Source organism: Thunnus thynnus, chromosome 17 (genome assembly GCF_963924715.1).
Source record: "Thunnus thynnus chromosome 17, fThuThy2.1, whole genome shotgun sequence".
Taxonomy (NCBI): Eukaryota; Metazoa; Chordata; class Actinopteri; order Scombriformes; family Scombridae; genus Thunnus; species Thunnus thynnus.
Genome location: NC_089533.1, coordinates 27,525,783 through 27,586,730, shown reverse-complemented (window position 1 = coordinate 27,586,730; position 60,948 = coordinate 27,525,783). Strand labels below are relative to the sequence as shown.

Below are 60,948 nucleotides of genomic sequence, written 5' to 3'. Positions count from 1 at the left end.
CCTTGGGTTCTGTCAACACTATATTTCTCCATTGCATGAGGAAGTAAAGCTACTGTATGTGTAAATAATAATAATAACTGCAAAATAAATCATTTATAAACAAAAGCCTTAACAGTGATGAATTTAAAGGGTCTTTCTTGTGCTTTTGTTTGTGGAAGATATGATTGTTTTGTCTGTGACCTGGACAGTGCTCTGGTGGAACAGGGACAGAATCAACTCTACTGGTTCAAACTAACCTGCTTGGTTAAATATGCTGGGTACATTTGTCTGTGTGTGTGTGTGTGTGTGTGTGTGTGTGTGTGTGTGTAATAAACCTTGACTTAAGACAAACATCGAGTTATATAATGAGAAATGTACAACATTGCGTGTGTGTTTGTGTGGATGACCTGAAATAGCTCACAGTACCGTAGTCAATGGAGGGACTTTGGCCATCATGCAGGTGGCGGGTTTGGAACTCCAGTGATCGTGCAGTGTGTGTGTGTGTGTGTACGTACATGTTTTTCCATCCTTATTGGGACCATTTCTGGTATAAACACTGACCTTATTGGGACCAATAGTCCTCATGGGGACCAAAGTCCAGACCTAATGCAGCAAAATGTCATTTCTGAGGTCCCGGTTAAGGTAAGGGATAAGGTGTGAATTGAGGTTAGGTTAAGGTTAGGGTTAGGCTTTACAAAATGAATGGAGTTGATGCAAGGTCCTAACAAGGATAGCTGCACAAACCTGTGTGTGTGTGTGTGTGTGTGTGTGTGTGTGTGTGTGTGTGTGTGTGTGTGTGTGTGTGTGTGTGAGTGTGTGCACTTGAATATGAGGGATCAACTTGAAAACACTGAAAACTGTACCACCTAAACTCCATCAGCATGTTGACTTTCCAACCAGAGGGGAAAGCACACTAACACACCTCAGATATACAAAGCTGTCCCCTGACATTTCCCCACTTCTCTGACCTCATATCGGTTCTGTTGTTTCCAACATACACACACACTGCCCAGACAATCCAAAGCAGAGAAAAAAGCAAATTAGAGTATGGTCAGTGGAAGCCACGGCGGCACAACAAGATTGTACTGATTTGCTTCTTGAGACAGTCTTTGAATTGAATGGGTAAATTATAAATTTCCTGAATCCTTGAAGTCTGACACTTGTTGAATTTTGTTTTCTGTGACATTCCTAATAAAGATGTCATTTGTGCCACATGCATTTGCAGCTCAAGTGGCTCTATTGGCCAGTAAGATTCAAAATTGGACTTGAATGAGACAAGAATGTATTTTTAAAACAATAAACAAATCAGTGTTTGTGGTGTGGAGCACTAATTTGAATAGTAATAATTGCACAGCACCTGACACAAGTGTGATAAGTTCTGTATTTCTTTTCGTACAAGTCAGTCCAAATGTTCTGTGAGATCAGGCTCAATATTGACTATGAGACTCAAAGCCCCAACTATACAGGCAGGGTACATTAAATGCACGAGTCAGCAGGAAAGTGCTAATGACCTCAGTCTGATATAACCATTGACTGTATACACACACACACACACACACACACACACACACACACACACACACACACACACACACACACACACACACAGATATCAGATCATGATCATTTTTGGGGACATTATATAGACTTACATTCGTTTCCTTGAGACTTACCCTAACTCTAACCCTGACCATCTCACTACTTGATTAACCTTAACCCTAACCTTAACCACTGACCCAAAAATCAGCTTTACGTCAATTAGGGACACAGCTTTTTCCCCAACTGGACAAGCCGTCCCAAATTAACTGGTCCTAAATCTGAAATTTGTCCCCAAAAGTAGCCAGACAGACCACACACACACACACACACACACACACACACACACAGACAAATGTACCCAGCATATTTAACCAAGGCAAGTTCATTGCAGGTTAGTTTGAACCAGTAGAGTTGATGACATCCCTGGTAGTTTTCAGTGTTTTCAAGTTGATCTCTCATATTCAAATGTGCACACAAACACTGCATGATAACTGCAGTCCCAACAAATACAACCTGCATGCTGGCCAAAGTCCCTCTATTGACCCAGGTGAGTTATTACTGTGAGCTATTCCAGGTCATCTACACAGACACACACACAATATTGTACATTTTTCGTTACATAACTCAGTGTCTGATTAATCCATGTTTGTCAAACGTCGAGGTTTATTGCATCAACCTGTACAGGTCATCGCCTGTGAGTCACACACACACATACACACTATCAGTATGACTACCAGGAAACTGCTGCTGCAAGCTCTTTACCTGCAGAACTGAAGAACCAACACACACACACACAATATATAAAACAACAATAATAATGCGGACAATAGTTAGATTATTTTCAGGATATTTTATTTTCCAATATTTTTTTATAAAAAATAATGTCCTCTAAAATGAACAGTTCACCTCAAATATACAATAAACACTGTGCCTGGGTCATACATATATGTGAATACACAATGAATCTCATCATACAGTATAACAGGCTGATTATTTTCATGCACAGTTTAATACACACGTTGCAGTTTTGACCCATCACAGGTCTTCAACAACAGCTAGGTTAATTAATGGATAACTCAATAATCCCTAATCTGTGTTCATTATCAGTAACCGAACTGGCAGCTCAACATCTGCTGTTTCTTCTGCATCTTGAACTGGCACTATGCAAGGGCACAAAACAGGAATTCAAGAAAGGCCATTTTGCCAACAAATAGACGAGCCATTTTGTTCAACACATGAAAAACACCCAAAAAATTGCACTGTATTCTTACTGACCTATGAATTCTAAAAGCAAGCCAGTCGCACAAAGAAAAGAGAAAATGTTCTGTTTCTTGTAGCATAAAATTCAACTTATCATTCAACATGCGCAGGCACTTCATGTTTTTGAGGAAAATCTCATACTAGCTGCTTGGCTGCAAAGCGCCTAAAAACACTTGAATAAAAGGAATTAGCAATATGGGTGGCTAACTTTTAGGTGAAATGTGTTCTTCCATATGAGGTAAGAGCTGGAATAATATCAGACTGGAAGACACGTGTGATATATCTTGTTCTTGTTATAGATTTACTGTAGCAAAACTTTTCAAACATACCATGGACTCCATTGGACGACAGTTTCATCAGATTTTTTTACTCCTGCTTGGAGAAATGAAAACCCTTTGATACATTCAGTCAGCTGTACTTCAACATTTTTGTCAGCTTGCTTATTACCTAGAACATATGACTCTTTGATAAGTTAGTAAGGACTTCAAAACAGACATTGACAAGGTTTGGCAAGTTTAAAGCAGTGCAACTGTTTACAAAATGAAACCATCTCTTCTCATCATTTAGGGCTGAATGATTAATGCTTTTATGTTGAAATTGTATGAACTGATTAATTCCTGGTTTTTAGATCACAGTTGCATTATTTGTCAGAAAATTAGATATTTTCTTCAAATTGTTCAGCCCTACTATCAATTCAATTCATCTCTGCATCTTTCTCTCGTTCTCTTTCTGAATTTCTACCACTGCATCTTTGACTCTCCACCATCTTGACTCAGAATGTCAACTTCATTCTTCTCTTCATTTATGTATTCCCACACATAGAGAAGCAAGAAACACAGACAGAAGACATCCGCGCCAACTAAGGAAACTCCCAGACAATCAGGATGCTGATGCTTGGCCTTTTCTTTGATCTCCTTGGCCACTTTTGGTCACTTCAACACCCATCCACCACCGGGCTAACAGTTCTGGTCCCACAATGGCCGTCTTTACAGGACATTTTATGGTCAGCTTGTCAGTGTTTGTGTCACAAATCATGTCAGGTCAGGACCTGATCACTTAGCAGCGCGGTAGACAGCAAGATCCAGGGGCTCTTTGGAGGGAACGCACCAATCGTCGGCCTCCAAACTCAGCTTGTAGTGACGCAGAGCGGTCTTGTTAAAAACTGGCAGCCTCTCCACTGAGTCTGTAGACAACACCTGGGGAGACAGTGAATAGACTTTAATGCAAGTGTGATTCACCACATAGCTTTTTTTGTGCATGCATGTTCATTTGGACTTGAATCTTGGTCTAACTCATTCTAGACTTGGGCCCTGTTATTTATAAACTGACAATAACAATGTTCAATATATGTGCCTGTATAATAGGCTATACAATAAAATAAAATCAGTTCACTGCTGTATTAAAAAGATGAGCAAGGTAAAGTAAATGAAATAAATCAATCAATAGACCAATGCAACATGGGTACAAATTGTTTACAACCAGACTGAGGACAATCTGTATCTATTAGTGCTACCTTTAGGGAGCATCTGGTACTCAATATGTAGACTCAATATAAAAAGAATAAAATATTTTCATCAGTGTCATTAAATCTTTTCAGCTTCCTTAAAAAGAACAACTGTTGATTTGCCTTTTAACATATAGCATCTGTATTTGTATCAAATCTAAGCTTCTCATATAGGACAGTGCTCAAATACTTTTATTGCTGCACTAAAAATCAATAAACATATCTTTGGTCTTATTTGGAGGAAAGACCGGTCACACCAATTAAATTCATCATATCCCACAATATGTTGGTGCATGTGCATGTGTGTAAATTACCTTCAGGTGTATGACAGCGTCCGTCCCAAAACCCTCCATGGAGTAGAGCTGCAAGTCTCCCTGGAAGTAGCGAGCGTAGAGACGAGTGATGGGCAGCCCATAGCCGAACCCAGCCTATACACACACACACGCACACACATATGTTAGCTCTTCTCATGATATGAATATCATGTTTGAATGTGTATGTTGGTGTGTGAGCTGCTCACCAGTGGGGCTCTGTGTTTGTCTCCTATAGAGGGTCTGGGAGCTGTGGAGTACAGGTAGCTAAACAGGCGTTCTGTCCTCCTGAAGGGAACACCACCTCCTCTGTCGCTCATCTGGAGATAGACAGAGATCACAGAGAGGTTAACACAGCAGTGAGGACTCAGCATCAATGATGAAGGCAAAACAAATACCACAAAAAAACTCTTGAATGATTATACGGGCCTGAAATCTCAGTTTAGAGATAAACCCTTTCCATTTTGTTACTTTTATTAGCATAAAGCATGCACTGGGTGACCTGTATGTGTGTGTGTGTGTGGAAGTTTTTCCAAGCTGGTGTTTAGGGCAAAGGTCGCAGATATCAGCCAACGGTGCGCTGAATTAATCCTGTCTAAATATGGATCTATGGTGTGCCAGGAGCCAATGACGTAAATGAATGGGCTTGGTGTCTGGGCGGATTTGGATTCTTTGATGATAATGAGGGTTTATGAGGTTTATGTAACCCAATTAAGCAGCTGAACAGAGGTGAATCAAGGTTACAAGAACAATGGGGCAAAGGGTGAAAACACGTCATTTCAGAATGGGGACAAGAATACAACATTGTTTTACTCTTTCTTTCCATAGCTTTTTCTTTTTTTATAATCGTTACATAACCACATACCTCAACATGGCTTTAGTAAAGGGGAGATTACTGTGTTTTTTGAGTAAAGACGTTTAAGTTGAACCAACTTGGTTTCTATTCTTGGTGTGGGAAATTGGGGCATTCAGATAACATATTTTTTGTTCTTTCAACCAGTGATGTACTGGAAAAAGTACTTAATGTTGTGTTGTGTATGGTTGCTGGCGCATTTTGGGATTTTAGAACCACTCCTGCCATCATGACGAAGAATGGTATTTGCTTGCCTTGCTCTCCTTTGCAACATAAACGCAACAAGAGATATCAAATATCCCTGATGTGACTTTTCAGTTGGGAACATACTGCTCTGTCCTTTGTCCTTCCTGTCTGGTTTGTAAGTTGTTTTCTCTCTAGTTTCCAATGCAGTAGGGCTGGAATCCATGAAATAAACCAGAGGTACAAAACATGCAAACAAAACATGTCCTGGACAACATATCCAGTTAATGCTTACTTAGAGGACAGGTTTACAATTTTTCAAGTGTGTCTTAAACAACAATCAGGCGTCCATGTGAACAGTGGAAGAGGTTTTCTTCACTGTCATCATTCCTCCTGTTCATACTGGCCTTCAAATGTGCTTTCAATGTAAGTGACGGGGAACAAAATCCACAGTGTGTTCACACAGTCCTTTAGTGCGAAAATGCATTTAAAAGTAGATGTGAAGCTTATATGAGGCTTCAGCAGTCTGAGTTAGTCATATCAAGTGGATATCTGCCACATTTACAGTCTTTTTAGCAGCAAATTCCCTCTTTGTGTTTCCTCAGACAGTGTTTCCCTGTTGAGCTGTGGTGGGAGTATAGTAACAAAAAGAGGGACTACTTGATTTGACTCATTTGGACGACTGAAGCTTATGACATGAGAGTGGTATTGATCTTCTCAGCTCACGAAATGTACAGCTACATCAATCTCCCTCAGCATCACTCTCACTGACAGAGGAATCACTCACCTTGATTGACAGATCCTCTCCGCCGAGAGCGACCATGACTTTGATGGGTGGTAGGGTCCTACTGGCCTCGTGGTTTTCAATGGTTGCTCTCATGGCATTCTGCAGAGAGGACACAGGGAGGTTTATCAGCTGGTGGGTAGCCAATGGGATCAGTCCAAAACACTGCACACTCAGGTCGATAATGACATTTTATTTAAAGTCAGATGTCAGCTTCCAAGAAAGTTCAACTATTAATCAAAGGAGGGTCTAATACAGGAATATTATCAAATTGCATTGTTGGAAATATAGAATTCAGTGTTTGTGGAGTTTCACCCATATGAGAAAATAAAAGTCTGGATTTTTTTTACCTCTGCTGCTTCAATTTCCAGCATTCTTTTAAAAGTATGTTAAAAAAACTTTATGAAATTGCAATACTAAATCACTGGAGTGCTCCTTTAAGCCATCAAGGAGGCTCCTACTGCTGTCAATAGTATATCATATACAGTATTTTTGTATGCAGATACAGTATCATTTATTACCTTAAAGAGTTCAAATAGCATGTGGTACAGGTGAGATGGGATGTATGAGATGTGGATAGGCTCTCTGATGCTGTTGGCTAAGGGAGAGGAGAAAAACAACAGTCAACGCTCTATACACACACATTATCCATCAATGAAAAAACTCTGTGTGTGTGTGTGTGTGTGTGTGTGTGTGTGTGTGTGTGTGTGTATGTGTATTTAGTCACAGTGTTTTGTGTGTTTCTCACCGTTCATCTGCCTCAGCTCCAGCTCAGGTGCTCCCAAGTAATACTGTTCACACAGCATCTTAGCACTCTCATAGGCATCTAGAGAGAGACAGACAGACAGAAAACTTTATTCTTTGCCCTGTTTGATAAAAGATAAAAGATAAGATGGACATGATAAAACAGACATAAAGATAAACAGATGTGATAAATACAAGGCTATCATCAGTATAAAAATTATGGTTGATAAGTGTGATGGATCACAACCAGCAGTTCTGAGTCTGTTCAAACACTGAAACTGAGCCAAACTGGATGAGCAGCCTGCCAGTTCTGCACCAGTTATTGACCTGCGTCATCTCATGATGCAAAGAGTTTGTTCATTTATCAGAGATCCACTATGTGATACAGTGAAATATAAGAGACGGTTAACTATGAACTGATACTGTGAATGAATTATTGATTTTTTTGTCATGACTGTAAGGATATAAAGTTCTTGCTTGACTGAATACTGTATTAGAAGTATTTAAATGTACTCAATATTCAAGGTTTGCTGTTTTGCATTAACAAGAAGTAACAGACATCATATCATGGCTGGATTAATCCACTATGGCCCTGAGGTGAAAATTAGGAGTTGGGCCCCCTGGTCCTAAATCAAATTTAAATCAAATTCAATTAGGAATATACTGTATACCATTATTAAAATTTGGTGATTCTTCCTGCACTGTATATCAAGTACAAGGTAAGGATGGTCCTGTATTATTAGCTCATCTTTTGCCTGGTCTTGAAGCCGGGCCCTGTGTCAAAATCTAGAATAAGACCTGTATTGTTTGACTTAATATTGTGCTCACATTATACGTAATACACAGTAAATAGATAAGAAATCACGGATGAAAGGTTAGTGATTATAATGTGTAACTGCCAGTTTCAGCTCATAAACTGTACCAGTCTAAACCTAATTACCACTGGTCAAAACCACCTCTGACAGCCTCTCTGTCCCCTTACCTCGTGCAACCTCTGTTACATCACACATGGAGTCAATACAGCCAATGGTGTTGGGATGGGCGGGGTTTGTGTTGCCGTTGAAGACAAGAGCTGCAAGAAAGTAGCAAAAGAGAAAATTAGTTATTACTCCTACTACTAGTAGTGGTTCATAAAATGTAGTATTAGTGGTTCATGAGCTTTTTATTTATATAATCTGGCTGTGTGTTCACTGATTTTTGGTCATGTGGTCAGGTGTGGTTGCAGGCTGGTATGTGTGTGTGTGGCAGCTCACTATGCTGGTTGATGAGCATGCGGATGGAGATGCGGCTGGTGTAGAAGCGGTCCAGGAAGTACTGGATATTGTGGTCAGTGACAGCATCCTGCTGGCCATAGGCCTCTTTGTATTCAATGACTCCCTGAGCCAGGGTGGGGACCACCTCGTTGTGTCGGTTCCTGATGGACTCCAAGACGTCCACAAACCTGGGATGATGAGCGGAGGAGGGAGTGGAAGGCAAAATCAAAATCCAGAATAGAATTAAAAATCCTTCTCCTCAAATACAAATCCCTTAATGGTCAGGCACCATCATATCTTAAAGAGCTCATAGTGTTACTCCACTAGACCACTATGCTCCCAGAATGCAGGCTTACTTGTGGTTCCTAGAGTCTCCAAGAATAGAATGGGAGGCAGAGCCTTCAGCTATCAGGCTCCTCTCCTGTGAAACTATCTTCCAGATTCAATCTGGGGGGTTCCAGATTCAGTCTAAAACTTTGCTTTTTGATAAAGCTTATAGTTAGGGCTGGCCAGGCTTGCCTTGGACCAGCCCTTAGTTATGCTGCTATAGGCCTAGACTGCTGGGGGACTTCCCATGATGCACTGCACTCCTTTCTCCTCATCCTCTCCATCTGTACACATTCATGTCCCATTAATGCATGTTACTAACTTTGCTTCTTCCCTGGAGTTTTGTGCTTTCTTGTCTCACAGGAGACCTTTGGCTATAGACCAACTGCTGTCCAGCTTGATGCCCACCGCTGCCACTATTATTATCAGTCAAATTCCTGTTAGTATAATTATCGTTATTGTTATTATGCTTCTCTGTCTGTCTCTCTCTTTGCCCTCTCCCCCTCCTTCTTTCTCTCTCAACCCAACCGGTCAAGGCAGATGGACGCCCAACCAGAGCCCGGTTCTGCTTGAGGTTTCTTCCAGTTAAAGGGGAGATTTTCCTTGCTGCTGTTGCCAAGTGCTGTTCATGGGGGAATTGTTGGGTCTCTGTATAGTAAAGAGTACGATCTAGACCTGCTCTATGTGAAAAGTGCCCTGAGATAACTTCTGTTGTGATTTGGCGCTATATAAATAAAATGGATTTGACTTGACTTGAACAGAGGTTAGGTGAGAGAGGAAGCAGACAGTGAAAGTCAAGTTATCCTATCCTGTTTTTTTGATGATATGTGTGTTACACTCACATCTCCAGGATTCCCTGGTCATCTGGGTTCTTGTCCAGAAACTCCAGGATCTCCACCAGGCTCTGGATGTACCTGAGAGAACACAAACATTGGACTGTCAGTGACCAGCATTTAGCTAGAATACCGTGGACACACACATCCACCCTGCTGCAGCCTGTGTTATTGGTACATTTTACTGGGTGAGCGAGATAGAAAAACAGAGAGAGAGAAGGAGGAGGAGGAGGCAAAGAGAGGAGGAAAATGTAAACACCGCCATCTATCTTCAGTCCTCACGTGTCATATACGTATATGTGTGTGTGTGTGTGTGTGTGTGTTACTAACTTGTGTGTTGTTGCTATTCAAAGGAAATAACTGCAACGTGACTTTGGTTTCCTGGTTTCCTGACGCTGCAGATCATGAGCAGCAGCGTCTCAATCAGTTAGTTCAGTTTGCTGTTTCTTATTAAAGTCTAACTAACATTCAGCTGCATGTTTTTTTTTCTGTTATACACACAGATCTGCTGCAAATTACATGTCTAGTGCTCACTGTTGAGAACAAATCACTACCCCGAAGAGAGAAATGTATATTTAATCTATTCTTCTTTCATGATGTCACCCTCTGTCTGCAGATAAATCATACATTAGAGCTTAAAAATATGAATGCTTGTTTACACTTTTTTTTGCCCTCATCAGGGTGGTGTCTGAAGTTGTTTTCTGGTTTATGTGCACAACTTATAAATTAATCATGTGACATTACACCATGAATACTACTGTAGGTATACAGTTCAAAACAATTCATTCATTTTAAAAATGTTAGATTTGAGTAAACTCTAAAATGGAGATTCATCCTTATCCCTTTTGAGAGAGTGAGATAAAATAGAGCACATGAAGTTTCTTCCACCCCAACAGGGCAAGCTTTGATCCCTCAGTCTGTCTCAGTTCCCATCCTGGAAATCAGCCATGTTTAGGGAATCAGACCTGTGTCATCTGACTGAGATGAGACAGTCACACGTTTCCAGAAACTTCATCAACAGGTGGGGTCAGCACTGCTAAACATATAGTATATTAAATTTCAATCTGTGAACCTTTAAGCTGCTATTTCGGAAAACTAAGCCTCTGTGTCAAGTAAGTCCCATGACTTGATAAACATAAACATCATTCTGCAGACTGTCTCTGTTGAAATGTGTCTTCTCATTCACTGACAGCTAGACCCGATCTTATTTTTTTCTTCCCAAAAGAGAAGAAATCTGTGTGTGTGTGTGGAAAAAAACATTTCCTGTGAGCGATTCCTAGAAAGTTCCCAGAAAAACCACAGCATGATGTCAGGATTTTGAAAAACAGAGACAGCTGCCCAAGTGTTTGTAATTCACTACATATATATTTCAATATATGCATTAGGAATCTAATACTTAATACTGCAGGGTCAAAGACCTAGAAAAACCTTTCTCAACATTATTTTGTGTGCTAGCATCCTCAAACTTCCCAAGATCAGCAAAACTACAAGCAACAATCTCAATGACATAAGATGGAACAAGAGATGAATTAGCCTCAAAACACTGAAGCTAAATGAAATCAGAACTGGGTTTGAAGAATGACAAGAGTTCATCACCAAAACACTTAATTAAGAATTTTCTAACTTTTTCTAATCTCAAGGGTCAATTCTGTAAAAGTGTCTCATTTAAAGTGCATTTAATTAAAAGAGTACAATCTTTCAATAACTCTCATAGTTACACTGTTTTATTATGAATGACGTCGGAAGGCTGATTTTGTTTATTACTTGTGTCACTAGCAGCTGCTGTTCTGAACACGCTGTTCCCTTCAGCTGCCAACAACAAGCGGGCGGGGCGAGGGGAAAGAAGACGAAGAAAGGTGGGGTTAGAGGGGGAACTGGGACAAAGTTCAGCCGCTCTCCCTCCTCCTCCTCCTCCCCACACCCTCACCCCGTTCTGTAAAGGAATCTCTGTTTGTATCTGGAACTACAGTGCACCACTGGCCTGCTATTCATAGCAGTGAGATTGGAAAGCTTGCAACTGTGAAAATGAGGAAGTACACTTGTGTTTTGAAAGAGTTTTGAATGTGTTTCACAAGTCTGAGGGGTCAGAGTAATGTCAGTACATAAACAGGAGAGCATGCACTTTGTATTTTTTAGTCTTGTCACTTCTACATTTTTAAACCAGTTGTTTTATTGTCATTTAGTGCATTTTTGAGGATACATTGTACTCAGCTCCTTTTGGAAGAGACTGTAAGTAACAGTATATTTATCCCTATCAGTCCCAGAAATGAAGTGTAAGATGACAGTATTATTTGAGGTAAGTCAGTAAACAAGTCAATAAATCAGTCCCCAATCAATCAGATAATCAGATAATCAATAAGTCAATTATTCAGTGTGTATTAATTATTCCATCTCTGTCTCTCACCAGCTCTGGACCAGCTGGACCGAGGGCGTGGCCAGCAGCCGGTCTGGCAGTAGGTTGATCTCCTTCATGATGTTGGACAAACGGACAGGAAGCTCCTGACGCAGGAAGACAAATGATGTGCGTTCACAGGCATTGGTCGAACCTGGAGAGCAGAACAGGACAGGATTACAATTTAATTTAAAGTATTATGAATTAAAACCCAAAACAAGACATGACACACATTATTGTTGGTTTGACAAATTGAGTTTGACCTTGAGTTAAGAATATTTTCTTAAGGCCAAGAATGAGCTTTCACACTCAGATAATAACTAACTGAATCATGAGAAAAAAATGTGGATTATTAGAACAAAACTAAGGGACTGTACAAAAATGATTGGCAAAAAATGACCCCACAACATGTCAAAATAATATAACAGTGGTAAACTGGTACAACTTAATATCTTAATGGAACTTCTAATGAGTGCCACCAAAGTAGGTGTCATTAATCCTTGATACAGAGACGGAAATGTCCTTTGCATTTGGCAAAGTGTACCTTTATGTGCCATACAACAAGTGAAAGTTGTATTTTTGATTAAGCTATTTCTGTAACTGTTGACAATATTGCAAAGGAATAAAATACAGTCACCTTCAGCTGAAAGAAAAATGACAATACTCTACCCCTTTTCTAACCCCTGCCACCCTCTAATAATTTTTATACAGCCCCTAACAAAAGTCATTCATTCATTAATTAGCAGCAGCAATGTCAGTGAAAGCACAGCAGGCTGCTGGCATGTCATGAACTGCTTGTTGTCCTTCAGTGATGAGCTGAGATGGTGAAATCAAACCTATGAGACCAGTTAGCAGACATTTTATAACAGGACTGTTCCTCCTTTGTCTCAGCACCTTTCCTACTGATAACCTGATGCTTGAGTCACTGTACTGAGACAAAGTCCAGGGCTTTTTGCTTTTAGACTAACTCTACTCTTTTATGTTTGAAATATCAGTGGAGCTCCTGGTTTCTGGGGCTTTTAAAGATGCACTTAAAACATAAATACATATATTTTGAGAAATTATAAATTATGTTGATTTCTTATACAAAAAAATAAAAAATAAACGCAAATCAGCAGTAGAATAAATAAACAATGTGACGTTTCGTTACCATGCAAATGTCTGACAGAAGACTGTCTCTTACTGTTTTCTATACAAGCATTTTGAATAAAGAGCGTTCAGGATCTGCATTCACTCTGTACACTGTGTATTAGTGATGACTCACCGAAATCCAAGAATTGCTTCATAGACAGAGGAGAGGGAGAGAACTTGGAGAAATGGTCGATGTGTTTTGGCACGTTGGCCAGTGCTGCAGCCTTCACCAGAGACTGAACAAACTTCATTTTGCTAGTCATTCTCAAAAGTGAAATTACGCAATTATAAATAGAACATGCAAAGTAAATATATTTTTAAAAATCCTTCAGTGGGAAACGATTTTAATGCAGTTGGTGGAAGCGAATATTCCGAGAGATGCTGGCGTTTACAGTCTGCAGCTCCTCGCATGAGACTCTTCCTTAATAGACTCCCCCAGCCAATGAGAGAGCGCGGTGGGCGGGAGCCAGCAAATCGGATTCTAAGAATCCCACCTACTTGGACTGTAAGAAGATAGTAAACAAGGAGGCGTGTGTGGGGGTGTGTGCGTGTGTGTGTGTGTTCGTGTTACATAAAGTTTCCTCCCTCTGATAAACAGCCAGGATGGAAAAGTGTCACTTTGTCTGCTGTCATCACATTAACACAATCTGAAAAGCTACCATCACTATTCAAGTAGAGAGTTGCAAAATTTAAAAGATTAAAAAATTATATAGTAATTATAATGTTTCATCATCTGGGAGGGTTGTTTGACTTCCTCCAGGGTCTCCCATGGCAAAATGGCCTAACGGTGGAAAAAGTGCTCTATACTTAAATACAAGTATATATACAAATACTCCTTTACAAGTGAAAGTCCTTCTTTCAAAATGTTACTTAAGTCAAAGTATGTAAGTATTATAAACAATGTGCTTCAAGTATCAAAGCTAAAAGTACTCACTGTACAGAATGGCTCCTTTTAAAGTGTTATATTTTTATATGCACAGTATTATATTATTGTATTATTTAATGAATGAATTAACATGCAAGCAGCAATTCATTGTGGTAGCTGGTTGTTTAATCTTTAATACCGCGTCTTATTTTATGAGCTGATTACATGTTTTGTGGATGAAATCTGAATCTAATCTAAAATCTAAACTCAGCAAGCACTTTATTAGGTATACCTGTGCAATCTAATGCAATCCATAACAACTGCTCTGCCATAAATTCTACTTTTATGAAGCTTGTACATTTTCAGTTTTTGTTGACATTGTCAGAAAGATGATAATTCTATTTAATGTTTATGAATGAGGTTGTAGTGGGTGGCGGTGGTGGTGTACTGTGTTACGCCCCACCCTTAGTCGACCCTATAGGGCAACAACACTCCACCATTTACCCAAAGTAAAACTCTACCATCTTTTGAAATACTCCAACCATGGGAAGAAATAAACAACAGTCAAAGATAACAGAAACACTAAATAAAATCCCAGGCTGAGAGGCAGCAAGAGCAGCAGTCCACAAATAAGAAGCCTCTTTCTGCAACCGGAACCTGAAGCATTTAACCCTTCCTCTCTGGCCAGGTGCACCTTATTGTGGGCTGGTTATGTGGAGGAGATCTGGGTGGAGCAATAGACAGGAGAGGAGAAGGACAAAAAGCACAGGCAACACATACAGCAATAACAACTGGAGTGCGTTATATTGAAAAGCGTTCCTAATATTTTTCCCCCTTCATGTATGTTCATGGGGTGGACAAAAAGTAGGAACAGTTTTCAGTATAATGCACTCCACTAAGACCTCAGTAATAAACGTAAAGTAGAACTAAAACTAAAATGTATAAGCTTTGTAAAAGTATCATTTATGGCAGAGCTGTTGTATTGGATTGCATTAGATTGCACACATTAGATTGACCACATTGACTTTGTTTATCTGCCAGTCAGAGCAGTAATCTGTAGGAAAATAGTATATTACACTATATGTCCCAGTGTACCAATGCCACATTAAGAGTAACGTCACTCTCTCCTACGCACACACATATTTATAGTGACTATGTTACAGCAGGGAGAGGCAGAACACTCTGTTTCGCCAATAACAAGGTCAAATATAGGAGAGAGAAACAGCAACATAGTCACACCGCAGTGATTATATCACTATTTTCGTCAGCGCAGTGTACTTATGTGAGAGAGAACATCTGACAGATAAGTGAAACCAAAGAGGCAGGGGTCTCACGAGTATGAAAGTCACACTCACAGCTGTGGAAAGCATTAAGGGGGAGGATATTAATAGTCATGTAAACTGTGGAACGCACAGGAAACTGTCCACCATAACCAGGAAACATTTATCCCCATGGATATAGAGGTACATCTTCATTCAGCTGTTTAGTTATATTGTTTCCATGTCAATACAATGTTCCCAAACACTAATATATTGTAAAAAATAGATGGTACGTCCTAATCAAAGATAAGACAAAAAGTCCAAAAACTGAAAACAGGTTTGTGTATCAGAACTTTGTTTTTTCTTCTTACCTCTCCCATTAATCATCTCACAACCTCTCAGATATCTCCCTTTGGAGGGGCCTGACCCCTAGGTTGAGAACCACTGGACTAAACTAGCTAACTGTATATAAAGTAGTTGAAAGTAGCTCCACCTCCAGCAGCTACAACAGTAACATGCTGCTCTAACACTGATGCTTCAGTATTAATAATCTAAAGATGTCATATATAATAATATATCAGTTAGAGGGACCAAATCAGTACTCATACTGCAATACTTTAACTACATTTTGCTGCAAATACTTACATTGGGGTCCAAAAGTCTGTGACCACTTTCCCATTCAAGTTAATGGGATCTGGGTACTTCTTCCACCACTGATCAGAGACAATGAGCTTAATTATATGTCCACTTGCAAACTGGAACAACTTTAGAGAAGATGTGGGCCTACAATCTCATACAGGAGTGCAGCAATAGGTAGTTTCTAAAAGAGCATATTTTTCCCAAATTAATAGCCTCTTAACATACACTATCTGGACTCTGTGTATTTTGTGGTACAATTATAGCAAGAACACTTCTGGTCATTTGGACTGTACTTGGCTGGATGCAGACTTTAAAGTGGAACAGCACTTGGGCCGTGACTGATGACACTTCACAAGTCCACGAGAACAAAAGTACAGATGAGAACACAGACTGAGAAAGGCCTAGAATGTAAAGCAAAAGGAATAAGGCAACACTTTGGAAAATACACTTATTTTTTTTCCAAGAGATAAGATCAATATCAAAGTTCAAGGTTTGATTTATTCATCTATAAAAACATGGAAATTACAGTGTTCCAATCTTAATCACCCAATGCTGATTACCAAAACAAAGACAATCCATGAAATAAAACCATAGAAAAAAAAGAGGCTCTGTATCCTCCATGTGCTGTACACCAACATGTGCCACTGTCTCACAAAAGTAAGTCACGCATCTGTTCTTATCTCTTAACTTTTAAGGTACAAAAAAACCTGACGTACCCTCCGGAATTTGACGGTCTACTGTGACACCTCTTTCGAAAAGAACTCAAGCATAAACTTATCAGACACCAGAGGGTAAGTTTTTGTTCTTGTATGCCTTACTAACACTGTCTTCTTGCTTAAAAAAATGGTATTTATGTTACTTCCTTTTTACTGTCACAAAGTACTCTTAGGGCTTCTAGGCCTTGGCATCAGTAAAGTACCTACAAACAGTGCACATGACAGTGTTTTTTGGCCATCTTTAGATTAGAGAAGTGCTCAAGGACTCAGGTCCCATATGTGTCAATGCACCAGCACATACTGAAGCACCATTGTGTGAAAAACAGAACCGAATTGTGTCTCATTCTGACTTATGCTTCTGAAATGTTAGTCCGTTCATTGTATATAACAAAACATGGTCCATAAATGTGCACTTGCCTGTTCAATAGTTCTTGTGTTTTTAATTTTGGAGGGCTTTTTTGTTTTTAGTCATAATGGTAGGCTGGACTGTCCAGTTTGCAATTGCAAAAACTTAGTATGACTGGATAAACACCTTGAAAATGTTCACAAGGAAATCAAGGTTGGTATCTTTTTATAGTTAAAAACTGACGATATGGAAGTAGATAGCAAATATATGTTTTAGTGCTGTGCTTAAAATTATTGTCCTGAAATGTTCAGGCTATTCCAGAGATTGCTACAGTGACATTGTTAGGAAAGCGAAGCAGAGGGCCACATTGAAAGACCTGAAGAAGCTGAGAAGATCAAATCCACTTCCTGCGATGGTCTCGACACTTGTAGCACCTAAGCTGCAGCAGTGATGAGGAAGAGGGAGGCGGGGTGAGGGAGAAGACACTTTAGGAGCAGGGTGAAAGACAAGAGAACTGCCCAGGCCCCAGTACTTCCTCTGTCTCCTCACCAAGCCAGCCACCTATCCTGCAGTGTCAACAATGTCACAGACTGAGGCTGAAAGCCCACCAACTGAAGAGCAAGCTGTGTGCTTCTTGGAGTCCAAGTCTACCTCTGCCAACTACTCTGCTGATTCCACTTTGGAGGAAGTACGAGAGGACAAAAATCACTGAAAGTGCAATCCCCTGCTTTGGATTATGTATTATGTGACAAAGTTGTATGTATTATGTGAAATAGATATTTGTCTTATTCACATTTACTTGATTAGGAGATGCTTTTATGAAAAAGCACCCCAACAGTGGAGAGCCAGTTGTTTTTGTGGAACCTCCAAACTCCACAAGGAAACGACCAGAGGCAAAATCTCCTTCTGAACAAGTCTCCAGAAAAACAAAGGACTCTGTTCAAAAGAGCCTGTCATTTTTCTGGACAAACTGGCCTCCACCAAGACACCAGAGGTGAAATTTACTTTTGGAAGTCCATCCACCCAGAAGAAGCCTGTTGTTTCAGGTCAGTGTTAACCTTCCTAAAAAGAAGAAACAAAGGTTGCTTCTCAATCCACCCAGAAGAATATGAAAAAACAGAAGGAGCCTTTTGTTTCAGGACAGCATTCAGCCTCCAAAAAAGAAGCAAAGGCTGCTTCTCCACAACCCGCCATCCACGGCTGGATGAGGAAAGGGCCCAAACAGAGAGAGCATAAAGGAAAAGCTCCTTCTGAGAAACAAGGAGAAGGACAAGCAGGTTGAACTAAAAGAGGTCATCAGCTTGGTGAAGACCATCTTGGACAAGCTGACTTCTGAAACTTTTCAAGACCTCATGAAACAGCTGCAAGATGTGACAGTGGATATAGAGGAAAGGTTGAACTCGATCATCAACCTCATCTTTGAGAAAGCCATGTGCTGTACGCCAACATGTGCCACTGTCTCACAAAAGTAAGTCACGTGTCTGTTCTCATCTCTTAACTTTTAAGGTGCAGCTGTATACATTATAGTATACATAGTGACAATGGAAATAATATTTAACACCAGATAAAATAAATGAATTGATGTTAGAGACAATCAACTGCATTAAGACGAAAAGACATAAAACATAAAATCAGGTCTGAGTTGATGTAGATGATACTTTTCAAACAATGTGTGCTTTGAGCACTGAAAAAAAAACATTTTTGCAGTTACTGACCTTAATTTGCAGCAATTATAACTTCATTTTGTGTCTCAAATGCTCATGACAGGATTGAGGAAACAAAGCAGCGCATGTTTATCACTTTTAACTCTACCGTTAATGATATTTTCTTAATTTCTTTACATATGAATATTACATTGTTTTCAAATGGATGTGAGTGACTTTTAACTCTACCGTTAATGATATTTTCTCAATTTCTTTACATGTGAATATTACATTGTTTTCAAATGGATGTGAGTGACCGTTTTCTTCATCAGGTGAAAGTCCCGGCAAAAGTCAGTTTTTAAACACTGCTCATCAGACGCTGCCAGGCTGAGTTTCTGAAGAACCACAGCAGAGACGAGACCTTGGAAGGGAAGCAGTGTAGAGATGTAAAAACTGTGTTTTTTCTGTTTAATTATCACAACCTCCAGTTTTTCTAAACAGGGAGTGGAGTCAAATAAAAATGAATATATTTGAAAATCAAAATATTCATAATAATTCATGTTGACCCTGACACAAAACACATTTGAACATATTAGTTTTCTTATAATTTGTCAACAGGAAGAAGAACACCAGCGACTGAAGACTGAGCTGGAAATGCTGTATCCAGAGAATTCTGAACAACCAGGATGAACAATCTCTGGAGTGTCTCTGTCACCTCAACAGTATTGGTAAGAAGCTGGAGCTGCTGACAGCGAAGAGAGTCATAGACAGGTACTTCAACAAATTGGCTGACATCATAAAGGAGGAAAAACGTCATCCAGAGTATCTGACCTGCTTAAAGACACAGCAGACCTCAGACAGAGAAACTGGATACCTGAATGCAGAGACACAGATCAGATCTTTATGAAAGATGAGTGTCCAGATGACGGTACTCCACCGTTCCCCGGATGTCTGCTGTGGGTCAGTCTTCATCAGAATCTGCAGTTTTCTTACATCTCAACCAGCTTTGCCATTGCAGGATGCAGACTCCAGCTCTGATAATCAGCCTATTCAGAACACTGAGGAGAGTCACCTGTTTAACAAACTTAAGCAGGATGAACATGATGACAAAAGTCTGCCAGAGTTGAAGAAAGAGGAGACTTGCAAAACTCTTTCACTACAGTTAAATCCTCACTGACTGAGGATGAGATGGAGAACTTCTCAGAGGCCATAATTGATGAGTATCTGAGAACAAATGACTTGAAAGAGGCACTGCGCATCATGTCACACCTCAACAGTCCATCTGTCTTCCATGTTTTTGTCAGGAACACTGTGGACTTGACATTTGAGTGCAGCAGCAGGATTCAGAGGCAGGTGGGCAGTTCTTCAAAGGATTGAAAGAGATCTTGGAGGTTGCAGACTACATTTCTTCAGATGTGCCTGAAGTATGGCTGTCCTCAGCCCTGTGCTCCATGGCAGAGCTCTTTAGGAAAATCAGAACTCTCTTGGACCAGCTGGTGTGCTGCTGCTACGTGAAAAAGTTTCAGGCTGACTGGAGTTTCCCTCAGGAAAGGGGAGGAGATGTGGATGCATTGCAACCCCTCTTGGCCCCTTTTATTTTTATTTAACAATTCAGAAAGACTTGTTAAATAAAAATGAATCTAGTTTAGGGCGGCATGGTGGTGCAGTGGTTAGCACTGTCACCTCACAGAACTTCTGGGTTCAAACCTGCTTTCTTCTTTTGAGGAGTTTGCATGTTCTCCCTGTATTATGGGTTTCCTCTGGGTTCCTCCCACAGTCCAAAAACTTGCAGGTTAGGTTAATTGGTGACTCTAAATTGCCTGTTGGTGTGAATGTGACAAAGACACACAGCCCTGTCTACATCAGTGGAGCCGAGGTGGAGCAGGTGAACAGTTTTAAGTTCTTGGGTATCAGCATCACAGAGAACCTGTCATGGACATCACACATCTCCACCCTAGTAAAAAAAAAAAGCTCGGAAATGATTGTACGTCTTAAGGAAACTGAAGAAGGCCTGTCCCAAGTTCTTGTTAACTTTTACAAAGGAAAAATAGAAAGCATCCTGACTGGAAACATCAGAAACTGGCGTGGGATGTGCACCAAGACAGGAAAACTCTGCAACGGGTGATTAAAACCGCCCAGAACATCATCGGTACCCATCTACCGAGCATCAGTGACATTGGTAAGGTGAGGAGCCTGCATAGAGCCCAAAGGATACTAAAAGACAATGCCCACCCCAACCACAGCCTGTTCACCCTGCTGCCATCTGGCAAGAGATACAGAAGTATCCGCTGTCGTAGCGCCAGACTACAGAGCAGCTTCTTTCCTCAGGCTGTGAGGCTCCTCAATTCATCCTCTGCACTCCAATATAAAAAGTAGTTTTATTTTAATGACTTGTTATTTATTAATCCATTTATATAATTTCTGTGTTTGTGAGTAGCATTAAGGGACTACAAACTACATTTTATTATACAATCTTGTGTTGTAAAAGGATAGGAGGTGATTTTTTTTTGTCTATATGTGTCTGTCATGAAAGTGGCAGGAATGGACCCAAATGCAGAGACCACAGGCGAAACAGGTCTGAAGAAAACTTCTTTATTTGGAGCATGTAGGCAAAACCAAAAGCTGGAGGATCAAAAAGCAAAACTGAATGCTGAGCCAAGCAAAACAAACGGAACAGGACTGAACAGGACAGACCAGAACAAAGGATCCAACAAAGACTGACTCCAGACAAAGGCTGCGGTCAAATAGTCCCTCCTATCGTCTTTTCCTAACCACTTTTCCTTGACCTCGATGGAAAACGTCACGAGGTCAAGGAAAGATGTGAAGGAGAATTCATAAGGACTTAGGAAAAGAGAACTGCGATGCTGAGAGAATCCGACTGCACTTACACTGGGCTACGTAATTATGCAACAGCGGATGATACTGATGTAGGTCTGCTGTGGTTAAACTACAATGTTCTGAAGATGGACTACAAAAAGCGCATCTTACATACTTCACCCCGGTAGTTCTTACCGTGTTGTTTCATGCAGGCTATATAAACGTGCACAACATGCTGAAAAATACATTACAATCATTACAAAGGTCAGAATTGAATTTTAAAAAGGAATATAGCCTGCCAGTCACAAAAGTGAAACGAAATTATCACATTGAGAATGCTTGCTCACACTCACCCTCCTAAATCCCAATTATTGTATGAAAATAAGAAAGAATAAGACAGAAGCTGTGCGCATTTACGTGTGAGGCACAGCAGCATAACTTCGTTGATTATCCATCTATCTATCTAAAGCAAGCATAATCAATGACAGTGTTTTTGTAGAGATGCAGTAGGGGGATAATATAGATATAACTATAAAAGTGAAAAACCAGTTGTTTTCTGGTTTTGATTTAATTTCTATTCCAATTGCCAATTTGAAGACGAAAATGGGAAAAGCACACGAATTTCTGTCACATTTGTTTATTCTGTTATCAAATGAGCTGAACACAGCTTTGGACGGAGGGGACACGGACCGCTGTGGATATTTAATGTGGGTGTAATCGTTTGAACTTCTGAATGATGCTGCTGCAAGGAATTGTGGGACAGAATTATCTCCTTTCCTTCCGTAAAGGATAGTCAAGTGTAACCTATGCTAAAGGAGATTAGAAAGGAAGCACTGGAGCACCTTTTCTTAGCAGTTAGAGAATTCAACCAGCTCTCTAGTTTTTATACCCTTGGGTCGGCATAGGTCACACCTATCGTCCACCCTCCTTAATTTTTGGCCAATTATTCTGTTATCTTTATCTCCGTCACTCGTTGTTGGTCAAAACTCTTCAAGACAGGTTTTGAGCTGTTGTGGATATATACTGGCATATTCAATTCTACCTGGTTATGTCCAATTTTTTTATATAAGTATTGGGGATCATTTTACACCATTATTGCCAAGTTGTCTTCTGGCCTTTATTTTTTTATAAGTTATTCTAGTCATTTTACACCTTTATTTCTTGATCTCTTCCAGAGAGTAATTTTTTTAAAAAGGTGAAGACTTTAATGCAGACCCAAGCAAAATGACATGTAATACAAACACACTCAAATTTCTCCAGTGTATGATTATGATTCTTCTACCGTGCCTCTATACGTACATTGTGATTAAATATGGTTTATGAGATTACAAACACATCAATATAAATTTTATCACACTAGCCCTTATTGCTTGTAAACTTACAAAATCAATCTGCATAGCTTAATATTGTCTTTAAGCACACCAATGACATTTAATGAAAATACACCACACTTCCAGGTCATTTGACTCAGTTAGGAACCTTCCTAAGCAAAAAAGACTATTCGACCGCAGCCCAAGACTTAACAGGCATGGGAAACAGGTGACTAGACACAATGGCAGGCTGGGAGTGATTGGCTGGGAAAGACATTGGGTGTAAGGCAGGGCTAATGAGAATAATACAGGGCAGGTGTGAAGGGAAAGCAGACTGGGGAAGTACACTGAAGCTGAAATTATAGTTGCCGCGTCCGCAAGGGTTCACATGATGTAAATTTCGTCATCAGATGGTGTACGCGTAGGCTCTGTGCGGAACGCTGTGTTCCGTAGACAGCCATCTACCGCGCATGTGTGGAACGCGTCCTCCACACGGACCCCAGAAAGTAGTATAAACACATCAACTATCCTTCCGTGGTGTCCGCAGCTGTCCATGTCCGCTCAGGAGTATAAATGAAGCCACACATTTGGACTGTTCTGTGTTTAACAGTGAAATAATGCCATTATTTTTTAAAGCAAATACAGGTGACAAAGACTTGAAGAGATGATAAATAAAGAGAGAACAGCACTACAAATGTACAGTACAACTGTGACAAAATTTCATGTTTTACTTACTGATGCTCAAAAGGATAAAAGAAAAAAAACCTGTTCACAGACTCTGGTCTGTCAAAAGGAAATTAAAATAACTTAGTCAATAAATAACTTGTCTTAAAACTGAATAAAAGTCAATTTATAACAATTTCTGTTGAACAACCACAACACCGACCAACTCAGACTACTGGCCACTAACAACACTGCAGGATTTAGCAGCACGTGAGGAGCTATTTTAGCCTGTCACAGGTACTCTACTCCAGCTGTTTGTCATTTTTCAGTAGTAGTTGCTGGTTCATTTGACAAAGTCTTTTTTATGGTGAAATCATGTATTTTCATCATGCTGCCAGCATATCAAGGCAAACAAAATAACAGTTTAGATTACTTCATTAAATAACGAGTAAAATGAAGTTATGTTAAGTCAAGCAAGTGATTTCAATCTAGAGAAGGTCGCTGGTAACGGGCCACTGTTGGACCTGTTCAACCAGAGAATATGAGAAACAGCAACCAAAATAAGCAAATCAAACAGGATTTTACATGTAAAACATCAGGTAAGTTTTTAGTTGGGCTATTCATCTGTGACTGGATCTATTCCAGATGCACAGCGAGGGAAAAACTTGTTTTTACAGTTTGATCTGTTATGAGAAAATCAATCTCTGCAATGCCTGCAAACTGGTCTTTGCAGGCAGTCTTTCGCAGTTTATTAAACCTATTTCGTGCATAAGAAATGATGATTGAGATATCAAATTTATTATGGTGATGTTAGAAGGTGAAATACACATTCCACTCTGCATGTTTAACATTGGGCTACTGCAGTGTTTACGTTACTGAAAGACATTATCGTGTGACATTTATATATGTCTATATATAAATACCTTTGCGAGATCAATGTGGAGTATATTGTAAAATTTGTATGCCATCACTCAGAGACTAACCCCAGCAGTAACAAACTAGACCGGCTGACACACACTACATTTTTATGATAAACTTTTTTAGCTCTTGGTTGCTTCTAACTATATCTTTTAACCAGATGAAGGATTTTAGTTATCAGACATCTGGATCTAAAGTTATCAGTGAAACAAGCTGAGCAAATGTTAGCAGCAACCTGGCTAGCAGCCCCTACCAAACATCTGGTGCCAGCCGAACAGCGTCAGAGAAATGTGTTTTTACTTGTTTTAATCACCGGGTCTGTTTGTTTTGGAGAGGAGGAGACCTATGCAGATAATTCGGCTCCCGGTAAAAACATTCTGAATGATGAACACTGGAGAAACGTTTACTGAATCAGTGTATCTCCTATAATTATAACAACAAGAACCCCTGCCAGGCCAAAAAAAATGTTAATGTCAAAGTTAACGTCAAATATCCATTCATTCGTAAATCAATAGCATTTGGGAGTCTCTGTGCGGTGCTGTTCCGGTACGTGAATCTACCCGTGTTGTTGCCCGGGAAACTGTTGGTAGTGTAACTCTGTTAAAGAATACGGCATTGTATAGTATGTTTGCGTAGCAAGTGGGAAAGAGTGAGCAGCAGGAAAGTGACGGTGGATGTGAGCGGAGCAGAGGAAAAGGTTAGCAGTAAGTTGTCAGTCTGGCAGTAAATGTACAGTACAGACTCCAGTGTAACAGTCAATAAATGCTAAAAAGTCAAGTCTGTTAGCAACAATGGGTTAGCCTAACCTGAAGTCGCAAAACAGAGAAATAGAGAACGGAGAAATGTGTGACTGAGTTCACTGTGCACTCTGTCCCGTTACCGTCGCAGCAACGCCCCCCCCCCCCCCCAACTAATCGATTAGTTGACGATTATGTACGATTTCAGTCCACCAACATTTTCTTTGGTTGACTACAGCCCTACCCCACACGCACTCTGTGTCCACGGTGGAAACACAGAGAGTCCGCTGGAGCTTTGATAGTCACTAGAAGTACATTCATTGCACTTTGTAAAAGTTTCTGTGGTGTGTGTGTGTGTGTGTGTGTGTGTGTGTGTGTGTGTGTGTGCGCGTGTGTGTGTCTGTGAGGGAGTGTCAAGACATAGCTGTTGTAGGTACCAGATCAGCTCAGCCTGCCGGAGCAGCTCAGAATCCTAGCTGTGTGTTCTGCAGAGTAATGATGACATATTTTCTTATGGTCATCATTTGTTAGCTAACGTTAGCTGCATTAGCTAACATTAACTGACCATTCTACGTTAAGAGTACTGTCCTTTACAAAATGCCATGAGTTATGTTTGTTTGTGTGGTGTTAGTGTGTGTGTGTGTGTGCATGTGTGTGTCTGTGAGGGAGTGTCAAGACATAGCTGTTGTAGGTACCAGAGCAGCTCAGAGTCCTAGCTGTGTGTTCTGCAGAGTAATGATGACATATCTTCTTATGGTCATCATTTGTTAGCTAACGTTAGCTGCATTAGCTAACATTAACTGACCATTCTACGTTAAGAATACTGTCCTTTACAAAATGCCATGAGTTATGTTTGTTTGTGTGGTGTTAGTGTGTGTCTTGTTTGGAGAATTTATCCGTTTTTTGGGTTCTAGCATACATGCTACAGCTAAGTTGTGCACTGCTTAGAATTACTGTTCCGCATGCCGCAGTAAGTGGATTATTAAACAATTTTACAGTTATTGTTTGTGTCATAGTGTATTCTTCGTATGACTGCATGCATCAAACCGTAAGGTCTGTACCGTGACGGTTTGGGGTGAGTACATGGTTCTAGGAGAGACTTTTAATTAGGATATTGTATTAAGAAACAGTTAGTAGGAGATTTGCATGCTGGAGACACAACTGAGGTTTCCTCTGTCAAGACGGGAAATTACAGGTTTTTTTAGATGTAAATATTTGCATTGATATTTGATCTAATAAATATTTGTACCAGAATGCATCAAGAAATGTATGCACAAAACACACACACACACACACACACATTTTATATTTATATATACACACTCACTGGCCACTTTATTAGGAAAACTTGTGTAATCCAATACAACAGCTCTGCTATAAATTCTACATTTATGAAACTTATACATTTTCAATTTTTGTTGACATTTTTAGAGTGGTGATAATTCTACTTCATGTTAATTATTGAGGTTGTAGTGGGTGGTGTAATGGAGTGCATTATTTTGAAAAGTGTTCCTAATATTTTGTCCCCCTCATGTATGTTGATGGAGTGGACAAAATATTGGGAGCACCATTCAATATAGCGCACTCCAGTACACCACCACCATTATTGATCTCAATAATAAACATAAAGTAGAATTATCACCTTTCCAATCCACCAGCCAATCTGGCAGCCCGAGGCGATCTGGTACCTACACTGTAACCCTGCTGTTTATCGTGTTAACATTACCGTCATCAACCCTAAATATCCTGTAAAGCTCTGAATATTGCTGGATCCTTGTGTTTACTGCCACTGAAAAGGAATAAACCTTTGGGCACAACGTCATTTCTCTGTTGTCTCTTCTCAGACTTGCTAACGTTACCAGCAACTCTGCGTGAGAGGCACAAACTGAGGCTACAGTTAGTCAGTGTTCTGATAATTATACTTGGCACAGCAGCTGATATCCTCCTAAGATCCGGCAATTCATTTTTGTCCTCTGTGGGGGACATGGCACTGAGGCCTCTATTTAAATACCATGCATGTATCCTATTTGAGTCCTAATGTACTCATGGATGTATAAAGAGAGCTGGATACAGCGTCGGAGGTGGGGCCCCGTTCATTCCTACGAAAGTTGCTCAGTGGCGCATGAAGCCAAAGGCTCAGGCACGCTCACATTAACGACAGTTTGCGTGCTCGTAGCACCGCGTGTTCATGAGCTTGCTTGCTCAAACCATGGCTCATACCATACAAATACCAAGGTACTAGTAGCTAGTAGCCGCAGCAGCTAGCGTTTGATAAGGAGGCAGCTGCACACCGTGAATTATAACATTAATTTAATAATCGATCGTTATGTACTAACATTATGTCGGACGTATGGCTAACGTCCATGCAACAAAGCTAAGTTAACACTGATAATAAAGTGTAATATTGCATACAGGTAACGTTAACTTTGTGCAATGTTACGCTTTAATACAAGGTTATGGTTGTCTAACCTAAACGCTTCAGCGTTTGTGTGTGCTGAAAGCGGATAGATGTCATTGATGTATTAAGGAGAAACCCACTTATCAACTGGCTAGCTAGCTTTCTTCTTTCTTCATGGGTTTGTCTTTGACGTTATTGATTAATTACGAGGTAACGCAATTGGCGTGATTCCTCTTTACCATTTCAGATACCAGCAATTAATACGTAACCCAGATTGTACCTTAAGGTTTTGTGGCCAACTTTACGTTTCACTTTTCCAATCGCTTTTGCTATGTAATAGTGCTTTACTAATCCCGGACATCCATGTCTAACAGTACTGCATGTCCAAATATCATTAGCATGGTCACATATGTACACTCATGTTTTAAATGTAATTAACAAGCCTAACAATATAGATCATGCATTTCATTTAATGTTATAATAATTATGTGTTTGTCATAGTGTGTTTCCTATTATTGTCACACCCATTGTTTTGTTAAATGTTGATTACTTTTCTCTTGTTTCACAGACATCCCCAAACTGGAGTGCAGTTATGAAGGGCTCATCCATGCATCCATCCACCCATTTTCCAGCTGTGTAGCATCCATCAAATTATTTTATCTGAGTCATCTCTAATGCGGCTGGGCAATATGTGAAAACATAAACCTCACAATGAGTACATACCTTTTGGTAAAATTGTATACATCTATAATGTGTGATAATAATCTCCAAAACTAGAACAATGGGTATCAATCTTGCATCTCATTCCGTTTCACATTTTCACACTTTTTTCCATTTATGTAATTTTGTGATTATTTGAAGGCTTATGTGTTCTTGTTCGTACATTAAATAAATGTTCTATGATTGTAAAATGTTTTGTAAAACTTGTCAGATAAAGAAAAGTAGTGTTCATCTTCATTGTTTTGCATTCTTGTACCTATTTTACATATTGCTGAGTTATTTGCAAATGGTTTTACGTGTTTTCAATGCCATTGTTAATGTTTACATGTTTACTTGGTAAAATGAAGTTCCTTATATATATATATATATATATATACATATATATATATATATATATATATATATATATATATATATATATATGTTCTTTATATGTATTGTCTTGTCTGAGTATCATACTGTAAGTAATCTGTCTTGTGTCCCCACTCGAGGCCTGCACCTTGACGTGGTGAGTGGGCTTTAAACTAAGCCAGGCCTTTTATGTTTGACATATCTGTTACTTAAGCTGTTTAACTATAGACACCTCATGCTAACTGTCCTGCAATTATAGAATTAAACAATACAGGTTAAAATGGTGAATTTATATGTTCACATTTTGCTAACAACATTTTCTCTTCTCTTTTAACTTTGCAAGTCACATGGTCTCCTATTTCAACTGCTGGCTCACTACTGGTCATTGTCTGCCAGCTGACCTCTCCCCTTCAGACAAGTTCTCCATTTCCAGGAATCCTATACTGCCATCTTCTGCATGTTATTACGACGAACTGAGCCTCCTTCTCACCAAACAATCTGCCCTGACCTTATCCTCAACCTTCTTCCAACCATACCTCGCACTCCTATTGCTTTGGTGTTTATTATGTTGATATTAACTTTATGAATGAAATCTTTTAATGAATATAATATAATCTTTTTAATCAATATAAACTTAGTTTACATTTTTTGGTCATTAGCTTTTTCACTTATGGCTCCTGTGGCATGCCAGCCATCAGAGGGATGAATGTTCACCATCTCTTTGAATGTTAATTTTTTTGTTTTTTGAATTTCTTCCCTAAAATACTAATGTTTTTTGTTTAATTTTGGCTTGATGATTCAAGTGCTGCAAGCTTCACTGTTGAGCTTTATATTTTTCCTAGAAATCTCCTGTCCTGTGTAGAGTTCAGCTCTGAAAAACTCACACAGATCAACAGCTGCTGAAGTAAAAGAAAAAAACAACACTGCAATTTCTTTATATATATATATATAATTTGTTGATCAATTTTTGCCATTTCTTAAATAAACCCTTTATCACGATGTTGTACCATCTTTGTCTATACATTATTCATTATTACTGTTGATGTTAAATTATCTGGTTTTACCCTTATATATACATGGTTAATGAAACAAGTAAATGTGGCAAACATATTTTCATCGTCCATCATCGTTGTTTAAATGCCTGTTAAATAAATTCAGTACAAGTAAACATGTTACTGAAGCAACTCAACTCAAATAGGTGATGACTGTACCCTACCCTTACCCTATCACATCACATAAAATAAATAACCACGACGAGATTATAATTACGCCTAAAGCTGACAATAGGGCTAAAACCATGGATGTATTAATGAGACACATAAACCAACTGGCCACGTTTTACAACTTAACCCGGCGATATATCATAGTCAGGATCGGAAAATAACAATAAATCGAGTCAAAACGTGCTGTGCCCTTGGATGTGCAGTATAATAAAAGTTGTTTTAGTAATTGGTCTACAACTAATTCTACGTTAAATTCTGTTTATGTCGTGCTGTAGCTACTAGCATAGCCGGTAGAACTGGATGACATACATGAACGTGCAGGGCGGCGCAGTCCCGTGGCTCTGATGCGTGTTCATTATGCCTACGAAAATAACTCTGGATTCAGCTATTAGTGAATTTTACAAATTTTAAAACATAATCTTTTAAATAGGGGCTATTTAAGTGTTCGTACTGGGAAGTTCATGTACCTCAAAAAAAATTATCCACTGATTTACAGACGTCTCTTTCACAATGTAAGTCTATGGGAAAAAGTCTTTTTGGGCCAGTGTGCATCACATTTAGCCACTATGTCAAATTGGCTTCAAAGTCCGGCGCTCTTCCTGGGGTCTTGGTCCACCAGCATTGGGTTTGCTTTGATGATGAGAGGAGAGGTTGAAGAGCCTTGCTTACTGTAAATGAGGAGTTATTTTTGTTGATAAAGCAAGTTTTGCCTTCAGCAGAACTCCTGATGGACTCGTAGCAATTGTCTTTCATTCTCATTGCAATGTATGGACATTAAATTTACGTTGATAATGTGGAGAAGCCACAGGAATTTTGAAAAATTGCTGCTCAACCTAACCTGCTGAAGTACAAATATCCTTTCTCCAAATAGATTACCTGATCAAGACATGTTTTTTTTTAATTTGCTTTACTGAAAGGAGAGTCGTGTGAAGGCATGAGGTAAGCTAACAACAAGTGATATTAATATATGATGACTTGTATTTTGTTATAACGTTACTAAACATTACCTTTCAGCTCTAAGTTAGTGTAGCTAACATGTTTGTTGATTATAACTTATCTGTTTAGCTAACAGATCAATGCTGTTGAGAGCTGGCAGTCAGCAATAACATTGACTTAGAACTCAGCTGGTCTGTTACTTGGTAACTTAACGTTGGCTAACGGTAAAGTCACTTAGTTCACTAAGTGATGCCAACCTCCCTGGGCTCTTTGGTCCTTCAGGTAAAGCAGTTAGGTGCTGCACAGCAGACAACCATAGTTGCTGCCAATAGGTGACAATTGTAAACAATAGCCAGGTAAGATAGACGGTTATCCCGTGATTTATGCCGTTATGTTACATCTAGTGTTCTATATCTATGCTACACTCTCAATCACACAATCATTCACTCAACCACTCAGAGGAGCTCACCTGCAGCCCATTACACAGAGAGCCACCACAGCAGGTTTACCAGAGAGCGAGAGAGATCCACAAGCACACACGGGGGGTTAAAGCACACAATACACAAATATACAGAAAATGCTCACTGTAAGACCTCTGGGTCATAACACTATCTGTACTCACTGCTAGACAAAGATACAGGAGAGAGAGCTGAAGGAAAAAGCAGAGCATCAGAGGAACTTGGACTGGTTCAGGCCCAGAGAAAGTCTGCCAGGTTGTCCCTTGAAAAGGGGGAGCTAAAGGCTTAGAAGACCAGTGAAAACAAAATCAAGTGTCGAGGCTTCATTGTTGCACAAAGCACCTTAAGTTTTCTCCTTAAGTATGACATTTAAGGCTTAATTTCTCCCTAGCTGAGGGACTTACTTCAGGGTGTTGCACAGAATCCCTTAAAACATTTCCTTAGTTAAGGAAAAACATTAAGGCATTTACTGCAGTGATAAAGTTTTACAGTTTCCATGGAGACCGCTTGCACTTGCCGTTGTGATACCTGTTATTCCTCACCTATCATCTCACAAAATGGGCCTACGGATTTTAAAAAATGGCAGAGGAAAAGAGGACAAGAAAACCAAATTGGTCAGAGGAGGAAAAGATGATACTTTTGGAGGAATACAATAAAAGAATGCACACTTGCATACTAAAAAGCAAATTTGATCCACAAATAACAGCAAACAGAAAACAACGAATGTGGGAGGAAATTGCAATGAAAATTAATTAATTCAACAAGTCTGGTGAATAGGTCCATCCAAGAGATCCAAAAGAAATATGACAACTTGTCTGTTCTGGCCATAAAAGAGATCACTAATTACAGGAGGGAATCCAACAAAACTGATAAGAATAACTTTAACTTAACTTAAACTTAACTTACAGCTTAAAGTAACTGCTACGTTAGACTAATGGTTATATGGCTGATAGTGAAGAAGTCTGTACAGAAGTCGTTCATAATAAAGAAGATATCTTCTTGTAATAAGTTATTTATTTATTGTCGATTTCATTACACATTAAAGTATTTAAGGTATAGGTAGAAACTAGACTGTAACGGTAACTTTTTAACTTTCTGTTTATTAACAGAATTTATTCCATACAAAATATAATTTTCCAGGTGGGGTTCCACCTCCAAAACCTCTCTCAAATGAGGCAGGGATGGTAATGGGCATTACTGGTCACGACTCACCTTCGAATTACTGGCGGAGGGAGAACAGTAGTCAATTGAAGAAGTAAGTTTTCAGTTTAAGCCTAATTAATGACATTACTGTTAATAGCATGACTGTATAGTTAACCACTAAAACCTTCTTCAGTGAGCCAGATGAGGAAATGAGGGAGCACATCTGTCATGCCTCTCAGCCCAGTGAACCCTCCAAAGACATCAAGTGTCAAAGTAAGAAGTTATTGTTAATTCTTTCTTATCAATTAATTTTTCTCAAAATCTCAATCCAAACATACTGTAAAATAAAGATTGTTTTTTACTCTAATGAAGTATTCAATTATATTTCTTATTGCAGTGCAGTTAAAGTTCACATACATTTTAAAACTTTACTAGTTAGTGTCTTGTGCAACCCTTTTGTATGCCGCTGAAGTTGCATTATTGCTTGTCCCCTCTTTTTTTCATGACTGAAAAAACGGAGATGGTCCATCTGTTCTGACACTCCAAAACGAAGTTTTGCTTCTCCAAAAAAGGAAATTAGCGCTTCAGATTGAGAACCTGGCCGTAGAGAAGAACAATTTGGATGTGCAGAATATTTTACTGCAACACAAAATAAGCCAGCTCTCAAGAGAGACAATCACACTGTGGCTGCTCTTGAGGAGGGAAAAGATTAAGTCAAAATGAATGAGAGAAATATGCTTACAAAAAAAATATTAGAACAAATGCAAAACAAAGATGTATATTGTTTACTTATTATTTATTTACATGTGTATTTGGGTTGTATTTGTATTTGAAATGTCTATAAGTTGAAAATGACTGATATAATTAAAGGGAAACTTTGCTGATTTTCAACCAGCTTTGTATCATTACAATGTAGGAAGTATATGCAAATAAACAATGTTTAACTTTCCTTCATGTTGCCTGTACCCGGGGCTCGAAGGCTGTTGTTCGAACTACAGGATCAAATTCATTAGTGAGGACATGGTATTGATTTATCAAAGCAGCAGCAAATACTGAGTTGGTGCTTTTTAGATACTCATTGCTCACAGCTATTGCTGGCTATTACAGTACTGTATTAAACTAAAGGTTGATAAACCATAGAGATGCTGAGCTACAGATTTTCACAACAACCAAGACATCAAATGTTAGTTTTATGCCAGTATAACTGTTGCAGTACTTACTCAAATAAATTGGTTATATTAATCCTAATGCAACAGTTAGAATCCTAAAAGTACTTCATTTTGTAGTCTATCGCTGCTACTTCTGTTTGCAAAACTGAGACTTTTGTTTTATCTATTGCAATAACATTGAAATTGACATTTTAAAAAGCATATAAGAAATGTGTCAATAAGGATTTTTTTAATCTGAATCAGCAAAATTAATAGCTATTATTGCACAGTCCACCATCATACCCAGAAGTCTGTTCTGTGGGGCTACAGAACAGGTGAACCCAGGTGCAGACACAGATGAGGAGATAGGAATAAGGTAAAATGATATTTATTGCAGAGTCAGTCAATTATGTTTATATAATGCAAACCTGCTCAGTATGGCAAGTGCCCTGAGATAACTTCATTGTTGGTTTATATAGTGCAAAATCACAACTGAAGTTATCTCAGACTCTCATGTCAAAAAGCCGAATTTTACAGCAGAAATAAACATGTTTACAGCCTGGTACAAAAAACGGTTTTGGTCTCTATAGCTAATTTCCCCTTTCATGACAACTGTATGGGGGGTGAATTTCTTTATAACTCACCCGTTTAAATGTTATTAATCCGTACAGTTATGCATAATGAAGGACATGGTTGCTTTGAGTGACAGGTCCACCAGCCGCTAGATGGCTTGTTGCAGCCATTCGGCCCGCCTCTTTGCCCATTTTTGATTGGCTGGGAGATAGGCAGTGTCACACACTGCCAAGATGGCGACGGATGGAGCGGCTCACTTTGAACTTCAAAACTGCTCTTCAGAAACCAACAGGTGACGTTACGGTAACTACCTCCATATTTTTATAGGGCGAGTGATGATGTTGGTGCCTTGTAGGGAATGTTCGGGTTGCGTTGTCTGTTGATGACACTTGGATGAGTGTGCCAATGAACTCTGTGGTGTGGGGATTGAACACGTTTTTCAACACCCACTGTTTAGATCTCTTACAATACACCTGAGTGAAATGTGGATCTCCTGAAAGAGAAAAGGAAATTTTACATCAAGGTTACAATGCTTTGTAAAAGCATAAATGAACATGACTCATACTTTGCAAGAATACAATGATGATGTTAAAAAAAAAAAAAAAAAAGAAAATATATGTAAAGATGAGAAAAAGAAGGAACTGCATAATTCTATGCCTACTCCCTAGAGGTAAAACATTTAACAAAAGCTGGGAACTCAGTCAGCTTTGAAAATAGAATATTTTAATAGTTGCAGAGCTCAAATAAAACACACCTGTCTTGGTTCTGGCCTGCCTCTTTTTCACAATGTTTTCATTGTGCTCAAGGGTGGCAAGAAAAAAAGGGGGGGAATTAAACTATGATCATTAAGTAATCTATCTGCTAAAGGAAGGAATCTCTGTCTCTATGTCTGTGTGTCTATATCCTTTATGTATCTTTTGAACCGTTCATCCAATCAACTCCAAACTTGGTGGATGCATGGTTGGGTGACAAGTGGAGTTCAGTGTCGAATTTGGTGCATTTAGACACATGATACGTTTAATATTGATAAACTGTGAATAAACCAGTGCTCAATGTGCTGCTCCATTCTGTGTGGGGGGCAGGGCGGAGCTTCAGGGCTCTCTGGCCTTGTGTCTAGACAGAAAGCGGAGCATTAGCAGCACGTTTGGCAGATCAGCAGTGAGTGTCTACACAGGAGATGTTCAGGTACATTGTTGAGCATAGGTCAACCACATTTTGGAAGTGGTTCGACCCAGTAACCCAATACACAACGACTGTAGTTACACACGTAGAACAGAACAAATACTTTCATGGGCAGTACAAAACCAGTTTGTCTCATATGCTCCGAGACCATGGCAATTGTGAGGTGCCACTACAGACAAAGCACAAATCTCTGGAGCAAATATACTCTCATATCATCTGTGTATAACAGAATGTTAGTGTCTTTCATTTTGTTGGTGTATATGAACTAACTTCAATGATTTGTTCAGCTAAACCATCAGCCTGTCTCTTAGACCCCATCCCAACTAGGTTGCTTAAGGAAGCCTTACCCTTAGTTAGCACTTCTCTACTAGATATGATCAATCTGTCTTTAGTAACAGGCTATGTACCACAGTCCTTTAAAGTAGCTGTAATTAAACCTCTTCTTAAAAAGCCTACTCTTGATTCAGGTGTTAGATAGAGATTATAGATTATATACCTGTATCTAACCTTCCATTTCTCTCTAAGATCCTTGAGAAAGCAGTCTCTAATCAGTTATGTGACTTTCTACATAACAATAGTTTATTTGAGGATTTTCAGTCAGAATTTAGAGCGTAACATAGCACAGAGACAGCACTGGTGAAAGTCACAAATGACCTCCTTACTGCATTGGACAAATGATTTGTCTCTATACTTGTCCTGTTAGATCTTAGTGCCGCATTCGACACAATCGACCATCAGATCCTTTTGCAGAGACTGGAACATTTAATTGGCATTAAAGGAACTGCATTAAGCTGGTTTAAGTCCTATTTATCAGACCGATTTCAATTTGTACATGTTAATGATGAATCCTCTGTGAAGGCAAGGGTTAGACACGGAGTTCCACAAGGTTCTGTACTTGGACCAATTCTAATCACCTTGTATATGCTTCCTTTAGGTAATATTATTAGGAAGCACAACCATGCCCGCCACCTATACAATATTACAGACTTTAAGACCTGTCGTATGTGCAAAGTTTTGTGAGTTTTCAAGCATGTTTAGCCCCTTAAAAACAGCTCTGTGCTTTGTGGCAAACAATGTGTTGCCATGGAAACAGCTTTTGATGAAAACTCAAAAGCTTCAGGAGTTATCATCATCAAGGTCTTGCACCTTGGCTGACACTGACAAAATTTGAAGTTGGTGGGGTTAAATCTCTAGGAGGACTTTGTTAAAAAACAACGCCTGGAAATGGAAAAATCTGCACAAAAATTGAAATTAAATTCAAAATGGCTGACTTCCTGTTGAATTTAGTGTATGGCTCCAGGAGGCTTTTTTGTGTGTCTGGACATGTTACATGTGCCTATCGAATCTCGTTCATCTACATGAAACTGACAGGAGGGGCTTCAAACTTGAAATTTACTAGGGGGCGCTCTCAAGCCATTTTGCCATGCCCATGCCCAAGACCCATAAGTATAATAGATAAATATAATGCTTTTTGTTGTAAATAGATGTATATAGATTTTATCTCAGTGTTACCATTATATGTTCACATTTGCGATATGTATTTACATTGAGACTGTGATGATGATTCTGGAGGAGTGGCTGTACTGGGAGTGAGCTCCTGATTACATCTCAAACTTGGACCCAAAAAAGTGGAACATTTTGCAAATTAACACTCAAAAATCTTCAGAAAGGACTCTATAGAAGAAGTAATAGCATTGATCAGCAAGAACAGAAGAGAAAACATCATCTTTGGAATTGGAATTCTCCGGAATTTTTCAAATCAAAACAACGAGCTAGCTGTCAACTGCTAACTGCTACCTGCTGTTACCAATATTCCAAAGGACATACAGCACTAAAGAAGCTAATAGAAGAGTATTTTTTTTAAAACAAGAATAAAACTTAAAGGATCCTTGCTGGTAATGTAATCCACACATGCTGGAGCCTCTCTATGCACCCTGGAGTCAAGAAGTGATGGTATATGACTAGGGGTCACTCATTGGGATGGGGAGATGCTGGACTGGCCTTGTAGCAGGTTTTCAAATGTAAACATCAGATTAAACATCAAGTAAGACCATCTATGCATCCATCTATCTGTACATCCATCTCAACATCGAAGGAAATGGTCCTGGCCACATGGATCCTCTGGGGTTCCTAACCGCCCGGATGGCGGCCTTTTCTCCCCCGCTGAGGCCGAGAGGAGGTTCTGGGTGCACCGGGCCGGTGCTGAGGGGCTTAAGAGGAGCTTCTACCCTCTGGCCACTGGGATCCTGGATGGGATTCCTACATAGGACTGTATGGACAGTGATGAATGAGCAGCAACTTTCTGAGCTGGGCTTCTCCCTTAACAGCCTAAATTTTGTTAACACGGGGCATGATGTCTCAATGAATAACTTTTCGCTACCGGGATGTGGAAACCTTGATAGGTCCAGTGTCTCTCTCACATAACCTGCTGCTGACACCACTGTGTGTTGAAACCCTGCAGTGAGGAGGCAGAGGTTATTCAAAACCTTCCAAACTGTCAATCATGCAAAAGTCTTATGGGAAGCTGAAACCAAGGGGGCTAGTTGGTGGACATTTTAACATAAGAAGCTTTACTGCAAAGAGCAATCAGCTAAGTCATCTTGTGCCTGACTCAAATCTGGACTTTCTCTGTCTGACTGAAACATGGTTGAAACAAACAACTCCTGCAAGTGTGTTCACGGTGCTCGGATACCAATGTTTCAGAAGAGACAGACCTGATGGGAGAGGAGGAGGGGTGCTTTTCTATGTGAGAGACAACATCAAATGTGAACATGTAGTTTATAATGCGGGTAACACGTTGGAGTATGTCGGGATAAAAATAATGTTATCCCAGCAAATGCCCTTTAACATCATAGGTATCTATAAGCCCCCTTCTGCAGATGACACTTTCTATGATCAACTCACAGAAGTCTTGAAAGAGTGCAATCTCAACAATTATTACTTATGGGTGATTTTAATGTGGGAGGATAAAACTAAGAGGAAAAACTAAAAATGATCAGAGAAATTCCAACTTGAACTAATAAAAGGCCCAAATAGGATTGCAAAATGCCCCAGTACACAAATTGATCTGATATTTACTAACAATCCAGAAAGAATAACTGAAAGTTATAATTTAATCACTGGCTTATCAGATCATAACCTAACCCTATGTGTGAGAAAACTGACTAAAAGTAGATTTAAGACCACAGCAACTAAGACAATGATCCTTCAATGCATACCAGAACTAAGCAAGAAGAATTTATCCATGAAATTAACAGCTTGAACTGGGATGATGTACTGTCCTCTGATGATCTGGAATATGGCTGTGATACTTTTACTCACAGAATCAACTCTGCGAGGGAAAGATTTAATGTGAGGATACAGATAAAATCTAAAAATAAAATAATGAAATAAAATAATTAAAAATTATTCATTAAAATAGTAAAATTTGTGGAAACAAATGAAATCTAGAGATGCTGCACTAAGGAAGGCAATTAAAACTAGAAGAGAAATTGACAAGCTTATTTATAAAGGTTTAAGGAACAAAGTTATCCAAGACCTAAGAGAAGCTAAATCTCATTTTTATCTCAATATATTGAATGAGGCAAAAGGCAACAGTAAATTGAATTTGAAAAACATCGATAATCTCACAAAGAGGGACCCAAAATTTTAGGAGATTTTAAAAACTCAAAATACAGGGAAAGTTAACTGAAGATCATTTTACTGTTGCTTCTCTCTTTAATCATTTTTTCTTGAGTCTGCATAAAAGTAAATAAATTTACCAAAAAGAAACTGGATATCATTCCTATAGATGCTACAGGCCAGGTTTTGAAGCTGGTAGAGACTAATGAGTTACAAGTAAACAAAATCATCAGCTCCTTAAAAAGCTCCAAAAGTAGAGATGCTTTCCAATTTGACACTGTTTGTCAAATCACACAAAGATATTTTAACTCCCCCTATTGCTCATTTAATTAACTTGTCTTTTAAACACAGCTCCCTCCCTGATGACTGGAAATGTGACATTGTCATGCCTTTTTTTTAAATCTGGAGACCGCCTTGAAGCCAGTAACTGCAGACCAATAAGTATATTGCCAATGCTCTCAAAGGTTGCTGAGAAAGTTATTAAACAACTGACAACATTTCTCAATAAACAGTTTTGGTCTACATTGTATGCAATTTGACTTTAGAGCAAATCATTCCACTGAAACTGCTACCTTGCACTTAATAGAACAAATTAAATCAAGACTTGATAAAGGAGGAGTAGTTGGTGCTGTATTTTTAGATCTGCATAAAGCATTCAATACAGTCAATCATGATGTTTAATATCGAAACTCTTTAAATTTAACTTCTCATCTAGAACACTGGCATGGATGTCTTCATATTTATCTAATAGGATACAATGTGTTAAACTTGGAGACACACTGTCCAGTAACATGAAGTGCACAATGGGTGTTCCACAAGGGTCAGTGTTAGGTCCCCTAATTTAGCCTATATATTAATGATCTCCCTCAACATGTCATGATGTAGAAGTACAAATGTATGCAGATGACACCGTTCTGTACACACATGCAAAAACAGCTGAGTTAGCTGCTGCTAAGCTAACAATTGCATTGGAAAGGATCACACATTGGCTTGATCAATCATGTCTGAGTCTAAATGTAAACAAGACAAAAGGTATGTTTTTCTCTGAAACTATGGTACAACCTCCTAATGCTGATATTTTCATCAAAGGTGAAAAAAATGACATAGTTACTGATTTTAAATATCTTGGTGTGACACTGGATCCAAATTTGAACTTTAAGATGTTAAAACATGATTAAAACCATAAAGTACAACTTAGCAAATTTTAGACATATTAGAAACTATCTCTCTTTGGACGGAGCCAAGATATTTATGCATGCTATGATTCTTTCCCATATGTCTTACTGCATCACATGTTGGGGGCAGGCTGGAGAAACAGCCATAAAACCTCTTGAGTCCTCATACAAACAAACTATAAAAACTCTGGACAAAAAGCCAATACATTTCCATCACTGTAGGGTACTGGAGAAATACAATTTACTGAGCTTTGACAATTTTAGATTATTCTCAAATTTGTGCCTAGTTTATAAAATTTTAAATGGTTTGGCCCATCCTCCACTATGTGACTTTGTGTACACTCGATCAGTAAATTCTATTAGATCCTCCAGAATATCCTCTATACAAGATTGTACCATAAAATTTCATCGCACTGCTTTTGGGCAGTCAGCTTTCTCTGTGAAAACCACAACTCAGAGGAATGCCCTACCTGATGATATGAAGAACTGTAGTTCTATCAATACATTCAAGGCCAAATTAAAAAATCCACTAAAGACCAATCAGCTGTGTGACCACTGAGTCTAGTTTACATTATTAATTTCTAATTGACATTGTGGTGTGGTTGTATGTGATGTGCTGTTGTGTGTAGCTTTGTATTTTGTATGGTATGTTCTGTGTGGGTTTTTTTTTTTTTTTTTTTTTTTTTTTATTTGTACTGTTTGTTGTTGTGCTGTTGTATGTTTTGATTGTGGGGGACTACGGATGCAAATTAGCTTTGAGCTAACTCCGCTGCAGTGCATCTTTAATGTTTAAAACTGCACACTGTCCCAATCAATAAATCAAATCAATAATAATAATTTGCTACCGTTAAAATGCTTTATTGAACATTTGTGTTTCTTATAGTAAAAATACTACAATTTTCCAGATCAGATTTTATGTATTTTGTGTTTCTTGGGTCCAGTATGATGATATATTATGTCAAAGTGAAAAAAGAATTGTCAGGTCATATAGGTGATATGCTGAAAAAAAAGATACCAAACATTGGCAAGTGATATATATAAAGGCAAATTCAAAAGTATGCAAAAATGACCAAAATAGTTCAAGACTCCTAAGGGTTAAGGAAATCTTAACTTAAGATGCTTTGTGCATCTTAAGCAGCTAAAAAGAAAAGAACATGAAGCTGCAATGAAGAACACTGAACTAGTTGTTGAAAGGGAAAAACACCTCCAGGAGTACGTTCAGCATGAACTTTGCGAGGCTGCAGACAGTCAGTAAAATGCTCCGCATCTCTTAGGGGGTCATAGTTTCATATTTGAGGGGAGGAACATGGCCACATTTGTAAACCCATTTTAACCAGAATGATACACAGTTAATTGAACATCAGTGAACATCTCTCAGTTATCAACAACATGAAGGGACTAAGGCAACTCAGGGCCCGTATTCAATGTCCAGATAAACAATATTTGTAAGAACTGATAGCATTTTGCCTAGGGAAAATTCTGCCCTGACAACAAGTGAAACCAAATATTATTATACTACATTTCTCTTTATTTGTTGCTATGCAACAGTAAACAGAATGGCTGGTCAGAAAATTCAACAGTGCATAGCAACAGTAACCAAGGGGGCTTAGCTTAGCAAAGAGATTTAGAATGTTTGTGCATGATGTCACAGAGATCAAAGAAAGTGATGTCCCAGAATGCTTTGATATCCCAAAACAGACTTTAATGTCATTGGTTCAAAGGGAAACTGGAATATTCACAGGTTAGACACTTGAGAGACAATTTCACATTGAGTACCACGCAACAGGATACAAAACTAACAACTAGCAACACGACACTATACTAACGCCCAACACAACACTATACTCACACAATACAAACAACAAACTGAAATGGCTCCACCACAATCCACCATTTTGTCCAGGGCTGACTGGGAAAGAATCCAGTCTGCGGCCAAAGAGTGCACCAGACGGGAAGTGGATCACCAGAAATCCAGAGCAGAGGAAAGACGCCAGAAAGCCCGATGGATAAAGATACAGGCGGCAAAAAAACTTAAGGAAGAAAAGGAAGAACGTTTGAATATGCTTGCTGCGGAGGAGGTTGAATCAAAGAGACAGGATTGGCAACAAGCAGTTGACAAAGCCAATATTAAGAGGTTTTACGATAGCGGCTGTGTCAGAAAATTTAACCGTGCACTCCTGTCGACACATGTGCAGAAGGAGAATGAGTTACAGATTGAATTTAACCGAGAAAAACAGAGGATTAATAAAGAAAAACAGAGACAGTCTGAAGAGGGATTGAGCTGTAGACAGGAAGAAGCTCTGAGGCAAGAGCAGGAGAAAGCACGTCAGAGACAGCTTTATAACCAGGCTGTGGCAAAACATCAAGCTGAGCAAATGAAGGAGAAAAAACAGGTGAAAGAGAAAGAGAGGCAGATGGAGAAGGAAGAGAGAGACAGACTCCGCGCCCTTGATGAATTGCATGCGCAAGAAGTAAGACATCAGGCAAAGAAAAAAGCTGAGTCTAAGAAGAGCGTTTTGAAATTTAGACTGGATGATATTTCCAATCAAAACTTCCACAGAGAAAAGCAGGCACAGGCATTAATTATAGAGGAGAAGAAAATAAAATGTGTTCAGTCTGATATAGAAGCAACATTACAGCAAAGAAAAAATTACCAAGAAGAAATGTTCAGAAAGCGCCAGATAAAAAGGGAAATTGTGACAGACAAATTTGCAGTGACAGTGAAAGAGGAGGCTGCCACTACAGCTCTGAGGGAGGAGGCCAAATTTGTTAAGGCAGTGGCTGAGAAAGAAGCAGAACTGGCAAAGCAGAAGAAGGATAAGAAAGAGAAGAGGGCTGCTATGCTTCAGTCTATTTCTGCCCATCGCAAGGCAAAAATACAGGAGAGAGACCTGAGGAAAAAGGAAGAGCATGAGAATAACCTGGACTGGTTTCAAGCCCAGAGAGAGTCTACAAGGCTGTTCCTGGAAAAGGCTGAGCTAAAGGCTCAGAAAACAAAACAAAAGCAAATCCAGTGTCAGGACTTCAATCTTGCCAAAATGGCTGATAGTCAGGCCCATCTTCAACAGCTAAAAAGGGAGGAGCATGATGCTGCAAAGAAGGATGCTGAACTGATTGCTGAGAAGGAAAAACACCTCCAGGAATATATTCAGCTTGAACTTTGCAAGGCTGCAGACAGTCAGCGAAATGTTGGGCATCTTTTAGCTGCAAGCACAGGAGGGCGTGGTTTCATGGTTGATGGAGAGGAACCTGGCTACATCTGCAAAGGCACTGGTGAGTCAATGCCCAGATTTGCCACTGACCAGACCCGCTTTATGAAACAGTATCTGGAACGCGACAGGCTACAGCTTACATATGTAGAGACAGGTAGGGAGGGTGATCTGGAGCCAACTCGCTTCCCACTGATTTCTAAAGCAATAAGGGTAAAATCTACAGACACCTCAGCATTAAAGCAGACAACTAGAGAACGATGTAGCCCCACTGTTGGTATGGAGGGGTCCAACTACCTCTCCATAGATACGGGTGAATCATTGCCCAGACTGGCCACTGATAAAACTAGATCAACAAAGCAGAATCTGGAGCAAAACAAGCTGCAGCTAACTTACAAGGAGAACAGTAAGACCGATTTTCAGTCAACTCCCCTACCACCCATTTCCACAGAGGAAGTCCCTGCAGGACGACGTCGCTCCAATGTTGGTAGGGAGAGGTCCAGCTATTGCTCCATAGATACAGGTGAATCACTGCCCAGATTGGCTACTGATGAAACCCGACGGACCAAGCAATATCTGGAGCGAAACAAGCTGCAGCTAACTTACATGGAGAACAGTAACGCCAATCTTCAGTCAAATCCTCTACCACCCAGTTCCATAAAGGAAGTCCCTGCAGGACAACGTCGCTCCAGTGTTGGTAAGGAGAGGTCCAGCTATTGCGCCACAGATACAGGTGAATTATTGCCCAGATTTGCCACTGATAAAACCCGAATGACCAAGCAGTATGTGGAGCGAAACAAGCTGCAGCTAACTTACATGGAGAACAGTAACGCTGATCTTCAGTCATCTTCTCTGCCACCCATTTCGATTAAGAAAGTCACTGCAGGACCACGTTGCCTCCCAGCTGGTGTGAAGGGGTCCCACTACTGTTGTAAAGGTACAGGGGAGTCATTGCCCAGATTGGCCACTGATGAAACCCAATCGACCAAGCAATATGTGGAGGAAAACAAGCTGCAGCTAACTGACGAGGAGAACGGTAAGGCCAATTTTCAGCTAACTCCCCTGCCACCCATTTCCATAAAGAAAGTCCCTGCTGGACCACGTTGCCTCCCAGCTGGTGTGGAGGGGTCTGACTACCGTTGTAAAGGTACAGGGGAGTCATTGCCCAGATTGGCCACTGCTAAAACCCGATTGACCAAGCAGTATCTGGAGCGAAACAAGCTGCAGCTAACTTACATGGAGAACAGTAACGCCAATCTTCAGTCAAATCCTCTACCACCCAGTTCCATAAAGGAAGTCCCTGCAGGACAACGTCGCTCCAGTGTTGGAAAGGAGAGGTCCAGCTATTGCGCCACAGATACAGGTGAATCATTACCCAGATTTGCCACTGATAAAACCCGAATGATCAAGCAGTATGTGGAGCGAAACAAGCTGCAGCTAACTTACGAGGAGAACAGTAAGGCCAATTTTCAGTCAACTCCCCTGCCACCCATTTCCACAAAGAAAGTCCCTGCTGGACCACGTTGCCTCCCAGCTGGTGTGAAGGGGTCCCACTACTGTTGTAAAGGTACAGGGGAGTCATTGCCCAGATTGGCCACTGATGAAACCCAATCGACCAAGCAATATTTGGAGGAAAACAAGCTGCAGCTAACTGACGAGGAGAACGGTAAGGCCAATTTTCAGCTAACTCCCCTGCCACCCATTTCCATAAAGAAAGTCCCTGCTGGACCACGTTGCCTCCCAGCTGGTGTGGAGGGGTCTGACTACCGTTGTAAAGGTACAGGGGAGTCATTGCCCAGATTTTCCACTGATAAAACCCGACTGACCAAGCAGTACGTGGAGCGTAACAAGCTGCAGCTAACTTACATGGAGAACAGTAAGGCCAATTTTCAGTCAACTCCCCTGCCACTCATTTCCACAAAGAAAGTCCCTGCTGGACCACGTTGCCTCCCAGCTGGTGCGAAGGGGTCCCACAGCTGTTGTAAAGGTACAGGGGAGTCATTGCCCAGATTGGCCACTAATGAAACCCAATCGACCAAGCAATATGTGGAGGAAAACAAGCTGCAGCTAACTGACGAGGAGAACGGTAAGGCCAATTTTCAGCTAACTCCCCTGCCACCCATTTCCATAAAGAAAGTCCCTGCCGGACCACGTTGCCTCCCAGCTGGTGTGGAGGGGTCTGACTACCGTTGTAAAGGTACAGGGGAGTCATTGCCCAGATTTTCCACTGATAAAACCCGACTGACCAAGCAGTACGTGGAGCGTAACAAGCTGCAGCTAACTTACATGGAGAACAGTAAGGCCAATTTTCTGTCAAATCCTTTGCCACCCATTTCCATAAAGAAAGTCCCTGCTGGACCACGTTGCCTCCCAGCTGGTGTGGAGGGGTCTGACTACCGTTGTAAAGGTACAGGGGAGTCATTGCCCAGATTGGCCACTGCTAAAACCCGATTGACCAAGCAGTATCTGGAGCGAAACAAGTTGCAGCTAACTTAAAAGGAGAACATTAAGGCCGATTTTCAGTCAACTCCCCCACCACCCATTTCCATAAAGGAACTCCCTGCAGGACGACATCAATCCAATGTTGTTAAGGAGAGGTCCAGCTATTGCTCCATAGATATAGGTGAATCATTGCCCAGATTGGCCACTGATAAAACCCAATTGACCAAGCATTATCTTGAACGAAACAAGCTTACAAGGGGAACAGTAAGGTAAGTCTTCAGTCATCTCCCCTACCACCCATTTCCATAAAGGAGGTCCTTGCGAGATGATATTGCCCCTCAGCCGGTGTGGAGGGGTCCCAATACCATTCTAAAGTTACAGGGGAATCATTGCCCTGGTTTGACATTGTGCAAACAAGGAACATCAAACACTATCTGGAACCAAACAAGCTGCAATTCAGGAAGAAGTAGACAGCCAATCTACAACATTCCCCTTTCTCCATCTCTCTTCTGTACATATATTTTACCCACCTCACGTCCCTCCTTCCCCCATCTTTCTTTCCTACATCCCTTTTCCCCATCTCTCTTCCCTCCTCCCCCCACTTTTCTTTCAATCAATCAAACTTTATTTGGATAGCACCTTTCATACAGGTCAGTGAAATTCAAAGTGCTTCACAGATGACTGACAAGCCAAAAAGACAGAACACATATTGGCAGTAAACAGTAAAAATAATTTGAGACCGACAGATTTGAGAAAATAATACATAATAGCATTACTTTTCCCCATCTCTCTTCCCTCCTTCCTCCACTTTTCTTTCAATCAATCAAACTTTATTTGGATAGCACCTTTCATACAGGTCAGTGAAATTCAAAGTGCTTCACAGATGACTGACAAGCCAAAAAGACAGAACACATATTGGCAGTAAACAGTAAAAATAATTTGAGACCGACAGATTTGAGAAAATAATACATAATAGCATTACTTCCCTACATTCCCCACATCATTTCCCCACCTCTTTCCTACATCCCTTTTCCTCACCCCTTCCCTCCTTCCCCACCTCTTTCCTACATCCTTTTCCCACCTTTCTCCCTACCTTTCCCACACTTCCTAAAAATAAAAAACTTAAAAAAAAAAACAAACAATGAATGGACTTATATAATTAATAATTACCATACCATGAGTGGCTGTGGCTCAGGAGATAGAGCGGGTCGTCCACTAATCGGAAGATTGGCGGTTCGATTCCCAGCTCCTCCAGTCCGCATGTCAATGTGTCCTTGTGTACTGTGTACTTAACCCCAAATTGTTCCTGATGGCTGTGCCATCAGTGTGAGAATGTGTGTGAATGATTAGATTTCCTCTGATGGGCAGGTTGGGACCTTGCATGGTAGCCCCTGTGCCCATTCAGTATATGAATGTGTGTGAATGAGTGAATGTGATTCGTAGTGTAAAAGCGCTTTTAGTGGTCGGAAGACTAGAAAGGCGCTATACAAGTACAGTCCATTTACCATACAAATATAGGTGACATGTTTGAATACAGGGTGGGATTTTCAGTCATGTGCTTGTAATTCCATATTCTGACAAATACACCCCACGCTAAACTCCTGTAACAGCCTATGAGTCTCAAGTTTTATCTGTTAGAGTCACATTTTCATGCCATTGTTCATCATCTATGATGAAATAAAGTGTGCTTCCTGGTGTTAGTTCAGATATAAAATTCTAGCGCAACACGGAGCGTCTCTCCTGCTAGCTGCTGACAGCACTGTCAGCTGAAGAGTCCGTCACACTGGATAGTAGAGGCTGGATGGTAGAGGACGCTGGTATGTGTCTTTTTAAACAGGAGTTTAACGAACATTGCTGTATTTAACACTGGAGCTGAGAGCTCAGAGCAGGAACTACAGCCACTCTGCATCATGCTGTCCTGTTTCCATCACAGTTATGTATTAAAGTAATTTAGAGGCAAGACTCTGTAAAAGTTTACAGCCTGTCACGCTGTCACTCTACATTACTCTGTATAATGATGCAGCTAAAAAAACAAGACTATGTCAAAACCTAGTATATGGCTGGATCGACCGTGTATGGTCAATGTGTGAAATTGTGGCCAGTTTGTTACAGGGATAGTCAGTGATAGTGTTTATAACAGGGGTCTGCAACCTTAAGCGTACAAAGAGCCATTTGATCCCCTTTCCCACCAAATAAAACCCACCTGGAGCTGCAAAATCTGTTTGATCCCTAAAATGACGATTATACCACTTATAGTTACATTACACTTATGAGTGAATATCTAATTAGGGGTACATATTTCGCATAAACAAAAACATACAAATGTATTGTGTTTTCTCAATAAAACAATCAGTGGTTTAAGTTAAAATATTCATTCATTCAGCATTAACAACTTTTTTGATATTTTAAGGGAAAACATATTTTTGCTAGTTAGTCAACTATGTTATGAACAACCTGTATGCCTGACTGACTAAATGCTTTACTTTAGGTAACACATTTCTTGTTCTTGTGTCTATTCTGCCGTATGTACAATGATTTTTTTAAAGTTTTTTTTAAGAGTTTAATATTTTGCAGATATAATAGTGATATGCTCAGCACTGTCATTAAGGTCAGGAGTATTTTTAATCATAAATCTGCCTTACACCTACTTGCTCAATATCGCTGACATCTTTTGACTCATCACAAGCGATGAGTACACTGGAGCCGAATTAATATCCTTTATTTGTTGATTGGTGATGTTTGCTGCCATTTTTATGATCTTGTCCTTGACAGTCTTTGCAGAGAGAGGTATATCTTTAATTTTCTGAACAATTTCACTCTTGTTCTTGAAGTCCGAGAATAGATGTTCTGATATTTTTATGAACGATTCTTTTAGAAATTCTCCATCAGTGAACGGCTTCCCGTGCCTGGTGATCTCCTGAGCTGCCACAAAACTAGCCGAAGTGTATGAATTTGTAGACTTCATCCACCTCTTCAAAGTGTTTTTGCTCTGGTCAGTTTTCCGCAGCAGTTCCGAAACTGCTCTTTTTCGATCATCTCCAGCTGGGTATTTTTCAGCGAAAGCTGAGTCTTTGTTTTGGAAATGTCTTTCAAGGTTTGATTTTTTGTTGTTCGCCAATTTCTCCCCACATATTAAGCAAACAGGTGAACCATTCTCGTCAACAGTAAAAGCAAATAAATCTGTCCATGAAACATTAAAAGTTCTATTTTCATCAGAAATCTTTATTTTTTTGGATTTTTCCATCATTAGCTTACTGGGGGTAGACCACTCAAAAAATGCACTTGCCTGTTGTCCGGCAACGGCCCAGCAGGTGACGTATATTTCAATCGACAAAATATTAAAACACGTTTTATTTTTATATTACAAGATCACCTAACTCTCCAAAATAACAACTATTACATTAAAATAAACTAACTAAATAAAATAAAATTAATTAAAATTAAATAGCCATTATTTATTGATATTTTGTTTCAAAGCCACAGGGAGCCAGGGCAGAGGATTGAAAGAGCCGCATGTGGCTCCAGAGCCACGGGTTGCCGACCCCTGGTCTATAATGTCAATTCCTGGATATTAAATGTTCATCTGTAATTTTCTGTAGTGGTCACAGTAATATTTACCAAGGTAACATATCACACGACATGCTTAAGCTATGTTTGAGTAAAAAAAAGGTTATAAATGCAGTTGCAAGAACAAAACTAATAATTCTAATTATATTATTATTATTATTATTTTATATTATTATTATTATTATTATTATTATTATTATATTATATTATTATTAAATCCGACCGCTCATTCATCTGCTTAATTCTGCAGATGTCTCATTTTTCACTCTATTGAGTGTTTTGTCACAGTGATTATTTGGGGTGCTTTAATTGTGCTTTAACTCCCTCATGCCTCTATGCACATTTTTTCTGCCTCTTTGCTGGTTAAGAAGGCTGTGGTGAGAAAGTTTTGCCAGCATTTGGGGTGCAAATTCAGGAGTCTTACCTCCGCCCAGTTACTGCAGTTACTGTCAAATCAAGTGCACCTGCAGAGCAGCTGCCTCATACTATACGGATATAACAGCTTTTGAGTTGCATGTTTTACCCGCAAGACTTGTGTTTTAATGCTGTTGTTCATCGTTTGTGATATGAAAACATCAGAGAAATAAAAAGTTTGCGTCCTGGTATTAGTTTAGTCATAAAATCCAGACACACCACAAATTGTCTCTCTTGTTGGCTGCTGACAGCACTGTCAGCCAGAGGGTCAGTCACACTGGGCAGTAGAGGAGGAGGAGAGAGAGAGACGATGGTACACGTCTGTTTAAAGAGTAGTTCAATCGACACTGCATTTAACACTGGAGCTGAGAGCATCAGAGCTCGGCGCAGAAACAGTCACTCTGCATAGCTGCTGTCTTCTGCTTCCATCATCTTGTGTCGATTTTATTTTGATTACATAAATACATAAAAAACAGGCAGCAATTTGACTGACAAAATGTGAGTTGACTCAGTGACTGACTCAGCAACTTTTAGGGGGCAGTCCTAGTCCAAACAGGTCCTACAGGCACTTGTAATGCTTACCAGTTAACACATCATACAGCTTGTTTGTTTAATCCATACAAAAACCAAAGTGAAAAATTAACACATATTGGGTTTAACAGGATGTCATGTGTGGGACCAGTAACCTCACAGTGATGACAGGCCTCCATGAATTTCATGCACCTGGCCAAGAAATACTCTCCCATACAGTCTCCCAGAGACCCACTTGGTTTTTGTACAGATTAAAACCACTATGTCATTTTTGCAATTCAGCATTTATATGGTTTAAACAAATGTGTTAATTGTGCTGGTATGGCTAATTTTATTAGTTTTAGACAGAGTCATGCTAGCTTTTGTAGTTGCAAAACTGTTCACCTGTTCATCTAAATGAAAAGCATTGAACAATATGAGTATTATTTGTTTGTTTTTTTAACCCGAGTAAGGTAGGGTTCTGCAATCAAACCTGAAATTCAACTAGTTTTGCTGGAGAACTAAATAGTATTTCACTTTTTTGGCATTAAGGTGCAGCCATGTTTGAACAAGCTAGATGGTGATGTCATGGGAATGGTTCACTGTTTGTCTCTGTAGTTGTTGTTAGCTTGTTTGCACTAGGAGTTGTCAATAAAAATCAAAATGGATAAAAAATTGACTTATTCTGGTGCAGTATATTTAATTCATTGATTGAACATCAGCTTTTGTTTATGACATACATTTTATTCTATCTTTAAACAATATTGTACATGTAAACAAACTTTTCACACCCACAAAATCCCACAAATACAATTATAACAACTCATATGTACCAGTTGTATGATGGTAGTCTTTTTGCCATGTGCAAGGGCAGCGGAAACAAGGTGGATGTCAGTACCCAGACTGATCTGGTGGAAGATAAAGTGAGGGCAGTGAAAGGGCATTCGTGAGCAAAGGCACAGTCACTGATGACATAGGTAATATAACAATCATCAATGACCATTCCTACTGTACATCAGTAGATGACTTCGTCTATCGGATAGTATTCCAGTGCCAAGGGCTTCATCACTACAGCAGAGTGAGGTATCATTTAAGTGCCTGAGCAGTGAGGGGTCAGTCCATAAGGAAAGTGCAAAGGACACAAGCTTAGATGAGCCTGATTATAAATTTCAACTGAGTGAAGAAGAAATGGAAATGAGCTTGAAATGTAAAGGACAAGGAGCCCAATCTCTCAGACGACAGAGCATTGTATCTACAGAAGACCTACTGAAACTGTGTCACTGGGAGAATTGTGAAAAATGTCTTGTGGAGCTGCCAACAGTTTCAAAAAGTGGATTTAGGATAAAGGTGAAGACAGAGTGCATTGATGGTCACATGCATACCTGGTGTTCCCAGCCTCTGTTGAGGGGTTGATGTGATTTATTGAACAGGACAGTGTGCAGTATTAAGTTTAAATGATGCACTGCACCAGAGTTAGCTTGAAGCTAATTTGCATCCGTAGTCCATTATAATCAAAACATACAACAGCACATCAACAAACAGTACAAAGCAAAAAAACAACAACAAACAAACAAACAAACAAAAAAACACAAAGAACACACCATACAAAATTCAAAGCTACACACAACAGCACATCACATACACCCACAATGTCAATTAAAAATTAATAATGTAAACTAGGCTCAGCGGTCACACAGCTGATTCATCTTTAGTTGATTTTTTAATTTGGCCTTTAATGCATTGATAGAACTACAGTTCTTCATATAATCAGGTAGGGCATTCCACTGAGGGGTGTAATGGAGTAAAATATGTCAGTACCTGCAGCAGTATTTGTTACAGGGAATGAGCCCAGATGACCCCTAGATCAAAGGGCAAACTCCCTGTAGGCTGTGAGCCTGAAAAGACAGGGAGAGGTTGGTATGGATTCACATATGGATGTAAGACGATCATGAAAACTAATCATGATCGTCATTTTCCAGCATTATGTCAAATTAAATAACCGTGTGTAGTGTGTGCGCTGGACCACTGTCAAAGCTATGCCTCTAAACTTTTAATTTTAAGACAAAAATGTACCATATGATTGGGATTATAACAATATACGTACCTATACACTCATAGAATTTATATAAATGTTAGCCATAACTCAAATTATGTGTAATTTTAACATAATCATAATATATCACAATGAATAATAAATCCTATCACAATTAATGTGACGGGTCTGGGCCAGTCAAGTTCAGGTTGTGTAAAGGGGCAGGATGCTGTTTTAGCATGTTATACTATGTGTCTATTTTAGATCCTTTCCAAGTAAACGTTGTTTCTGTCCAGACCCACTAGATGTCGCCAGTGTAGCATTTCTCTAACAGCAGTCTGTTGAACAGTAGCATACTTAACTGATGTTGTCTCTGTCATCACCCACCACATAACATCACAGCTACTTAGCACAATATATGTCAGGCAATATATTAGGGATGTGCAAAGGGCCTAGTATTTGAATTTGTATCTGTATTTGTTGAGGCAGCAAAATTATTTGCTATTTTATATTTGTATTTGAATAAAAGTGAAAAGAGGCTTAAAAATCCTCTTATTGTTTTTATTATGCTTTTAATTTTAGAAAATTAAAGTGTTACGATAAGTGTTCATGAAGTGTTCCCTTGGGAGCACTTTGCGTGTGTCAGTAGCTCCGCTTTATCTCTGGGGAACACCCCCAACTCTAGGAGTGATGTCCAAATTAGCAAATGTGTGTCATGTAGCAGGTGGATGTGACCCCCTTCATTGAGACCTGCTGATAGACGTAACAGCGGAGCAGAGGAGAGAGACTGAGATAGCGATGTGACCAACCTGTGAGCTGGTATTTGACATTTTTTTTTTAAAACAAATCATTTTTAAAATATTTGTATGAAACAAAAATTCATAAAAAATCCCCACTATTTGGGCACACCCCTACAATATATCACAGTTGTTAATTCATCATTTTGTCATTTGGGATATGGGCTCATAAGGACTACAATGGAAACAAGTTATCTTTTAGCTTTTTTCTGTTATCCCTGACATTTTAAATTAATAGACTATGTTGGTGTCCCAGTGTATGACATTTTATATATACACTGTGCGCACAAATATTAGGCAAGTGAGTATTTTGACCATATCATCATTTTTATGGATATTTTCCAACTCCAAGCTATATAAATTTGAATGCTTATTGGATTTAAGCATATCAGGTGATGTGTATTTGTGTATTGAGGGAGGATGTGGCCTAAGATCACCACCCTATATCAAGGTGTGCATAATTATTAGGCAGCTTCTTTTCCTCAGGCAAAATGGGCCAAAAAAGAGATTTAACTGACTCTGAAAAGATATTGGGGCGTGATCACAGAACCACCAAACGTTTTGTTGCAAATAGTCAATAGGGTCGCAAGAAACGTGTTGAGAAAAAAAGACGCAAATTAATTGCCAAAGATTAGAGAAGAATCAAACGTGAAGCTACCAGGAACCCATTATCCTACAGTGCTGTCATATTCCAGAACTGCAACCTACCTGGAGTGCCAAGAAGTACAAGGTGTTCAGTGCTCAGAGACATGGCCAAGGTAAGTAAGGCTGAAACTGATTTTTTTTTTTTTTTTTTTTTTTGAAATGTCAAAAATGTTTTTTTGTAAATTTTGAGTTGTTTATTATTCTCACTTTAACAGATGAAAATAAACAAGTGAGATGGGAAAATTTTTGTTTTTCATTTAGTTGCATAATAATTCTGCACTCTAATAGTTGCCCAATAATTGTGCACACATAGATATTCTCCTAAGAAAGCCAAAACCTCACTTTTACTTTCTTAAATATTCAGGTTTGAGGGTTTATAAACATTTTGGATTGACCGAGGGCACTGTAGTTGTTAAATAATAAAATTAATCCTCAAAAATACAACTTGCCTAATAATTGTGCACACAGTGTATATTTATTTCAATATGTCATATAAATTAAATCAAATCAATGTTAACAGTAGTTGCAACATGACAGGCACTCTAGCAAGCTAACATCATAAGCACAGTGGTCAAGACAATGGTATAGCATAGGCTTTGTGTGGAGAGGTGTGTTTGTCAGCTAAGTACCTTTAACTGAATTTAGTCATTATGCTAAGCTTACCTACTGTTGATTGGGCGTTCCAGTATCCAGCATTGAGACCTCCGGTACTTCTCTCTCTTCACACGACATCTGAAATGTCGGATTGGTTGTAAGCTAGGTTGTAAGATTGGTTGACAGTCAATGTTATCTTGTATGAGATGCTCCAGGTTGACTTCCTGGCAGCACACGCCTTCCACATAAGTTGGCATTGGGATACAAGCCCTGCACCGGCACCACCTATTATTTCCAATGCGCCGACTTTCACATTCAGGTAATGTTATCCTTCCACTTTTGTCACCGTCATCCGATTCTGTGGGAGGTCTTATCACTATTGCTGCTCTTATTGACTCAAAAGCATATCCAGTTGTGTTTCTGATTTGGATAGTGGATCTTTCCAATTCATCAGCTCTGACGAAAAAAAGATGGCGGCATGCTAGGTTATAAATACAACATAAAGGCATATTAGTGTTTTTCTTAGAAAAGGCTTACTTTTATGTTGTTTGCATTGTGGTATATCTAAATAGTTCGTTGATGCTATAAATAGGTATTTCACTATTTCATCTTCTCTTTAAAAAAAAAAGTTGGAAGTTTCTTTTCAGGTGAAATGTTCTTTTCATGTAAGAAAGTATGCAACTGTTAAATACTTATGGACTTGTATCTATTTATACAGGACATATTTAAAATATTGCAGTTTTGGCAGCAGCAACATTACTATCACAGGTAAAAAATAACTGAATATAATTAATTGCAACCTTATTCAAAATTTTCATCATCAAGTAAGACAAACTACAGAAATCTAGTTAAAAACAGTCCTTAAGTCCCAAATTGGACTTTTTACTGATGAAATAAAGGATTTGACTGTTGATTTTCTATATTTTTCTTGTCAACTCAAGCTCATGTGCAGACATAAGCCAACAGTGAATTGATCCTACTCACCAGTGTTGTGTGTATATGTCAAACCTGATAGATGTTATTGCTCTGTGTTGTAGACCTACGTTGTTGTCCAAAAACTATTAAAATAACATGAGTGAGCCACACTGCTGCACTGGGTTCTTTCTGGCATGTTAGTTGGTTTAGAAACAACTCTGAACACTAATACTTTTTCATTCCCCAGAGAGTAGTTCCATGTAAGGCAGACACAAATGTACATGCAGGGGAATGTGCTTCCGTTTACAGTGCTTCATTAGCTAGCTTGTTATGCTACATATCGCAACCTCTTGACTTTGTTCTACATTGTAAACTTCTCAAAGAACTTCATTTCATGGTCTGGAATGAATAATGACTTAGTTTGTGTTCTCGGATTTATCATTTGTGCACATTAATTACTTAATAATGCTCTAGATTTAATCATTTGTGCAAACAAATTACTACACTGCTCCTGAGTTAACATTTTTGCAATTGCAACTCTATGGGCCAGAGCCCAAAAATAATGAATGCTTATACAGCAGAGGGGAACCCTCTGGGCCTTCATTGTATTGAGTAAAGGCCTAAGAAAAAACATTGAAAGAATTTTTGTACTCCCAATAAATATTTTTTAAATTATTTTTATTCACTGAAATAATGGTAACAATTTCTAAAATTGTTATAAACTTAGACTAATATGTCTTGGCAAACAGTGGGCTAATGTAACGGAACAGGAAATGGACCAATCAAAATTTTTCTTCTGATGGCGTCTGGGTGAATCGGCGACTCCCCCTTGCCAAGACCTTTAGTAGCTGTAACGAATGTCTGACAAGATATAATTTGTTCCCATGTTTTAATTAACTGGTGCGCACAAGATATAATTTGTTCCCGCATTTTGATTAATTCATGTGCATGAGATATAATTCATTCCCACATTTCAATTAATTTGTGCACATGGGATATTAATTCGTTCCCACATTTTGATTAATTTGTGCGCATGAGATATAATTCGTTCACAGCTAGGGCAGCTACAATTGCTGATTTCATGTGGGCCAAACATTGCTGATTTTAAATGGGCAAACATTTATCTTCCAAAAGGAAAGATATCTTACATCGACACACTACGGAGACATCAGAGCCAGCGGTAAATCACACAGAGAGCTGCACAGATCAGTTCATTAGATCATTTTTCCCTGGGGATGATGACGCAGCACTGTGAGATGACCAGCCGGTCTCACCCAGCCAGCAGCTCCTAACATCTCTGAAAACGTTGAAGCAGATTTGCCTTATTTGGATAAACTGATCACATGTTGGGAATCTCCATGGCAGGTGCACTGTGGAATCTGATATTGGCCACATTTTAAAAATAAAAAAATAAAATATAAAAATATAAAAATCAGATCTTGAGTACTAAAGATTGCAGTGTGAACTTAGTCTAAGTCACGTCAATGTAGGCATGAATTAGATTTCTTTTTTTTTCTTGAACATTGTTTTTTATTGAGCATTTCATGTTTTTTTTTACCAAAAAGAAACAAAAATAAAATGAAAGAAATTAAAATAAGAACAATGAGTTCAACGTAGCTATGCAGCACATCTTCCAAAATCTATTACTTGGTACACGTAGTGTAACGGACCACTTTCCAATATATCAGTGGTGCATTCTATATTCGGTACAGCCAAGTTGTGCATTCCATTTAACCTATTACAGCATACAGTCGACAATTCACAAAACACATGCAGCCTGTAATTCACATCGTCCATCCAGTTACGCATTTCTGCTCATTTTTATATACAGATAAGCACTGGTGGGTGAGTAGGTAACCATATGCATTAAAGCAAATGCAAATACACACACACACACACACACACACACACACTAGTAACCTCATATGTGTGTACACTGAGCACCTTATAGTCTACAGGAGGATTGCGGTGTCAGTATAAAAAGGAAAATGAATAAAATAAAATAGAAAAAATTATAAAAATAGAAAAGAGAGTAAAGTGGTGAAGCAGTACAGGTTTACCCTCATATTTCTTGGAAGTCATTCCAGGCTTGCCATGTTTTTAGAAATCTCTGTGGATTACTTCTCACATTTAATGTGATCTTTTCTAAGGGCATACAGTAGTTGAGTTCATTTACCTAGTGTGAGTAGCTAGGGGGGGGGGGGGGGTCTTCAGCGATCCATTTGGACAAAACACATTTGTTTGCTGTTGTCATGGCCAATCCAGAGAAATCAACTGAGATTACTGAATGAATTTGATTTTGACAGTTATCTTAGCTAATCATATTTTGTTGAAATGTGGGTGGGACAATATCCCGACATCTTGTGGGCATTTGCGAATACTTAGTGGACAAGGGACTCATGAAAGTTGTCAGTGAGTGAGCAAGGGAAAAAAGAGACAACAGAACAACAAACGGTGACTCACTAACCCAGTAACTCTCAGTTCCATTTATCTGCTGAATCCATCTTTAGGTGAACAGTAGCTAATGATTATTCTCAGTATTTTACCTTCATTCCAGCTAAACAAATATATTAAATAAATCAATGTGATATGCTTGTTTCACTTATTTTTACAAAATAATATAGGCCTAGTTGTTTACTGATAGAAAAATCTGTACCTTGCATTGTGTACCATGTATGGTTTTATGTTAGACGGCAGGGTCTTGCGGGTAACAGCAGGACAAAGTTATATGGATATCATGTGGAAGGGAGAGCTCTGTAAAGCTTTGTCTAGGTCTGGTGGGAATCTGTAAACAACTAAAGGTGCCTCCCAAGGCCATCAATATGTATCAGTGAATTTCTTTCCTTCTTCAGAATTCTCCACAGAGACGCTTGACTTCAACCAACCGCAGTCTATTGATAATTTATCTATCATTTACATGTCATATTTAAGTTTAGTGATGTCATGATAGCCAGCTTTGTGTGACTTTTTTTTCAGAATCACCTTTGTGTGTTGTGAAGCCAGTTGGGGCAAAGAAGCCTTTAATTCCTGCTTTAGAATTACAATAATAATACCTGTGCTCATGCTCTCAAACTAATAACTCAGGCACACACATTATTTCATTTGTGCTCCCAGATGAACAATAGATTAACATGAACTACTTTGTGCTCTTGAATTAACAATACATGCACACAAACTATTTCATTCATGCCCTCATGTTAATAATATGTACATATGAACTACTTAATTCACCAGGAATTACTATTACTATAGTTATTCATGCTCTCGATTCAATCCCTGAACGCATGGCTTGACTTGGTGGCGTGACAGTGAGCTAGAAGCAGAACATGAAGCTGAGCAAATGAAAGAAAATGAAAGAAAAAACAGGTGATAGAGGAAGAGAGACAGAAGGAGAAGGAAGAGAGAGACAGACTCTGGGCTCTTGATGAATTGCATGCACAGGAGGTAAGACATCAGGCACAGAAAAAAGCTGAGTCAAAGAAAAGCATTTTGAAAAAGAGACTGGATGATATTGCCAATAGAAACCTCCACAGAGAAAGGCAGGCACAGGCACTGATTATGGAGGAGAAAATAAAATGTGTTCAGTCTGACAGAAAAAAATGACCAAGCAGAAATTTTCAGAAAGCGCCAGATACCAAAGGAGGAGGAGGCTGCTACTACAGCTCTGAGGGAGGACGCCACATTGTTTAAAGAAGTGGCTAAGCAGGAAGCAGAACTGGCAAAGCAGAAGAAATTAATTGTATAAATTAATTGTATAAATGAATTTTAAGTTTAAACTATTGCTTAATCTAACTAATCTCTTAAAACTAGGCGAGGCAAGGCAGGGCAAGTTTATGATTATAGCACATTTCAACAACAAGGCAATTCACAGTGCTTTACACAGAGCATAAAAGGCATCTAGACAGAATATAACAGCAACAAGGGGATGTAAAAAGACATTTAAATACAATTACAAAGTGTTAAATTTTGGGGAAAAACCAAGCTAAAGTAGAATAAGACAGATAAAACAGAAGAATAAAAGTTACAGTGCAGTATAAGATATTAACCCTCAAATTTGGTTTAATAATCTGTTAATCTGTTTGTAGGCAGCAAACAGAAAAGTCTTTAGCTGTGATTTGAAAGAACTGCGAGAGTTGCAGAAAACCTGCAGTTTTCTGGGAGTTTGTTCCAAATATGTTGAGCATAAAGACTAAACGCTGCTTCTCCATGTTTAGTTTTGACTCTGGGAACAGAAAGCAGGCCTGTCCCAGACGACCTGAGAGGTCTGGATGGTTCATAACGTAGCAGCAGACCAGAAATGTATTTTGGCCCTAAACCATTCAGTTCTTTATAAACCAACAGTAGTATTTTAAAACGAATTCTTTGACAGACAATAGGCTAAAACAGTCATTTTTTTAATTTTGGGGAAAGATGCAAAATCCTATAGGCTATGTTTTTGCTACACAGGTTTATTCAGTTAGTGAATAACTGAATGAAGGAATGTTTAAAATAAGAGAGGAAGGAAGTAAAGCCAGTGCGTATATAGTAATAATATATATAATATAATAATAATAATATAATAAAGCATGTAAAATGGTAAATATATAGCAACTTTACACACATAAAAACAACACCAGTTACAAACATGACTGTTTTAGCCCATTTAGCTTTCCATACATCCAGTTGTACATATCACCGATGTTAGTTCTGTGAATAAGTACAGTAACCTGGCAAATACGCAAGACTTATAATATGGTGGCATAAAGGGAAATGGAAATTTGGAGGGGAACAGAATCGGCTGCTTCACCGGTAAACATCTACTGCTTCTAAAAGATCATTTATGATTTCTCATAAACAGACCCTAACTCATTCTGCAAACATTTAACATAATTCGGTGGTAAATTCCATGTAAAGTGAGTAAACATGATGTGAACAGGAATCACAGATCCCCTACTACTTTAATTGGCTGGTTTGCGTTTGTACAACATTATTATTTCCATGTGAAAGCTGTCTTCTCTAGCTGTGATAGTGATAGCGGTGGAGCCCTATCCAGCTCTTGTAATACATCCATAGAAACAGAGCTACAGAGGACTGTTGGCTCCACACTCAACTCCATCACCTGTTGTTAAATCAGGAGGAGGACGAGGGACAGATGAATGAATTAGACCTTAGCCACACTGTTCTGGAAATGAAAACAAAGCTTTTGCCCACTGATATCCAAACACACATCTCTTCTTATCTCTCTCCATATTGCTCTGTTAGCGACTACAACTCACAAACAGTGAAGTGTGTTTTTATTCATTGATTGGATGAACTTAACGCCCCTGACTGCAGGATGAGTCATCAAACGTTTGAAACTGTTTTACAGAAGGAGGAAAGACAGATTTTGATCTAAAAATACTCTGATACTGATTTTTGACATATATTTGGCATATAACAAGAGTATGAACAATTAACACAGGGATACAGGATCAAAACTGGGAAAAAGTATTTTTCATTTCATGGGACCTTTAAAAGGTTTTAAAAGCTATTAGAATAATACTCTATTAGATCTGTGCCATGTTCCTCCTGGCCACATGTCAAAGTGTACTTCAGCAAAACCCTGAACCTCAATTTACTCCTGAATGGGCACGCCAGCACCTTACATGGCAACACCACCAACATCGGTGTATAAGTGAGAGGCCTTGTGAACCTACTGAAGTTGGAAAACACCATATGCACAATCATTTCTGAAATCTACACATACCCTCTTCATTGCCACATGTGCAACAACACCACTGTACAGTATAACAGAGGTACACAGCTAGCAGACTAAAGGTCAGACTAGGCTGTTGATATTGTTGATATTGATGTAACTCTTGAAGCAAGTTCCCTGTAGGTATTTATCAGGGCAATAGAGACATCTGGTGT

The 60,948-nt window shown here is 39.2% G+C and overlaps 1 protein-coding gene and 1 long non-coding RNA gene across 2 annotated transcripts; one reads left to right on the top strand and one right to left on the bottom strand.

Moving 5' to 3' along the window:
* Positions 1-2,353: 2,353 nt before the first annotated feature.
* LOC137168654 (pyruvate dehydrogenase (acetyl-transferring) kinase isozyme 2, mitochondrial-like) lies at positions 2,354-13,502 on the bottom strand. The gene is made up of 11 exons (XM_067571386.1): positions 13,227-13,502; positions 11,975-12,116; positions 9,580-9,651; positions 8,411-8,598; positions 8,140-8,229; positions 7,162-7,239; positions 6,935-7,011; positions 6,417-6,515; positions 4,803-4,913; positions 4,597-4,710; positions 2,354-3,974 (listed from the first exon to the last, which is right to left on the bottom strand). The coding sequence occupies exons 1-11, from the start codon at positions 13,354-13,356 to the stop codon at positions 3,831-3,833; spliced, it is 1,245 nt and encodes a 414-aa protein (XP_067427487.1). The 5' UTR covers positions 13,357-13,502; the 3' UTR covers positions 2,354-3,830.
* Positions 13,503-28,574: 15,072 nt separating this feature from the next.
* LOC137168160 (uncharacterized) lies at positions 28,575-34,573 on the top strand. Its single transcript, XR_010924244.1, has 3 exons — positions 28,575-30,637; positions 32,233-32,347; positions 32,429-34,573. It is a non-coding gene; the product is annotated as an uncharacterized lncRNA (long non-coding RNA).
* The last annotated feature ends 26,375 nt before the right edge of the window (positions 34,574-60,948 follow it).

What these genes read in the sequence shown, in the direction of transcription:
- LOC137168654 (XM_067571386.1), bottom strand. Translation starts at nt 13,356, where the DNA reads ATGACTAGCAAAATGAAGTTTGTTCAGTCTCTGGTGAAGGCTGCAGCA. An exon ending in GTCCAGCTGGTCCAGAGCTG is followed by an intron (nt 9,652 to 11,974) that starts GTGAGAGACAGA and finishes GTGTTCTCTCAG; the next exon opens with GTACATCCAGAGCCTGGTGG. An exon ending in GGAGCTGAGGCAGATGAACG is followed by an intron (nt 7,012 to 7,161) that starts GTGAGAAACACA and finishes CCTCTCCCTTAG; the next exon opens with CCAACAGCATCAGAGAGCCT.